At 36.9% G+C, this 72089-nt stretch overlaps 1 protein-coding gene across 1 annotated transcript; it reads left to right on the plus strand.

Annotated features, from left to right (window-relative positions):
• Nucleotides 1-23985: 23985 nt before the first annotated feature.
• Nucleotides 23986-25932, plus strand: LOC113293054 (alpha carbonic anhydrase 7-like). Its single transcript, XM_026541825.1, has 7 exons — nt 23986-24231; nt 24395-24612; nt 24712-24824; nt 24958-25066; nt 25170-25337; nt 25472-25525; nt 25630-25932. Exons 1-7 carry the CDS (start codon nt 24129-24131, stop codon nt 25726-25728), a joined length of 864 nt encoding a protein of 287 aa, XP_026397610.1. The 5' UTR covers nt 23986-24128; the 3' UTR covers nt 25729-25932.
• Nucleotides 25933-72089: the final 46157 nt, after the last annotated feature.

Below are 72089 nucleotides of genomic sequence, written 5' to 3' on the forward strand. Positions count from 1 at the left end.
GAGTAAGATAGAATCCGATAAGTAAAGATTTTTGGACGTCTAGAAGATACTCAAAATTGGAAAAAATAGTCCAACCAATAGATATAACTATCCAAAAATAACTATCCAGCTTGTGGCCAGGCTACCAACCAAAAACTCTGTATGAATTCCTTCCTTTATTCCAATAAATAATTTATTAATGGATGAAAAAAAAGTTATGGAAATAAAATATTACATAAATTAGGTAAACAAAGAATTTTATAGCCTGAACTTGACAAATGTAATCCAAAGTACACAATATGGGAAAAAGAACAGCTAGCCAAAGATAAAAAAATCTCAAATATATTTAGATATTGATTAGTATTCTTTTCAAAAGAAAATATTTTTATTTATGGGAAGTGTCTTTATATAAATTATTAGAGCCTAAGCCAAGCAACATCCTCAAAGACACTTCTCACTTCCCATAAATAAAACTAATTTATATAAAGAATATGGTAATTTGCAGGTATCCTTGAAACCTTGGCGCTGCAAATGTCATTCTAATGGGATTCCTAATATATTTTCGCGCATGGTACTCTTTCTGTTTTGTGTCGGTTCTCCCTTTACTTTTTTTTTATATATTTTCTTTTACGGTTTTGTCATCTGATTTTTAGTTTTGAAGCAATTTTTTTTGTCATCTGATGTTTGTTACTATTTTTTTAGCAGGTATCGCTAAAAAATGTAATCGATTTCTACTTCTTCTTTTTTTCTCTCCAGCTGGTGTTGCTTCTTTTTTGCCCGCTGCTGCTATCGGGAATGTAATCTATTAGAAATATTTTGATTTCTGTTGATTTTTAAGCTTTTTGGTTTTTCTCATTCCAATGTACGCTTATTATTATGAAATCTACTGCAAATCAATTCAAGAATTTGGCGTTGTTTTGTAGAATGCAAATAGAAGAAAACTTTGCGTTGCTGGTGGCATGGACAGAAGCGAGCAAGTAGCGTGTAGCTGGTGATAGCAGTTTGTGAAGGAGAGATGGTGATAAAAATGATATTAGGTGGTAGCAGACCAACATGCTACAAATGATGTAGGATGTCTAACAACTGGTGGTGTGTAAGAACTGGTAATTTTATCAACGATCCGTAAATATTTTGACTTTTCTGGGGGTTTATTCTTGACTATTATGCGATATTTGCATCGGTAAAAAGTGCACTCGACAAGTTGAAAGCGTATTAGTTGTGCGGATGATCCATTGTTATATGTTATTGAGGTATTAAAACAAAAAGGAAAAAAGTCTTTGTGAATTTTATAATGATCGATGAATATGAGTTTTGATTAATTTCTTCGCTGGACAAGATTTGGATTATCAATCAACTACTAAACAATAGTCCATAAGAGTCTTTAGGGTAAAGTTGTGTAGCAGAATACGGTGTCTTGCAGTGTGTGTAATTGTATAATCTGAATTTACTTTATTTCAGAAATGTGGCGGTTCTCAAATAAAGCAAGGATACGAGGTATAGATTGGATCTATTCAGATAAAATATGCGAGATATTCAGAGAAAATCTGCGATGAAAATAACTATCCGATATACATTGACATTTTAAATACAGTTATGGAACCATCAAAAATCAAAATCACCACCATCAGAAAGAATGATTTACAAGATGGATATACCAAAACTATTGTCCATCAACACATTCGTGAAAATGCCGGGTCTATAGACCGTATTATTCTTCAAGCAGTGACCTATAGGAATGAGAATCATGAATAGAAGGTTAAAGCGATTTAGGTACCTAATTAGAGATTTTCTTTTGTTTTTTCTTAGGAATGAGTTTTGATTTTATTTTTATTTGGAATAGGTTTTCTTAAACGGGATTTTTAGAAATCACAAACAATTTCAACTTTGTTATGGTTTCCCTTTTTGTAAATGTTATAGTTCATATAGTTTTTCTCTTATGCTACCATTTTCAGAACAGAGAATAAATTATTTTACTTGAAACATTATTGTGAAGTAGTTTTTCGTGTAATAGAAGATATTCTCTGTTATTTATGGACTGAATTGACCCTTAATTTATTAGTTTTGTCCAGAATATTTACAAACTGATCATAGGATAACCAATCTTCCCATCATCCTTTACATGGTGTGGGATAATTACCATATGAATTTAGATCTTTACTGCCGTAAATTTCAAGTAGTAAATTAATTTCAATAGCTATATTCTAGATCAGGGTAAAATAAACCAGTGTAAAACGAAACGAAATCTTTCTTACCCTAAATAAACCACGTTTGTTTAGAAACTCTAAATAAACACGAAAGATATCTTTAGAATTTAACCAAAATTTAGATAAAATATGGAAACAAAATATGGAGAGAAAAAAAAAATCAAACCCGAATTATCCTCTGTATATAAAAACCAAGTGTAAGCGATCTTTAGCCCAAAAAAAAATAATACGATAAATTTAGAAGAGCTTCGTGATATATATACAAGTACGAGTATCACTACCTATACGCGGTAATCAAAGAGAACAACAAAAAATGGCAGAAAACAACAAATTCACAAAAAGAAGAAAAAAGAAGACTTGCGGAACAGTATGAAAAGGCAAAGTAAACTTATCTCTACCTTGAAGAGCTTCACATCGACAAAAAAAGAAGAAGAGACATACAAAGACAACAAAGAAACCATAGGCAAAAGGGGTGTGAATCTTCGATTTGATACGAATGGTATGCTTTTATTCAATTAACCAAAAGAAGTTTAATCCCAACTAAATAGTTTAAATTTATCTTGCTTGCTATTTTCAATCAATTCTTTGTTATTTGCAGAGCTAAAAATAAAATAAATTTTTTTTATTATCAAGAATTTTGAATTGTGCTTTTTGTTTAACAATAAATTATAATAAAGATAACTGTGATCAGAACTTATGTAATTTTGTTTATTTTATTTTCTTGCACAATTTAATTGTGTAATATATTTTCTATATAAAAAAAACATTAAATATTTCATAAACAATAAACAAACCCGTCCATCGCACGGGTGAGAAACTAGTCGATGAAACAATAAAAACTAAAATTATTGTGAGATCGAGGATACACTATTGAAAAAAATAGTGATAAGGTGGTGCAATTCTATCTATTACGACGGAACAGACACATGCACAACTTCAACTTTTTTAAACGACCAACTATATTCCGTATAAACTTTTCACCCTCTATCCCAAAGTGGGTTCTTCATCCCTTCGGATAGGGTCTGAACCATTTTGGAAGGGGTAAATTGTTAAACAGTCTATCACATAGGCCTTGTTCTTAGACAGTTTATCAAACCACTGCTCCACACCTTTTTTTGTCGTGTGTAAGTCTAAATATTTACTATTTAGTAAATAAAATTGCAAAACCATGTCACCCAATTCTAAACTTGTACTATTAAAATGTATTTTTTTAATCATTTAGCATACCCCGAATTTTCCGTACCGAATTCATATCTCTAATATGAATGGTACACGTACGTATCACGTTCCGAACCACCGCCGAATCAAAAACCATTAGTCGGATTTTTGATCGGCTTGACTTTTACAAATCCGAATAATACCCGTATATTTGCCGCTATGTACGTTTCCCGAACTTCGAATTGCTAACTAGGATCCGTACTCCACTGGAGATTGTTTTTGAAATATAAATATGTATCTAAATTTTATGTGCGCCATACTAATAAAATATGATTTTAATTAATTTCCACCTAGGGCTAGGATACATGTCCAAACACCATTGAAAATGCTCTAACTTTTCTAAATTTATCTTCATTAATATTTTTTAAAATTCCTAGATTTTGGTATGAATTTGAAATGTAGTAGATTATTTAAGAATTTAATTTGAAAAATTGAGCTTATATTATATTTTAAGTTTGTATACCATTCCAAAGCAGGAACAAACATATTTTTTTTGGAAAAATAAGAAAACCTTCGAATACATGGCTTGATTAGGGTGTACCCAGATTAATTGGGATATACCCAGATTAATATGGACATAGTACCCTTACTAAGGGGAGGCTAAATATGGGTGAGTTTATTTTATTACCCTTGAACTAATTAACCCCATTACTTAATCTAGTAACCCTAAAATTAAAAACTTAAACAAACCGTTAATCTTCTCTTCTTCTTCTTCATCTTCCATCAAACTCATAAGAAAAAATATCTGAAAATTGAAAATTTTGATTTTCCTTAAAAATGCTTGATTCCAAACGATCAAGAGATAACACAGATTCAACAAGAAGTATCAAAAGATCCATATCAGAGGAAAAAGGTAAGGGAAAAATTGGAACTAGTAAACCCTAAAGTTCAATCCCTGAGAATGTTGAAAACAACCCTCCGCCGGTGAAAAGAAGACTGTAAGTAATTTCTAAACTCAAACCCATTATTGTTTAGTGTTTTTTGATTGTTAGATTAGGTTAGAAATCGAAAACTATGTTTATCAGGATTCTAGGTCGGCAAGGTTTTTTAAAAATAGGATGTCGGCCTTTGGATTTTAGTGATAGTCGGCATGGTAGTAACATGCCGACTTTTCATATCAGCCATGAAGACTGCTTTATATTAACTAGGGACGGCATGGTAATCAAAACAAACCCTTCCAACTTTCCTTTAGTCGGCATGTTCTTAAAATTGTACCGATCCGACTTTAGGTCACAGAAATATGATTTTGCTGGGTTAACTGTTGACATTATTATTGAATATAACACTACCGACTTTTTATTAGTCGGCGTGTAAGATGATTACTGCCATGCCGACTATGTATTATCCGGAAATGTTTAGATTCTCGACCTTGCCGACTTGGTGACTATAACCATGTTTCAATATGTAGAATTTTCATATCTCTTATTTGTGTATTGTTTAGGTTCCCAGAGCCAAAACTAGAAGATATCAATTGTGTTGTTCACAATGCAGAAGAGCTATTGGAATTTCTTGACAAGATTTATCCTGGTTACGATGAAGAACCTAAAGATGAAACTGAAAAGAATTACCCTGTAAGAAAACTATGTTTGATGGGTAAGGAAGATCCTGAAGAATTTATAAGGTTTATGGGAAGTCCTAGCAATCCTCTCAATTATGAAGAACGCACATCATCAGAGGAGGAAGAAGAGGAGATTGATCCAAGAACTTTTTTCAGGGCATGTGACTTTTCTGGAGCGTACCCCTATTACAATGAGGCCGGTGACTACATAGGTCCAGATAAGGGGAAGGGAAAAGCAAAAGCTGATGCTGGTGAAAAATCTAGTGATGTGGAGGAAGATAACAACAACAAGAAAGATCCATGAAATTCTTAAATTTTATTATGTTTCACTTGGTTTAGAAACTTAAATTGTGGTTTGAACTCGTAAATTATGTTTTGAACTTTTAAATTGTGGTTTTAGACCTGACTTATGTTAATTTTCAGTTTCAGTTGGTTTAGAACTTATTCTTTTTTGTGCAGTTTTAGACAAATATTAGAGTTTTACAAAGTCGTCATGGTTTGTAAGCTCGATCTTGCCGGCCATCCCATGATATATGCTATAGTGCTGTCAGGGATATGTAGTCGGCATGGTTTTAAATCTCGACCTTGCCGACTTGAATGTTAGTAGTATAAAAATATTACTTTTTAGGTACAAAGTACAAGCCATTGAATGCTCAATGACTATAAATTTCAAAATCAATACATTAGGTGTGTTGTTATTATAAAAGCATTCTCAACTTCATCTTCAACCTTGCATAAAGAATGGAAGTTTCAAGTGCAACACAACCAAATATTTGTACTCTTTGTATACTAAGTGGTCATTTTGCAAACGATTGTCCTTTTGAAGGAATCAAATGCAATGTTGAAGGTTATAAGGGATTCTTATTTATCATGAAAGCTGCAGTAGGAGATGTATATCAGTCGTATGCTTCAAAATGCACTTGTTGTGGGTTCTTCTATTGGATAGATGAGCGCCTAGCTCCGTATGAAGATGAAGTTACTAAAATCAACCTTCTAACATGCACAGATCCATGTTGCGACGGTAAGATGAAGCTAATTACCTCTTCTAAGAAATTGTGTACCAGAAAAAGATACTATCTATGTCCCAAATGTGTTAGGTTTAAGTTTTTAACGTTTGTATGCTTTAATTAAGGTTTGTATGCTCTAATTAATTTTTTAAGGTTTGTATGCTCTAATTAAGTTTCAAAAGTTTTTTAAGTTTTTAAGAATCCTTGTATTCAATGTTAGTCGGCATCATACTAAATTCAAAGCGTGCCGGCTACATAGCAGTCGGTACGCAGAAGTCTACTAACACTGCCGGCGTACGTATAGTCGGCATGGTTTTTCTCATCAACCCAGCCGACTACAATGGGTGAGGAACATCCAGGAACAACTTTTTTTTTTTCTGTTTTGATCGGCATGGTTGTCGTCATAAACCATGCCGACCACAAATAAGCTGGCACTGTAGGAGGGAAACAACCTTTCCGACCGTCCCAGGCCTTTTTTCCTGTGCTGTCATGCAGTGCAGCCGGCAACCTGACGAATCTATAACCTGCCGACCCTGGGATAGTCGGCAGGGTCGTGTGATAAATACAATGCCGACCAATGGAGTATACACCAAAAAAATCACATCCATTTCATTCATTTGTAGTACTCCAAAGTACATTACACAAAACACGAGTGCGATTACAAAAGTACTCCAAAAAGATTCATTATTCCCTAATCACAATCACTCATCACTCAAATCTATTGGAGGGAGTTCATTCAAATCTATTGAACCTCTTTTAGTCAAATCTATGGGACATTCCCTAGACTCATCTAAAGCATTCCAATGGTGCATGTTGTCTTCATAAAGTTTCACCCATTCCTTGCTCTTGTTGTTTATGAACTTCTCCCAAAAACTAAACCTACAAAGAGGAGGTAATGGACATTCCTTGTTAAGTTGTAGACCAATAAAATGATTTTTATCTACCAAAGCCAAAACAATTCTTCTATGCTTGAGTTGCTCCACACAAACCACATGTTTCGGTGCAAATGCTATAGATAGTCCTTTACTAAAAAAATGTACCACGCATGACCACGTATCCGCCAATAGATGGCCACACTCCGACATTCTCATCAAATGCTCCCATTTGATCGGTGCGTTTCCCTCCGGGCCTTTAAAACTAGTAAGCAATTCTTTAAAAGTCGCTTCTTTGTCCTCCATCGAAACTTCTAGCATCATTGAGATATGAAACTCTTTGTCTTTTTCTAGTCGGGCGGTCATCTTCTTTTTTATGTATTGTCATTGGGTGAGATTCTCCTCAACCGCTCCACTTAGGTGTCCTAATTGTTGTGAGACAACGTGAAACCCACAATTTCCATCCTTTGGGACGTCGTCGGTACCAATAACGAACTCTTGAATAATTAGAGGGAGTTGTACGCGATACTCTTGCAATACCGGTTGTACTACCTTCCTTGGACGACCTCTTTTCTTCGCAACATCTCCTTGGCTTGCTTGACTCTCAAGAGGTAGAGTGCCATTTGGATTCAAGTTTGAGATCGTTGGTATAGTTGAATCCTTCCTTGGCCGACCCCTTTTCTTTCCAACAAATTCCACACTTGCTTGACTCTCAAGAAGTGGAGTGCTATTTGGATTCAAGTTTGAAACGGTTGGTGTATTTGTTTCTTTCCTCGGACGACCTCTTTTATTTTTAGCCGGCTCCTCCTTGTATTGCGCCTCGGTATAAGCATGTACGGATGGATCACATTTTGTACTCAAATACTTTTTAATTTGTTCTCTTTCTTCCGCCATCGTCTTTGTGGTAGGTGGTCTACCCGTTGGATCTTGTTTCGCCGGTTCTTGAAGTTATTTCATAAAAGGGTAAACAATCCGCATCAACTTGTGCTTCATAGTTTGTTTTTCCAACCTATTCAACTTGAGGTACTTTTCGAGGATTATTCTCCCAAGTTCCATGTTGCCAAACTCTTCACCGGGATCTTCTCTTGGAGAAGGTTTTAAAGATAGTTGCTTCCAATAAGGATCGATATCTTCAATAAGAATGAGAGTTTTATACCTACCAAGCATATGACGACATGGAAGTCCGATAGCCTTCATTATCCTACACTTACAAGGAGTGCTCGGGTCTTCATACCTTTTATACTTTTTATACAATGCGAGATGTTCATCATGAAACGTATTTCCCAAGGCGAGACGTTTCTATGTATACCAACAAGCAACCAATCATCCTCATTAAACTCCTTCAACTTCCGGAAGCTACTTTCTTGGAATTGCTTTCTTATCTTGTCGATATCATTATTAGTGTACTCATGGATAGCATGTTGCACCGTCACAATCCCATTTCGACTCGTGAAAAGTAGACCTTTTAATCTCCCATGAGCTTGCTCTACCATACTTGTGGACTCAAGTTTTAAATGTTTATAGTCGTAAGTAAAAGCATACACAAACCTCTCTTTGTGTGGCCTCAACCATTGTCTCTTGCAATATGCCACTACTTTGGGGTAATCAACGCCCCACTCATCCTCGAAATCCTTAAAGTTTAACTCATATCTTCCCACACTCATCGACCAAACTACCTTATCCCACGCTTTCATGAATTACCCAAACTTGATCTCACCTTCTTTCCATTCTTAGTCTTCTTTCTCTTTCTCCTTATCTTCCTCCTTTTCACGTTTAGTGCCTTTCTTTGCCTTTGGATTTTGGATATGATTCCTACAATTTTTTCTAAGATTGCATTGTATATGCCAAGTGCAAAGAAAATTTTGTGCATTTGGAAAAACTATCCTCACGACGTTCATTATTGCGTGCTCATTGTCGGTCACTATAACCCCGGGAGTCTCGTCTTCGTGGTAGAGAAGCTTCAAAGTTTACAATGCCCAAATATAGTTATCATCCTTCTCACGATCCATAAAACACCATGCCACCGTGAATGATTGCTTATTCGAGGTTTTTCCTACAATGTTCAACAAAGGCATGTTGTACCTATTCGTCTTATAAGTACAATCCATGAACAAAACTTGGTAAAAGCAACGCGCTAACTGAATCATATCGGGATGCGCAAGAAAAATACGATCCACCAAGCCCTCCGATGACTCATGGTGTCTCACCGAGTAGTTGTATATGTGTACTAACCATTGTGATCCTTCCATCACCTTTCTTCCATCCCATTCAATTCTTTTGATAGTTGCCTTGGCCGCATAAACTGTATACAATGAAGAAAGGTTATCCGGGTCGTCCCTCTTGAACTTACTAAGGAGCTTGCTTGGTTTAATTCCCCAACTTGTTCTTACTTGTTCGAACTCGTGCGGTTTCAACTTGGCAACTTGACAATGCCCAACAAGAGTTTCCGGATATTTATGGTTATGCCAACCAACATCAACTCTATTCATTCTCCACACGTTATCGGTTTTTTTGTTCCTCCAAAATATAATCTTGAATGGGCATCCACACTTCTTTGACTTCGTCTTGTACACCCTAGTCGTCTTCTTATCATACACATAACCCTTTCTCTTGTGACTTGCGTCCGGAGACCCATAACACTTGCATACCATTTCAAACCGCGTATCTTTTTGTTGGGTATTTTTCACTAGAACACACATCTTCTCTTTTGCTTTCTCAACAACCAATTGACTGAGTCATTTTTATCCTCCCATTCCAAATCATTAGCGTAATGTGCGGAAGTATCATGGCCCCTAATATTGTGAGATTGAGGCTGATCCGTCATCGGTACCAATGCAACAATCTACAAAACATCAAAAGTTAGTTGATATGTATTACCAAAGTCGGCAGGGTCGATATGTAAAACAACACCGACCAAAGAACAGCCGGCTTGGTCTAGGAATAAAACACTGCCGACTAAATAACAGTCGGCAGGGTCGACGTATGCAAAACAATGCCGACTTAAGCATGTTTCAAATCACGTCTCCTGTGCTGGAAAAAAATAGTAGTCGGTAGGGTTCAGATTATAGACCTTGCCGACAAGAATACTGCTCATAAAAAGTCGGAAAGGTTCAAATTTAAGACCTCGCCGGCTAGATTACTGCTCATGAAAATTCGGCAGTTTCATCAAGAGAAACAATGCCAACTATTGTTGTCGGCACGGTTGACAATCGTTAGAAAAAGTGAAAAAAAATACAAAATCCATCTTTTTGCATGGGAAAATCACAATCTTCACCACGTAAGCTTTGTACCTGATTATTTTCAGCTCCCTTTTCTTGTAATGGTTCAATAGATTCTTCATTTGGCTCAACACATTTATCACTTCCATAACCATCTTGAGTTTGAGGAAAATAAAAGTGAGGATCATGCATGTAATCCATTTGATCATGATTTGGTAGGTCATCATACAAGTACTCATCTGTAGTAGGAAAGTTAGAAGACTCCCCCACTTCAAAATCAAGATTACAATCATTCATGTCACTCATATCACAAATTTCTCGAAAACCTAACTCCCCCCCCACCCCCCCCCCCCCCCCCCCCCCCCCCCCCCCCCCCCCCAAAAAAAAAAAACTTCCTCTACTACTTCATTCTACTTCTGTCTCTCAATTATATCTAAAACCCAACTTATAAATCAACTACCTAATCTAACTAATTTAACTAATCTAATAATTTCAATTAAATTAGTGTTAATCATTATGGGGGCAATTTAGACATTTTGAAAATATTTGGTTAAGGGGCTTTTTTTTTTTAATTTCAAAGTGACCTTATTTCGTCTCATTTAGTATACCCTAATTAATTCGAGTATATCCCAATCTCGCCGGGTTTGAATAATACGAAACTTGTGAAAACCTAAAACTTTTGTCTAGATTGGGACGTTGGAAAATAAAAATAAACACAATAATAAAGAAATAAAAAAAGGTTTGGCTGATAATCAGTAGCCTCTGATCCACTTTATAGAAACTAGAAGTTCATGATATGACTAGTCTTATCCTTTTTAGGCAGCAGCCTATAAGTTGCTTCAAAAACAAATAAAAGGACTACAATTACAAGTTCATCGAAAGTTAATAAGAATAACTGATAATGAAGAGTCTACTTTTTTATTTTGTATATCAAGTACATGTTTTTTATTGGAAAATGTAAAGCTACCGTGTATTCTTTATGTATTTTGTACATGGCCCAGAACCATTATTTTTCATAAAAAACTCAATACCACCTCAAAAACGGGGCAGCCAGTGTAGATTATATAAAAAAAAATATTAAGGGAATTTCATAGAAAAGTTTAGGACATGGTAGGGACTTCCAAACCGAAAAGAGAAACAATGTTAAGCATCACTTGGATTGGCGCTTGTAGAATTTAATGTCGAGTGTTAATCCAAATGATGCTCAAAGCTTCTTGGATTGGTGTGTTCTGTCCGAATGTTAGGATGTAAATAGATCAGCAGTTATATGGTCGGCGTTAATTTGATTAGCGCCCGGCGTTGTATTAGCGTTTCCTAGACAAATACATTGTCACTTGGAATGACGCTGGGTCGACCTGATTTAAAATTCGCTTTTGTTTAGACTCCAAAATTTCTTCCACGAGTTACTAGAAGATGGTTTAGAAAAATGTAGAATACCCGTACTTGAAAGCTATTAGTCTTTTTTTATTTTATTTTTTTGGTACACAAAATATAAAAGAAAAACTAGCTATTGTTTACATCCCAGAGGCTAACAATGCTAGGTGGAATATTAGAACTAGTCCACATGTGTTGGACGTTGTGAGAAAGGGCATACACTGCCAAATTGTGAGCGGCAGAGTTTGCCACTTTTGGAATGCAGTTGTAAGCTCCAGAACTGTTGCACTCGTTCATCCTTTTGGTGATTTCATCCTTTAATCTCCAAATTCTCCAAGGGACTTTTCTCAAATCTCCTTTTAAGCTCTTCACCACCAATTGGCTGTCACCTTCTAAGATAATGTGGTTTAAATTTAACCAAATAGCCAAGTCAGTATCTAGTTTAAAACCATCTGCCTCAGCGTAAACCACGATGTTTGTTCTTCTCAGTCTTGTTCCAGCACCACAACAGAGACCATTACTATCTCTAGCCACAACAACACAGGCATACATCCCATCTTTCCAGGCAACATCAACATTAATCTTGATGAAGGGGTAATTAGGTGCATTCCATATTGTGTCTGCAACTGATTCTGAGTTTTCTTGATTATTATGCATCAGCTTTTTCGTTATTTCGTAATCTACAGGGTATGATACCTTATAGCTTCACAGTGACAAGTCATTTCCTCGTCACTTTGGGTAACTCTCCTCATCATCAGAGTAGTTGAAAAAGAGATTGAACCAAAATAAGGAAGTTGCCAAAGTTCCCTGGACATTGATAGTTTGATTTTCAAAGACCTTTGCATTACGAGCCTTCCAGATCTCCCAACAAATAGCCTTTCCCATTGCAATAGTCGACTCATCTTCATTAAACAAAAACTCCATTAGATTAGTGAAGGACATCTGATTATTTCCTTGGGTTCTGAGACCAATGGTGAAGCAAACCAAACAACTTGGGAGAACTCACAGTGGATCAGAAGATGATTTACAGATTCTTCAGAAATATTGCAAATATTGCAGCTTGTTGAGATACCCTCAATGAACCTCCCAATTCTTTTTGAGACAACAAGACCATTGTGTAAAGCTCTCCACACAAAGGTTTTTATTTTTGGAGCCACTTTCTTTATTGCCCAGAGCTTTTTCCAAGGAAAAGTATTTTCACTTATTGTTGAAGGTTCTCCTTGTTGATCTTGTATCATCTTCTGGAAGGATTGAGGCGTAAAGTTTTCATCAGTAGTGAATCTCCAGATGAGTTTATCTTCAGCCTCTAAGTTAGGAGAAACTAAATTGTTTTGACTGGAGATGTAAGGATCTTCTAGTTGTTGTAGAGCACTTGCATTCCAGCTTCTTGTTGTGTTGTCTAGCAGATCACTTACTTTTGAAAACTGAGTTCAGTTTCCTTCAAGTCTTGCTGGAGTAGCACCTGGGATTGTGCGAATCCAAGGGTATGAAAAGTGTTGATGGATAAACCATTGCCAACCAACCATAAACAACCTTTCGTAAGTTCCTTTCTGCTATCAAGAATTGCAGACCAAGTAGTGGAACAAATGATTGTCTTTTTTACTTCCCAGAAAGACCATTCCCATGGTTATTTATCTCTCACAATTTGAGCCCACAAGGAGTTTTGGTCTTGCAAGAATCTCCAAGATAACTTAGCAACAAGAGCTAAATTTAGATCAGATAAAGATCTTAAACCCAATACTCCTTTCTCCTTAGGTAGATTAAACTATTCCCATTTTAAAAAATGCATCTTTATCTTGTCTCTTGAATGCCCCCACCAGAAGTCCCTAAGTATCTGAGATAGTTTGTCTAGAACTGTCTTGGGAATTAAGGTTGTTTCCATGTAGAAAATGGGAATTAAAGCCAGCACAGATTGTATAAGAACTGTCCTTCATGTATGTGAGAGAGTATATTTTTTTCTTCCTGCCAAAGATGAGCCAAAATTTTCAATGAGAAAATTGAAGTTAGACACTCTATTTCCTTGTTGTAAAATCTTCACCCGCAAATATTTTTCTTCGAATGCTACTTGATACACCACACCTATTCTAAACTTGAAATAATTTGATTTTCCAATCACCAAGTGATCTGGTGGTTGACATGCTCCCTCCCACTGCAGAGGTAGAGGTTCGAACCCTGTAATTGCCAAAATCCACCCCAATTTAAGGAGTTTGGATGTAGCCCAGGAACAACTAGTCTAGGGTATCAAAAAAAAAAAAAAATTGATTCCACCATAAAACAAGACTTACTCGATTGATAAGCCCCACTTTTCTCCGATTCAAAATCATACCCCTTGGTTGTTTTTTTTTCTTCCGTATTTTTGGCTTCACTTACTCCGATACTCAAAAATGACATGTCTATTTTGCTTCCGTGTATTTAAGAATGTTTTTATGATCGTAGATTTTTGCCCGTCATTTGTTTTTATATTTCTTTGCCACTCGACAAAATATTGAAAACCGACCTTTAACGGAGGCAATGCCAACATTACCTGTTTACCTCTAAAACTCTTGATCACACCAGTCAGTTCCGTGGTCCCAACTACCAAAACTATCATTTTGTGGTACCAATTAATTTAAGCCGATGGCTTTCCAGATTTATATGGAAAAAATAAACAATAGTTCTTCCTATCGAGGCATTCTGTATGTTATTTTCTAGCTTTTGTACACAAATCTCCCCCCTTTTTAATTCCACCAACCATTACTTAAAACACTAACCATATTTCGTTCTCACACGTATTTTTGGTACGTCGCACGTACTATTCGTCCAACCCGTTTTTTTTAAGTCGGCCATCGGATTATGTCCATCTCAAACTGATACCATCAGATCTAATGTATAAATGAAACACTTTCCTTTCTCCTCGATCAAACTGATATCTTCTTCTCCCTCAATCTCCCTGTATTTCCTTTCCTTTCAACCAAACTACGAGTTCCAATTGTATATCAAAAATCAATGGCGGAGATGATTGAATCGATTGTATTTTATTATTTGATTAGGTATGTACATTCCTCTTACCAAAATCGTTTTCAACTTTAATCTGTATTCTACGGTTGTGGATTTTAGAGGTTTTACTTGATTTATGTCAATCAATGGCTTTGAAGGGTCTCTTAATGTAGTTTTTCATCAATTTCAACATTTAGTATAACATCTTCATCTTATTTATCCTTGAAATTAGTTGAAAAATCTAGACTTAATTGATGAATTATGATCATCTATTCGTACTTATGCATTTCGATCAGTAAAATAGGTAGTACTTTACATACCATATTTACCAATTGTACAATTATATAATCAATTCAATCATATCATTATGTGAAATTCTTCAATTTCATCTGTTTACATTGAATCCCAAATTTGGTGGCTTAGCGTTTCGACTTTGTAATTCGACTTTATTCTTCGATGGATAATTCTGAAATAAGAAGAACTGTTTGTTGCATATATTAGTTTACCTTAGAGATTGAGTTTAGTGTTAAGAAATTTGGTTGCATAAATTATACCGTGAGTATTTGAATCGATCTAGATTTTTTTTTATTATCTACGTATAGAGAAACTGCAGAAGTTAACTCAGTTTATAACAAGTTGTAAATTTATTGTTAAAAAACATTTTATTGAAGTTTGTCTAAATTCTAAACCAAACAGGTTGGAGACGCGCAAAAAAAGGCTGCTCGAACAGAAGTTAACTCAGTTTATAACAGGTTGTAAATTTGTTGTTAAAAAACATTTTATTGAAGTTTTTCTAAATTCTAAACCAAACAGGTTGGAGACGCGCAAAAAAAGGCTGCTCGAACGAGGAGGAGGAGAGTCTGCTCGATATAGAGCCGCACAGGAGAAACAAGATCCCCCCAAGTTTTACTTCAACATCTTCTGCCAATAATGATGCAAATCTGTTTGAACATGTTATATATCAACATGTACAGGTTGAAGTGGAAGAATTATCGGACGCATCTTAATAATGTCAATGGTGGGTATCCAAAATTGGAGCAAAGGAGGTGGGTGATGCAGAGACAATGGCATGCATGGTAAGCATTTCCAAGAGCATGGATTGTCTGTCAGTTTACCTAAAACCGTAAAGTGGTCCGTGTATGGACTGATTCGTTGATTTTGCTCTCTATTACTGTTTAGTACAGGTTCTGAAACTGTCAAGTTCCATCAAAGGAAATTGGGTGTTAGTCATCACTTTCCTTTTGAAAGTTCCAAATATTAAAAAAAATATAGTCATATGACCCATATCCTTTTTTTTGATAAGAAGAGAAAATTTATTCAAGAAAAACAATGTACAAGGTTCTATAAGAAGTAGATAACGGAAAAGGAAAAAGAAAGCAGCAAGATTAAACAAACAAGGTTTCCCAATTAGCCATTACAGAGAAAGCATAATTGATATGAAGTCTTCTACCAGCTGCATTTGTCCAAGAGAGTATTAAAGATTTAACTTCCACCTCCAAGTCTAAATCCGTTTTGAAAACATGATTTTGCTCAAAAGTACGTCTATTTCTTTCCGTCCAGAGAGTAAAAACAACTGCAGATGGTATTAGGCTCCAAATGTAATTTTTTGTATTTGAAAAATTCGTATGATGCCAACCAATTGCTAACATACTAAAACTTCTCGGAAGTACCCAGGACCATAAGCTACTTGGAATTGTTGCAGACCAAAGTTTATGCGCAATTTTACAGTGGAGAAAAATATGATCATGCGACTCCGTATCATCACCACATAGGATACACGAGTTATTAATGTCTACCCATTTAGCTTGTAGCATATCAATTGTGTTCAGCTTCTCATGCACAATACACCAAACTAGAACGTTAATCTTAGGTGGGACTGACTCCTTCCAGATAAACTGATAAGGAAAATCTGCGATACCAGAGTCTTCCATCAATTTAGCATAAAGGGTTTTGACGCTAAATAAACCTGAGTTATCAAGGGTCCATCTCCTATTATCTTGTAAGGCATCTAAGACTGGCGGTTCATCACCAATCCTAAGCATCAGGTCTGCAAAGAGATTTACCTCTGATTCTGTTAAATTGCGTTTAAAATTAAAACACCAGTTCCTTTCCGAGGAGATCACCTCTGCGAGCTTAATGTTCTTGTTGTCAGAAATCTTAAAAAGAGACGGGAACATAGCAGCCAACGATATGTCACCACACCAAACATCATTCCAGAATGAAATATCCTTTCCTAAGTGAATATTAAGCACTGAGTTAAGGCTTACCAGATTAGCAGTCTCCGCGATTGTTTTCCAACAAGAAACTCCATGAGAAGAATTAACCTTTTGAGGTACCCAGCAGGAGAACGTATCACCATACTTGTCACGGATAATCTTATACCATAACCTGTTTTTCTCTTTACCAAACCTCCAACACCATTTAGCAAGCATTGCCAAATTCATCAATCTCAAATTACAGACACCCAGACCCCCTTTCTCTTTAACAACACATACTAAGTTCCAATTTATTAGATGTGAAACTTTTGAATGAGCACCATGATCCCATAAAAAATTTCTCATTTTCTGCTCTAAAATTTTAATAACAGAAACAGGAGCTTTGAAAAGAGAAAAATAGTAAATAGGCAGAGAACTAAGGATGCATTTAAGAAGGGCTAGCTTACCCCCTTTAGAAAGTGAAATATGCCTCCAAGTTGATAGTCTCTCCTCAAATTTTTCAATTATGGGGTCCCATATATGTTCGGAAGTTGCCTTAGCTCCAAGAGACATTCCAAGATATAAGAAAGGAAGGTTATCAGTAGCGCAGCCAAATTCCGAAGCCCAAACATATAACTCAGGCACATCACCAATTGCAATGAGTCTAGTTTTTGAAGTATTAACCTTGAGACCTCCAATATATTCAAAACACTTGAGAGCCGAAAAAATATTATGAAGTTCATGTTTGCTATTATCTACGAAGAAGATAGTGTTATCAGCAAAATGCAAATGATTTACGATAATACTTGAAGAAGTCACTGAGAAGACACTGAAGAGGCTCAGTTGTGAGGCTCTGTCCATGTATCTTGAGAAACCTTCCATGGCAATATTGAAGAGGAGAGGAGAAACTGGACAACCTTGTCTTACACCCCTCGAACTAGTGAAGTAGCCAAAAGAAGAACCATTGATTAGCACTGAAAAAGTTGATGTAGAATAACAAAACTTCAGCCATTTACACAGTTTTCTACCAAAACCCATTTGATGAAGGATGAACTTCAGATATTTCCAATTTATCCTGTCAAAATATTTTTCTAGATCAATTTTACAAATTATCCCTGCTTTGCCAGAACGTAGTCTAGAATACACAAGCTCATTGGCGATCAAAGTACCATCTATGATTTGTCTTCCTTCTATATAAGCACATTGAACCGGGGAGATAAGTTTATCCATTACCAGCTTGAGTCTTGAAGCTAACACTTTTGTGATAATTTTGTAAACACTACTTAAGAGACAAATAGGCCTGCAATCCTGAATTTTCTCGATGTAGTCTTTCTTTGGAACCAAAGTGATAAATGTGGAGTTGTGCTTGCTGTAAATTTTGTATGTAGAACAAAACTCATTTACAGTATTCATTATATCATCTTTCAGAAAACTCCAACCTTTACTAAAAAAGATGATTGGGAAACCATCTGGACCTGGAGCTTTGTTATTTCCCAATTCTTGGATAACATTCATTACTTCTTCAGTGAAGTCAGCTTCTAAAATATCACTTTCCTGGGAATTTATTTTATCAAAAGTAATATTTTCAAGATCGGGTCTAATTACCTCTTCTTCAGTGAATAAAGTGTTGTAGTACTCCACAATATGCTCCTGGAGAATCTGCTTGTCATCCACCAACATACCATTGATGTAAAGCTATTTGATTCTATTGTGTCTCCTTCTTGCTGAAGCCTTCCTCATAAAAAAAATGAGTGTTTCTATCACCTTCTTGCAGCCACTGAGTTTTTGATTTAATCTTCCAAGAGACCTCATCCATGTGTGTTGTTTTTTCGAATTCAGTCTTCAAGGATAGCAAATTGTTGATTTCCTCCTCAGATAGAATGTTTTCTTCAGCAATACTATCAAGAGATTGTATTTCCGACAAGATATCACTAAGTCTGGTGTTTGTGTACTTGGAAAATTCCTTGTTCCATCTTCTTAGCTCCACTTTTAAAGCTCTAAGTTTCATCCAGAGTGCATAACTTGGAGAACCTGCAAAATCAAAAGACAACCACCAATTTTCTAGCAATTGTAAGAAACTTATCTCCAAAAACCACATTACTTCAAATCTGAAAGGAATAGGGCCCCAACTAGGATCGGAAATATCAAGAAGAATAGGAATATGATCAGAAGTAGGTATGGCTTTGGCCAGTTGAGAGATGAAAGGGAAATGGGTTTCAAATGAAGGGGAGATGAGAAATCTATCAAGTCTGCACATCAGAGGGTTTTCTTGTCCATTTGACCAAGTGTATCTTGCATCCTTAAGAGGGAGGTCAATTAGATCATGTTGATCAATGAAAAATTGAACTGAGTCATGCTTCTTGTAATCCTGGTGCAATTCTTTTTTTCATCACACTTTTTGATAGTGTTGAAATCCCCCCCAATGCACCAAGGTAAATCCCATAGTCTACAAGCATTGTCTAATTCCTCCCAGAATTCAGTCCTCTCCGCTGGATTATTTGGACCGTAAACGTTTGTCAATATCCACTTGAAGTTATCCGCTTTGTTTGTGCAGGAGAAAGACAGGGTATAATCTCCCACAAGTGAATCTTTTATCTCGACAAAATATTTATCCCATACGATTAACATACCTCCTGAACTGCCAACATATTGTTGAAAGGTCCATCCCACATTAGAATAACCACATATTTGCTTTATATCGAATTGAGTACATTGCATCATCTTGGTTTCTTGTAACATGATGATCGGAGATTTGAAAAGATGTATCATCTTGTGGATGATAGTTCTTCTAATGGGAGAGTTAAGGCCTCTCACGTTCCATCTTAGGATTGAGAGATTCATAAAGAACTGAATTGACCCCTTGTTTTAACGACTCTCTTAGTAACAGGTGAGCTAATGTCAACCACCGTGACTCCTAGTCTTTTCCACTCTGTTTTTAACTTCTTTGGTACCAATTGTTGTGATTCTGTAGTATCTTGGTCTGTAGAAGAGCAATCATATGATGTCTCACCTGATATCGGCTCAAAACCTGGAGGGAATGAGGGTGTGTTTGTTGATGAATTTTCAGATGAATCCTCTTCATCTATGGAGGCCATAAAAGAGTCTTCTAAGAACAACATTGGAGTACTTCTTAGCTTAAGCTCATGCGTAGAAACATCCTTTACTCCTGTAATCTGGATTGTTGTTTGGACAACAAAGTCTTCTTCAAGTAAAGACTTTGTCGGTAAGGTAAGAATAGGTTTCATAATTGGACCAGAGGTTGAAATCATATTGAATAAGAATTTGTTAGAATGATTTGGCATAGAATTAAAACCTATTCCCAGATGTACTCCAAGATGAAACAGACGCTGTACTTCTCTAGTTATCCAGTTAGGGACAACAAATCTGTAAGGGTGCATGAACTCTATCGAATTATTCAAGAATTTGATGACTGTTGTTGGTCTTCTCACATGGGTTTTTGGGTAAGAGTTGTATATTTCGGGATTGTGGGCTGTTTGGATTGTGGGTGTAGGACTGGGAATGAAAGTAGAGCTAGGGTTTGGTACTAGAGGTTATGAAGTTATGATAGCAGCAGACGAATCCATTTTTTCCATGGATGTGGGTATATCATAGACTGAATCTGCTTCAGTTTCTATGGATACTTTGAAAGAAGGTATTGCTGACGATTGTGATGATACATCGATGTCCATGTCAACAGCCACATCAGAAGACGACGCCACATGAGAAGGTACATCAGAAAATTTCCTCCAAATTTTCTTGTATTTAGTGCGTTTTTCCTTGCGCGTTACTCTACTCCCATGATGACCGGGTTTTCTTGAGATTTGATGATATCCTGTAGAATCCGTCATTAAAGACTTACCAGATATGAGAATATTATTTACCATCGATGAAGATACGGTAATAGGCGCCTGTTTAGTTGAAATAATATTCGTATCCGTTATTTCCCTATAACTTGGTAAATATTTCCTTTTTTTCCGTCGAATAATCTCCATAATATCCGCCACTGAAGAAGTTTTCTCTTTTGAATCTGATTGATTCAAACTTGCAGAAGGTAAGATGACTATATTCTGTTCCCGTGAAGAATGCATTCCCATAACTGCAACGTGAGCAATGAACATCCGTTTTCCAGAAAATATTTTGATGACCCTTGGGATGGAATTGATACCCCTCTGATTTCTGACTTTCAATCGAATAGCTTTTATATTTTGAAGATTTAGTGTTGCTGGGTCAACCAGCAAAACATCACCACATGCATTCCCTAGAGAATGGATGACTTCTAAGGACCATAATTGATAAGGTACCCCATAAATTTCAATATGGAAATCATACTGGTGATAGGTGGTAGTGCTCCAGATTTGATCATGCCATCTAAAGACTGAACATACCATATTGTTTGAGGTAAATTTGAATTCAGGGTTAGCATTAGACAGTGCAGCATCAACATGAAAGATAGCTTGGGATGAATTTATTGGATAAATTACAAATTGTGACTCAATATTTAACAGATCACTTAGATCAACGCCAATGCTATGCCATGAATGTATTGAAATTGGAGCAGAGATAACGAAAGCATCTTCACCTACTTATCCTATTACCGTTATCTTTAATGTTTAGATACTTGCCATATTTTGAATTTTTGGATTCAAAAGATACATGAGCAGCAAATCCATTACAGTGGTAATGAGACTTGTTATTGACATTGCAAAGTTTAGGTTTCAGGAGTGGTTTTGCATTCGGTATGGACTGAGCTTGGCTAACTGATTGAGCATAGGTTTTAGAGTGAACTGTAGTGGAAGATGGATTGTTTGGAATGATATTTTTAAGGTTTGTAGAGGGGTTTGTAGGTGATATGATGGTTTCCAATGCTGAAGAGATTTCGAACCAACCTTCAAAGTTTTTACCAGCTGGAAAGAAAATAGAGATTGGATCATATTTAGGACTAGGTTTTGCCAACAAGATGTCTATGTAAAAACCATGAGCATTTGTTAGCTTGGTAGCACAAAACCAATTTCTGTTATCATGAAACTTCCATACATTTCTTCCACTATCACCATTTTTTGCAGCTTCAAACATCATGTGCTGGAGATCAGGTTATAGGGAGATGGTGAAAGTTGCATTTATGGAGCCATGGGTATGAAATTCTGTCAAGGTGATGGGGGCTGAGGGTATTGATTTGCTACGCGAGAACCTAAATTTTTTTTTCTCGATCTGGACATAATGATTATTCATGATTGGAACAAAGAATGGAAAGGAAAGGATGATGGGTGAGAGGATGATGGAAAGAAAAGGTTGGGACTAATTAGGTTTCTAAGAGATCTAAATCCTAACAGGGTTCAGGTAATGTGGAGAAAGGAGAAAGGTTGAAGAGAGAGAAGCTCTCATTTTTTTCTTCTTCATATGACCCATATCCTTGATGCGGATTGAAATATTAAGATATCACATGAACATATGTGGCAAATGACTTTGATCACATATGTGTGGGTTTTATGAATATGAAAGAAGCAATATAGATAGATACATTCATTTGACTTATCGAATCCGAAATTTACATCTTTTTTGAAGTTGTTGTTTATGAGTTTTCATGATTGCCTTTTGGGTCAAGAACATGCCTCTGTGTTTGGGCATCGGTCACAGTGTGGTTGTAAGTATTACAGAATTTAAACTGTTAATGGGCATTTGTTATTTGCGTGTTGTTCCTTAATACATCTTTTGGTGCTCATTTAGGGGTTCACAGATTAAGTTATTTGAAGATTTCATGAATCAGTCCAGATGGTAAGTTTCGACGACGTGTAAAGCACCTGCATTCCACTTGTTTATGTTATGTATAGATTATCCGTGCAAGGAGTGTTTGTGACTGCCGCGTAGCAAGACTCGGTCAATTTGGTATGCAGCTAATGTAAGTGTGGGCGAATCATTTAAAATCGTACGTCAATCTGCAGGACGTCGATGTTGCACCTACCTAAGTTGAAAAACAAATACCAACTCCATAATTCACCTATGATTTACCATGACCATGGACAACCTACCTAAACAATCACCAACTCCATAATTGACTTGTGATTTACCACGACCCTGGAGTCGCGACTTTATGGCACTGAAACAAATGTGTCTGTGATGATAACATAAAGTTATCATCTAGATGTTTTTTTCTTTTCCCGTCATCAAGAACCTTCTAAATATATATACTATCACTTACCATTGTATTATTCGTTAAAGTAGCACCAAGAAAACATGAGCAGAGAACAACGATAAAGATATATGCGCCAATCAAAGGTTTGTTTTAGGCGTTCGCGAGCGATCAAAAGAATTGTTCCAAGTGTGGTAGGTTTCCGGAGAATAAAGGAAAAAAGTAAAAGCCGCCGAAGGAGAAGAAACTCTTTTTAAGCAAGTCTCAAGTAATTAGACTCTTGCATTAAAAACACAAAAGCTAGGGAACCACTGAAAGTCTTCAACAAATAGTTAAATACTGCCATACTACTGGCTATCATATAAGCCCCCATTGACAATTTGACCAACAATTACATGATTATACTGAGATTACGACGGTGTTACATGTCCTTGTGGCTTGTGCCAATCAGCCGACTGATGACTAGACGTTCCCCAATTCTCTTCCTTCGTATAATTCGTGGCGCCATCGCGTAATGTACATCTTTTCCACTTTCCTCTGTAATCTCTATCCCATTCAAAATGAGTTCGTTGAATCTCGATGTAGGGGTTTCTTAACTTCTTTACTATGTAGAGTAGAGTAAAAACACACGATAAATAGTTAGAAATACAACTTGAACAAGAACGTAACCGCACAAACTTTGCTGGAAAGGAGTCGCTTCTTTTCGTAACCCTCGTTCTAGCCTGTCATTCAAGCGGCGATAGATTATTCAAATTAAGCCAAGCAGGGATCAAGGTCGATCCAGTGAGGGGACCCCAATAGTTGCTCAGTGGTGCAGAGTGCATACTGGATGATTTTTATGATGACCGATAAAAAAAAAAGAAAAAAAAGATGATTCTTATGATAATCGAATCCTTATCTTAATCAGTCGACGTCTGCCACACCAAAACCACTCTTACGAAACTGACCGGAAATTTCAGACTGAGTGACTTATGAACGTGCATCACATTTTAGTTTTATTTTTCTGATGGAAGGTGCATCACGTTTAATTTAATTAATTTACTGGTCTCATTTGAATTGCTCCTTGGTCCAGCTATAATCAGCTATTGTCAATCCATTTCAAAAGATATACCGTATATATGCAGTTGACAACTTTTCTGTCTGTATTCTAAATAGTTTGTCTTGTGAAAAAACTATTGTCTGTATCTCAAGGACCTTACGCTAAATTACCAGAGAATAGGTCAAACTCATTTTGTTATAAATAGAGGGTTCATTTTCTCTTAATCCTCCAACATTATTCACATTATCTACATTAAGGTCTAATCTAGACTAATAGAGAGATATTCTTACTTAAGCTTAAAACTTCAGTTAGAAACCAAGTTTATCATAATTAATTAATAGTATTAGTTTTTGTTTTAAATATGAAGAGTTTTGTAAGCAAACCAACATTCTTGGTTTATGCATATCTCCTCATTGTGGTTCTTGTTTTAAACTCATTGCCAGCATCTTCTTGGTTAGAAGTTGGTAAGTAATTGTTATTGAACTTTCTCTGATTTTGAACCAATTTATTTCTTCTAATTATGATCGACGATCAAGTGCTTGCATAGTTACAAGTATAAGATCATGATATGTTCTTACGTAAAGTGAACATATCTGATTTATAATCAACTGTTATGCATGCATGCAGAGAACCAGGAAGATTTTAGTTATGTAACAGGGAGTGGAAACGGACCAGAGAACTGGGGAAATCTTCGTCCAGAATGGGCAAAATGTAAGAGTGGAACCCAACAATCTCCAATAAACTTGGATTTTAGCAAGATGCAATATGCTCCAGAGTTGGGTGATTTGCAAATGAACTATACGCCAGCATCTGGAATCCTAAAGAATAGAGGCCATGATATCAGTGTAAGTAGTTAAACTAACTAATTTATCAATCTTAAATATGTACTAGGAGTATATATTAGATGTACTAAAATATGTTTATCTGTCGATGTGTATATGCAGCTTCAGTGGGCTGTTGCTGGAGATGCTGGATCCATTCAGATAGATGATACTACCTATGTGCTTGATCAAATTCATTGGCACTCACCTTCCGAGCACACTGTCAATGGAAGAAGGTGATAACCACTAGTTAAACCTGAACCGTGTCACTAGAACTGATATCGTTCTGGATGAACATATATCATAGAAAAGCTACGAATATTTTTGAAATAACTAACAAGGTCTCTGCGAACATTAATTTGATATCAGGTTTGCGTTGGAGCTACATATGGTTCATAAAAATGTGGAACTTAAAAAGGTTGCTGTGGTTGCGGTTCTATACTCTCTTTCTATTTTCAAAGACCCATTTCTTTCCAAGGTAATGCATATACAAACTAAAAATCACTCCTTTGTATATCATTCAAGATATAATCTTATGATCTTATATATTGTGATTCATTAATCCTTTGATGGCTCATCAGTTGGAGGCCAACATAAGGGATATATCCGGTACTGGGGCTAGTGAAGTGAACATAGGTCCGGTTGATCCAAATGACATTGATATGAGTGATAGAAAATATTACAGATACTTGGGTTCTCTCACAACTCCTCCTTGTGACGAAGGGGTTATTTGGACCATCAAGAGAAAGGTATATACAGTATAATGATCTTTATAGTGTAGTTTACCAAGGATATTTGATCTTTCTTAGTATTGCCAACTAATTTTCTATTTTCACTTAGCTAGCTAGGATTCTAATTTATCCTTATATCTCGTGAATTTTAGGTGATGCCTGTCAGGATAGACCAAGTAATGTTATTGAGAAGTGCCGTTCATGATGTAAGTTTCACATTCGTCCCGTGCAAATATTGTCTTTGTCTCTTCGAATAGCATCAATTTAGAAGCGTCGCGATTGATTTAATGAATATCATATTATGTTGCAGGGAAATGGGAATAACGCAAGACCTTTGCAGCCTCTAAATAACCGAGAGATCCTCTACTACGCTGCATTACCAACATCAGCATTAGTAGACAGTATGTAATTGCAGCCAAGAACGTACTGGCCGGCTTTATTGATTTGGAAGTATTACCGCATATATCATTTATATTACAGTTGAATCCGTATTACGCGAATCTTTACCGAGTGCACACTAGTTTTCTACTTTCTGTGCTTTTTCGTTGTTAAATTTGTGCGAAAAGAGAAAGTTGGCATGGAATGAAATTATTTTGCCTTTTTCTTTGTCTAATTAATGAAGTTTGCTTTTATTAAAAAAATAAAAGAAATGCAATAAAATATAGTTAGTATAAAAAACGTTAAATATTATGTATCTTCACATACAAACCTAGGAATTAAGTTAAGATGCTATTACATCACTAAACATAAACTTGATTACATTTTGCTTTCGTATAAATTGCTCTCGAATTCTCTCAATCCACGGCTATAAACTTATAACGTCTTGGTACTGCAATGCAAACATTACAAAAGGAACGGAGAAACTGACAGAAAAATTTGAAGCACTAGTTGTTGGACTATAAAATTGGACCGCTAGTGTTTTCGCAAAAAGCAAGAACTCAAGACTGACTTGTACAACTTATCACTAATTCAAAATCAGCATTTTTAACCCTTTGACAACTCTTTTGGTGTCATATCTTTAGACATCAGTTTGACTTGGCAAAGATTCATGGGACAGTATTTTAACATTGTCTTAGCTTATCAACTGTAAAATCGACAAAACCAAAACCAAAACCAACAAAACTATGGTTTTGAGAGTTCACATTTCCTGAGCCATCATCATCATTTTTGTCAGGTTGTGAAAGGTTTGTGAAGCAAAGACCAAACCCACAAATTCATAAAAAGAAGAAGAAAAAAAACAGTAACAACAAAAACAAAATATCTTGCAAAAATCCATCCAAATTCAAAAATGAACAAGTAGTGAGATACTTTACTTCTGATTTGAGGATGACCATATAAAATTAGACTTTTGTTAGAAGGAGTTGTTACTTAAGGAGTCGAGGAGTCGTAATCTGCTCCCTATGTTCATGATATTTTGACCTAACCCAACCGGATTTTTTTTTGACAGATTAATAAAGGGAAAATTAGGGTAAGGTTTCATCCATGGTTTACCCATAATATAGTCCCAAGTTAAAACCAGGCCCTGTTCAACTGATGTGGTAGTACGCTGTTAGAGTTTAGTTTATTAGGCTTTCCAACTCGTTTCTTGTAATAATATTCATTATATAAACATGCCATGAGTTATAACCCCAAAGGTGTCATTATCTATATATAAAAACTCCAACAAAACAGATTATCCACAAAAACCCCTTTTGATTAAATCTTTTTAAAATACTTTTATGAATTATATTGCGCCAACAAAAACTCATGACCTGAAAGCTAGATTAAAATAAAAAAAAATGTTCTCTTTTTTTCACTCGTTCTCTCTGATTTCTCCACCACCAATCAGCATCTCCATTCCACCACTAGCCAGCGTCACCACCACCAGCAACAACATAACCACCAACTAGCAGCACCACCAGCCAACGCTACCACCACCAGTAGAAACACAACCACCATCTAGCAGCACCACCAATGAGGTACCACCAACAACTACCACCAATCACCACTATTTGCAACCAGAACGAACACCGACTACCACTAGCACCATCACCAACGAGCACCTCCAACCAGCACCGCCACCAACCACCACCACCAATGCCCATGGCCACCACTAATACCCAGCATCACTAACCATCACAACACAACTTCAACGAAGAAACCAAACGCACCAAATTGAATAAACTAGGAAACATTCAGTTGAAACCAAATTTGGTTTCATCATAAACGTATTGTTTCACCACTAATCTTTGGTTTCATGATAAAAAAAGTAGGCAGAAATCAGATGAAACCAAATTTGGTTTCAACAAAACTTATTGTTTTCACCAATACAAAAATTGGTTTCAATATTGTTTAGTTTTGTAAAATTTGATGAAACAATAGCCGGTTTCATCATTTTTCTGAGATTTCACCAACACAAAAATTGATTTCAACATTGTTTAGTTTTTATAAAATTCATTTTTCTGAGATTTCACCAACACAAAACCCTAGTTTTGACAATGATGATATATCATTATATTTTGATGATGATTTTAGACGCTGATGAGTCGGAGGTGTTGGTGATGTTTGTAGAAGATAGAAGGAGGAGGAAAAGGTATTATTGGTGGCGGATCTGGACATATAGTGGCGGGGAAGAAAAGATAAGGAGGGGGAGGCGATAAGGGAGAAGAAGGTGTTATTGATGTTAAATCAGAACATAGAAAGATAAGGAGGTGTTGGTGGAGGAGACAGAGGTGTTGTTAGTGGTGGATATGAGTGACGGAGGTACTATTTATGAAAATATAAGTAAAATAAAAAGAGAAAGAGGTGTTGGTGGAGGAGACGGAGGTGTTGTTACTGTAGATCTATCTTTTCTCACCAGTTTGGTGGCGGCAGAACTATTGTTGTTGCTGGTGGTGATGGTGGTGGGGAAAAGGAGGCGGAAGAAAGAAGAAAAGAGAAAGCAGGGAAAAAGAAGAAGAAACCGGAGTAAGAATGGCATGTTTGGGTTTTTTAAAGTAATAAACACTAAATTTAAAACATTTTAAATATACATGGGGTTTTGTCTCATTTTTATTTCAAATGTTTTTTATTTATAAGTAATAATATGGTCGGAATTTTTGTATCCCAAATTTGGTCATCTTGGCGTTTTACTACTAGTTATGTTATATAAAGGGTCTGGATTGCGTAACAAAACTTTTTGACAAAAGTTTTTAACAAACCCCACACAGTGTTAGATATTTTATATCTGATGGTTCACATAGTCGCTGATGTGGCAATCTGACCAACTCTACTTTGTGTTCAAAAACGAAAATATATTGTGGCCGAAAAAGCTGAAATTTGTATCCTCTTTTCAACCAGTGTTCTTATAAATCCAAAATCTAAATTCGTTATTAATCATCGTTATTCAATAATTAGTATTACAGGACAAAATAACCAGTCGAATTTCCTAAGCACATCCTTGTACACATCCATTGTGGAGTACTGTAACCGAAGTGATTCATAAACCTAATATATTCAACACTATTCCTTGTCGTTGCTCCGTAAATTTTCTTATGTTAAGTATGGCCAATTGTATTAATCATTTCCTATGTGGTTAATTCAATTGAGATTTTTGGATACAAATTCATGGTTCATGTGATTTGATTATGTCCAAAGAAATCCTTCTTTTCTTGTAAAAGTAAGGTCGCTCTTGCTGTTCTTTCGGGAATGACATTTTATGGGGGAGAGTTCTTATTTGAACTTGTGCTTAATTGCCAAATCTTTGTGGGGAGTGCGGCTGTGGAATATTATAAGAGTTTTCTTGTATCTTTATAAACTCCTTGATGAATGCATTTAGTTTCGACTATATGATTGCATCTAAATAAAGTTGATATGTTCTCTTTTGGTCATGAAGTATCTCTAAGAACTCTCTAGTCATTGTTAGTCTCCTTGAAGAACTACACATTCCCTGACTTACAAATGTTAATAGGTTTACGGTACAATTTATCTCTCCGTCTCTTATATTTGTCAACTGTAATGTAAAAATTTACTTTACTGAGCCTAAGACAAAGAGCTCGAGAAAATAAAATTAAGTTCCCAGGATGATCATGATCATGGTGATCAAAAACTAAATATATATTAAGAAAATCACGCTGGATAAGTATTGGAAAATATCCCTTGAATTTCTCCATGAATCATTTCCTAAAATTTATTTCCTTGAATTGGGGAAGATACCGCCAAACAGAGAATATTGATGGTTAGATGACATGTCAGCTGAATTTCTTAAAATCAAAAACTAAATATATATTAAGAAAATCACGCTGGACAAGTATTGGAAAATATCCCTTGAATTTCTCCATGAATCATTTCCTAAAATTTCTTTCCTTGAATTGGGATAGATACCGCCAAACAGAGAATATTGATGGTTAGATGACATGTCAGCTGAATTTCTTAAATATTGGATGAATCATATCTAATGGGTTAGAAATTTTGTCAAAATGGTTCGTCAAAACATTTTGTTATCCGATCCCGACCCGTCACCCTGAAACAGAAACAGGTCGAAAATCAGTTTCAGATTTCAAAATCGAAAACCCTAAATCTCTGAGAAGAAAAAAGAAAGAGTCTGATAACGGAAAAACATACATGTTTTTCTTGATTTTGTTGGTTTTCATTAATTTGATTGAGGCGGTAATTTTTTTTCTTATGAGAATCACGTTTACGGTTTCAAAATCCTAGAAACTCTAATTTGTAATTAAAATTTTGATTCTACCAGTTGGAGTTTAGATTTGTAATACATCAATCTTATTCCTCATTTATTTCAATGTTTTCTTAACTAATCACTTGTAATCTTATTTTAGATTCAAAGAATTGAGTGATACGGCACCATGCAAACAAAGATCGATTTTTGCCGGTAATATTTTTTTTGAAAATGTCGTAGACTTGATGTTTTTCTGATTCAACTGCATAATTAAAATCAACTAATTTGTTTTTCTTACTATTTCAACTGCTGATTCAGATTCAATTTTTTCAGAAGATGAAAAGTAAAAAGAAAGTCATTAAAGAAGATCCAGCATTAACAGGTATTAAAATTGGAGTATATTTTTGTGATGATTTCATGTTATTCATACACTTGTGTAAATATGGATGTGTAATATGACAATAGTCTAGGTATCATGGATGTGCATTTACTATTGAAGTATATTTTTGTGATGATCTCATGTTATTATTTTGTTCTGAGATAAAAAGAAAATTGAAATCAAATAAAGGATTAGTTCTTAAATGATTGTAACTAATGATTGTGGGTAAATCACTACTGGTTGGTTAGAAAAAAGCTTATTAGCATGTATTGGAATGATTTTATTCTTTCCTAGTAGTATATATATCTAGAAGTGTGTGTATTTTTTGCTTGTGTATTTTTCTTGTGGAGCTACAAGTTACACATGCAAATGAGCCAGTGTAACTATCAGCTACACATGCAGATCTGACCACTGACTTGTTTTGAGGTTTATATTTTGCTTGTGAATCTACAAGTTACACATGCAAATGAGCATGTGTAACTATCAGTTATACATGCAGATTTCACCACTGACTTGTGTTGAAGTTTGTGTTTATCTTGTATCCGTTACACAAGCAAATGGTCTTATGTAAATATCATATAGATGTGTAATATGAATTTACATATGCCAAAAATAGGGTGTGTACTTTGAAGTTACACCTTCATATGCATGTGTAAGTTTAAGTTACACCTTTATATGGATTGTAAATTAAGTTACACACCACATTATAACATGATTCAGCTTATGTACTTGGAAGATACATATTCTTTGTAACATGATTTTGAGTTTGCAATTAAATAGTGTATTTGATAAGTACTAACATACTGATTCATGTTGTTTTGTTGTGTGATGTGAACAAGAAAATTAAGACATTCATTTAATGCAGTTTTGGATTTGGTGAAGGAAATAAAACCAATTGGGATATCTAAAAGAGCAGATAAGTATCTTAGGAAAACACTTTATGGTTATCTAGTGATGTTGTATTATAAGGTATATGATTTTGATGTTCCTAAGAAATCAAAACAAATCACTAAAAACAAGCATGGGGTTGTGAAGCTATTAAATTTCTTTGATCAAGATGGTAAGACACCTTATTCATTCAAATTTGGAGATAAGTTCATACACTCTACATCGAATAATTGTGATGGCATACTTGGAAGGAAAAGGATTGGAGGTGGAAAAGGTCAGAATATGAACGGTTTAATCTAAGTAAACTAGGTGATAATGTTTTATACAACATGTATTTCTGTGACATTAGAGACGCGGAACATGGAACGACAGTGAGCAAGAACAAAATTGTAGAGACGATAAAACAAGTGATGAACAAAGAGGAACGAACACAACTTGATGATGAACATGTAGTATGTCTGATATGTTTGTGTCTTTGTTGTGTCCTCTTTTTCGGCTACAAAAATGCTAGCAGAGTGAATGTGCGGTATCTCGTTCTTGTCAAAACTTATGAAACAATGCTCAATATATCGTGGCTTGATTTAGTACACGAGTATTTGTTTGAACAAATTCTAGAAAATACTGATTTTGTATCGAATATAAAATCCTTTGTCCCATATCTACTGGTAAGTATTGTTAGAGAAATGCTCGGTCGAACTCGCAAGCGTTGCTATCTCAAGCTTGCTTGTCAAGTTTAGTAGCCAAAATTATAAGTCTTGATTTCTAGTCTACTTATAGCTATGTCTCGGATTAGGATAAAATGTGTAGTCGAGCTTTAGACTTCACGAAGTTCATCGATTGAAGATGAAGAACTACTAAGGGGAGATTGTGGAACTTCATCCACAAAAGGTATGTGGAGACTTGAACTCATCTATCACTCAGAAGTCTGTTTCTATTTTATCTCCTATTGAGATAAAATTCGTATAGATGTATAGACTTTACATTGTACACATTTGATATTTCGAGCTGAGTTTAACTCGCTTACATATTTCTCGAAATATGTGTTGGTAAGCTTTCACTTAACCAAGTTAATATTTTATTCTTGACGAAAGTCAAAAGATGATCATGTGAAAATCGCCTGGTAGCATCCTACATGATTTGTGTGAGACGGTCATTTGAGGTAGACTCGGAATGTTTCTTATTGATCTATTAATCACTTGAAAATTACTTTGAAGCTAATAGCTTGTGTGAGACAGTTATTCTCATCTTCTAAGAATGTTCAAATGATTAACATGGAGTTTAGAATGATTAGCCATTGATTGGATATATCACAGTATGCGTAGTTGTATGTTAACTGTTGCAAGTTATTCCAAGTCCGGGAACCATAGTATGCATACCCGTATGCGTACAGGTTTGATAGTTGAAGTCCGGGAACATAGTATGCATACCCATATACGTACCGGCTTAAAAATTCAAGTCCGGAAATGCAACTGAGATTGGTTGTGCACGGCAGTATGCGTACCCGTTCACATACTGACAAACCCAGACCAAGTCCGTCTACTTAGGTATGCGTACCCATATCTAAATTCTTGAGTGGGTTAAGTTCTAAAATCGGTTTGTTCATGAACAAATACATTTATATAATAAGGAATGCAATATTTTGAAAACCGTGGCTATAATTTTCATGAATTGATTCAAGTGAATCAAAATAAAATTTTCTTCAATTGTGTCATGTATACTTCTATTAGAATATAAACAATTGAAAAACTCTATAACTAGTTTCACTTCAGTCATTTGAACTAGTTGTGATTATGATAAACAAGGTTGATATGAAAGTGTTCATGTGGATAACTTCGGTTAACTATTGTTGAGCCAACCAAGTATAGAAGTTTAGGTATGGTTACCCATATCTAAATGAAGGAACATTTCATTTGTGTATAACAAGATAAGTTCGATCTTACGGCTTAAAGATATTATCTTGAATCTAATCAGGTTTTCATCTAATGGTGAATATTGAATGCTTTGTTACCAAGGTAGCATTGATTGCAAACCCTTAAGATTATATAAGGGAGAACTCTAGCAACTAGAAAACCTAATCCCCACACCTCATGTGTGATACTAGTTGCGACTAGAATCGATTCTACTTTAACCTAGGTTTTTCCTAAAACCATTATAGGTTATTGACTTAAAAACTTTATTGGGATTCTGAAGACAAACCCAACTATTTTCTCTGTAGTTGCGTGTTCAGATCTTACTTTGTTTTATCGTATTGAGTACTATCTTCTCTAAGATTTGCTCGAGATTCAATCTATAATAGGTGAGAGAAAAAGTAGTCACAAACATCTTCGTCTCATCGTTTGTGATTCCACAATATCTTGTTCCGCTTCCATACGATTAAGATCATTGTGAGGTGATTGATATTACTAGGTGATTTATTTATCAAAATACGGAACAAAAACTCGTAGGTATTTATGTGAGAGACAGATTCATCTATTCAATAGACTTTTATTTATGAGACAGATTTGTTTATCAAGTCTTCGACTTTGGGGCGTAGCAACTCTTAGTTATGGGTGAGATTCAACTAAGGGAATCAAGTGCATAGAGTCTTGTTGGGATTCATAGGCGTAAGGAACGCGACTGTACCTTAATCAGTATGAGATTGGGTAGATTTCAACTACATTCCAGTCCGAAGTTAACTTGTAGTAGGCTAGAGTCTGTAGCGGCTTAATACAATGTGGTGTTCAAATCTGAACTAGGTCCTAGGGTTTTTCTTCATTTGTGGTTTTCTCGTTAACAAATTTTTTGGTGTCTGTGTTATTCCGCACTATATTTTTATATAATTGAAATATCACATGTTGTGCATAGTTTAATCAATTGGTGAATCTCAATCAATTGGTAAATCCAATATTTGGTTGTTGATTGAAATTGATTGACGCTTGGATATTAGTCTTTGGTACCATCCAAGTTATTTCTCATATTACTCCGGCCCACAAATTTCTATCTATTCGATTGAAGATTGATTTGAGAATTTGAGATATAACTCTGGGATGTATTTTCCTTGATTGATTTTGACTGTCTAGTTGATTCTCTTGGAAATATATTAGAGTTAGTCCATAAAGATTGCCTAAAAGAAATATTGGGTGTGGTTGTTAGACCCCCACTTTTTCAATTGGTATCAGAGCAGGCAAACACGTTTTAGACATCATAAGTCTGTGTTTGTAGCAATCTGATTCTATGGATATAAAGTCTCTATAAACGTTTCACCATAATAAGATCTGCTCAATTCCGAGTGTCTTCTAGAAACTATCGATGAGGTTGAGTGCTTTGTGAAAAGGAGAGGATACCCAAATATACCTCAAGCTAAAACTTTTCATACCTATAATACCTTTCTCTGAAAGTGATTGTCTATGGACTGAGTCGAGACAATACAACTAACAGGTTCACACTTTGTGTGATCCTCTATGGATACGAGATCGAGACAATACAACAACGAAGTATGTTACTTGATAAAAAGGTTCAGACTTAACCAAACACAATAGGATTCACTTAGCAAGTAAATAGGAATTAACGTTTGTGTAATTTACTTTAATTATAATAAAACAATTATAATGCGTAAATATAAAGTAAATTACATAGCAAGATTTTTTAACGAGGAAACCTCAAATGCATAAAAACCCCGGGACCTTGTCCAGAATTGGATACTCTCAGGTTTAAGCCGCTACACAAAATTACACCAACTTCGTATAGTTGATACCTAGCAACTAAACCTATAGTTCACCTAGTTCCATCTGTATTCCCACGCCTCCAACTCATAAATAAGTCACGTACTTGGATCAATTCCTTTGGTTCGTATTCCAAACAGTAAAGGAACAACAAATCTGTTTGGTATCAACTCTCTTCAACCAAGTGATATGAGTTGGACAAAGGCTCTTCTGTTTATCTTAACATAAACTCCTTCGTCAGGTCCTTAGATCTATCTTATGTTCAATTACTGAAGTAATCGTTTAAGATTAAGCCAACAACACTCTTAATCCAAAGAATTGTGTTTATGTCGATCTAATCAATTAATCAATCCAATCTACCACAAGAATAAACCGATTATTAATTGGATCCTCTTTTACCGAAACAAGTATTGTGCACACCAAAGATTATGAACTCACAAATCAGAAATCTTTAATATCTTCTTCGTCTTCAAATCTTCTTAGATCTTCAATATAAACCTGCACAAATGACTTGAATCTCTTGTGATCAATCACGCACAGAGCGGGGTCTGTTAACAATGGATTATCACAAGATCGTCTTTAGAACTAACAACAGTCTAAACATCCCTGTCGAAACTCTGACCGATTTTGAGTGAATCTTATATCAGAAGAGAAGATTCTCAAGCATAAACAAACTAGGTGCAATCAGATTTCAACCACCGTTAGTCAATCAAATCAATGCAAACAAAAGATAAACCGCAATTATCCAGTTTCCCACCAACGGTACACGCTAGAGCTTCTCAATCCCAAAGAAGACTTTAAACTGAGCGGTCGTAAGAGATTTCTCCTAATTAGGTTACTCTCCTCTCCGAATAGGCGGCTACACCAGTAACAACAACAAAAGAGGAAGTCTGTTGTTACGAAGGATTAGTTTTCTAGAAAGGCAAACTTCAAGTATTTATAGACAAGGAAGTTTGGACACCAAGGAATTCCCAAAACTGAAAATATTCTCAAGATATTCATTAAAGCACAAATTCGGTTTTCATAATTCCTGGAAATGCTCTGTCCAAAAATAATGATCGAAATCTCTCGGAAAATCTAATTTGTAAATGCACATTACTAATTCTTGTATTTCCCTACAAAATGAAATTAATAACCTTAATTGAAAGATTCTTAACTTACTTATGTTTCGATCCTGTGATTTTCTTCCTTTATCTATTAAGGAATAACTTTAAACAATTAAAGAAATAAACATTCACAACACGTGTTCAAAGTATGTTGACATCCTTACTTTGTAAGTTCTCTTTCACACTTCCAACCTTGAAACCGATTTTCCACACTTCCAAACAAGTTTAGAATTGGTTCATCTTACTTTCAAGAACTATGCGATTGATCAAACAAACATTCCATCACAATCAATTGGTTCTACCAAAACAAGTTTCGGTTCTATCTCCATGTGAGTACTGTGCATAGTCTCACTAGATATCTTCCAAAATTCAGTTGACTAGGTACTAGGATCGGTTCCCCACATATATATATAGTATCTAACTTATATGTGTTGTACATGTCCATAGGATCGGTTCCCCTTTGCCTAAAAATGTGTTGCACATGTTCATAGGATCGGTTCCTATTTCTGTTATAAACCTTGCTACACCCCCATACAAGGATCAGTTCCCCTTTGTGATGTACTGCACCTCTTACTAGGATCGGTTCCCCTTTCCAAAATTTGGTCAGACAAAACACAAACCCGATCATACCATCTCAGGTGATTACTTAATATCGGTTTCACTAATAAAAGTCATACCAATACATAAGTCAGGCCTTTGTGAATAGTTCTACCAAGAACACAAATATGTTGTTAGCGGTTATATTCAATCACACATATTGGTTGTTCATAAGATATGCAATGAATAACAAAAACAATAACACCTAGCAATTTCCTTTTCGGTTCACAAACAAGTTTATGAACTTACTTCCTTAGAACACATGTAAAACATTGTTCCCTAGGATGAAATCCTCACCTCATACCCATACATAGTCACAATAGCATTCAAATGATTATGGTGATGTTTTATATGCAAAAGTTTAATGGTTAAGCAATAAAATTGTATTCCTTAATACCATGTCTATCTAGAGTTCAAATATGCTTTGCAGTTTTGTTCTCAAAATGCACGACTTGAAAGATACGTTAGGGAATGAAACAGTTCAAGTCAAATATCACTAACCTCAAGTGGAAGGATGATTGTTGTCGGTGTATCTCCTTGCTTCTTCACATCTTCAAGACTTCACAATATTTGTAATGTCTCATATCCTAATACTTTCAAGCTAACCTATACGAAGTTGACTCTAGTACATAATCAAACGGCTCTTAATGATTCACTAAAATATGACAACCAAACTTGACATACCAACGCTTGGTGGGTTCAACCGAGCTATGCTCTAACACTTTGATCTAGAAAAATCATCAAAAATCTTTGTCGAGAAAAAAAGCGATTGATAAGGAAAATTGACGGTCTTCATTCTGAAATTTATATCAAAAACTCTAATTTTTAAGAACGTTCCGAAAAGTTAGTTATTCTAAAGAAGAAGTACTTAGATGAACAAATCCGGATCAATTCTGATTTTGTTGTCGATATTGCAAATTATAAGGATTTGAAGTCTGTCAAAGTTACTTTTATGGATATGAATAACTCCTTTAATTCTTCCATGAAGAATTGTCGAAAGACAGGAGATAAGCAAGGTTTAGGCTTTGTGAAACCTGATGCTACTCAGAACCTCTCAGATGAGTTTTTGATGTTTGTTTATGTATGTTTTCTGGTTTCATTTTCAATATACGTGCATATATCTTTCAAGAAAAGCTTAAAGGTTGCTAGTGATCTTCAGAAGAAAGATGAACAACTGTTTTCTTCTCTCAAAAGGTGTACAAATCTAACAAGAAAACCCAATCGGGTTAGTAGTGAGCTTTTGCTCTAAAATCAACATCACCCTTTCAATGGTTTCTTGATAGTGGATGTAACTGACATATGACTGGAGATGTTAAGGTTTGTGAACTCAAACCACTTTGAAGGAGGACCAGTAACATTCGGAGATGGGAGTTGTTGCTCCATAATCAAGAAGGGGACGATCAAACTTCCCGGGGTTCCTGAAATTGATGATGTAGTATACGTTAAAGGTATGTCTGCTAATCTTCTTTCTGTAAGTCAAATTTGTGACAAAGGCCATTTAAGTTGTCTTCAATACGAATGGATGTGACATTGTAGACAAAACTGGAAAAGTAATTTTTCAGGGAACTCGTGGTAAAAATAATTGTTATCTTTTAGATACTCAGTTTAGCAATTGTTGCAATTTGAATTAGGTGGAATCTACTCATCTTTGGCATGACCGTTTTGGTCACATAATTTATCGCCTTTTAACTAATATCATCAACAAAGAACTTGCTAGAGATGTTCCCAAAATCAATGTCAGGATTGAGGGTGTGTGTGGTGCCTGTCAAAAGGGTAAACAAATGAAAGTTCCACATAAATCATCTCGAGATATTCTCACTAAAGCTCAACTTGATTTAATTCATATGGATCTCTTCGGTTCTATTCAACAACCTACTGTTGCTGGGAAGAAGTATGCTTTAGTTATGGTAGATGATTACACCAGATTCACTTGGGTGGCTTTTTTAGCTCATAAGAATGAAACCCTTGATGAATTCAAAATTATTGTTAATAGAATATAGAACGAACAAAGTCGCAAGCTAAAGAAAATTAGAAGTGACCGCGGAACTGAATTCAAAGACACTAAGGTATTTTAATTTTGTGACAAAATGGGGATTTTTCAACAATACTTACCACCCATTACTCCACAAGAAAATTGAGTTGCAGAAACGAAGAATAGGAACATTCAGGAAATGGCAAGGGTAATGCTCCATAACAAAAACTTACTGTTGAAGTTTTGGGGAAAAGCTGTTTTCACAGCATGCTATTTGATCAACCGTGTCTACCTATGGGTCAAGAACCCTAAATACTCCTTATGAGTTGTGGTACGGTAAGAAACCCAACCTACACTATTTCAGAGTGTTTGGAAGTAACTGCTACATTCTGAAAGATCGAGAACATAATGGGAAATTTGATTCTAAAAGAGATGAAGGTATCTTTCTTGGCTATGCGTCTGATAATCGTGGTTTTCGAGTTTTAATCTCAGAACCCAAGTTATGATGAAATATACAAATATTATCATCGATGATCTGAGCAATTTTTGTCATGATAGCTCTCCTGCTGAATTGCCTCAAACTGAGACAACTGAGAAAGTTAAGAAAATTCCAGAATCGGTAAAAGTTGTTCCAACAGTTGTTGATCCTGACATTTCTAATGACGAGGAGAAAATCCCCAACCAGGCTATTCCTGTTGAACAAGAACGTGCTCCTCCTCGGCACCTCTGGGTTCAAAGGAATATGATACTAACAGTATTATTGGCGGAAAGGATTCTAGAGCTAAGACGAGAGGACAACTTCAAAATATTTGCAATGGTTGTTATCTATCGCAAGTAGAAACTGAAAAACATTGACGGGGCTCTTAGTGATACCTTTTGGGTGAATGCATGCATGAACAGTTAAATTAATTTCAAAGACAAGATATATGGGAGCTTATACCTTGTCCCCCCAATATCAATATTGTTGGTACCAAATGGATATTCAAGAACAAGTCTGATGAATATGGCACCATTGTCAGAAATAAAGCCAGACTTGTCGCTCAGGGATATTCACAGATTGAAGATATCGATTTTGACGAAACCTTTGCTCGTGTGGCACGCCTTGAGTCCATTCGTTTGTTATTAACTCATGTTTGTTTTTTAAGGTTAAGCTGTTTCAAATGGACATAAATTCCGCGTTCCTAAACGGAAATTTAAAGGAAGAGATCTATGTCCCTCAACTTAAGGGATTTTAAAATCCCGATTTCCCATATCATGTCCTTGAGCTCAAAAATGCATTATATGGGTTAAAACAAGCACCTCGTGCCTGGTTCGAAAAGCTATCTACTTATCTTCTTAGGAAAGATTTTTTGAAAGGTAGCTGATAAAAAGTTTTTTACCAAATGGAGTGGGAAAGATGTTGTCGTTGCTCAAGTTTATGTAGATGATATCATCTATGGATCAACTTCTTAGAAACTTGCAAAAGATTTTCAATTCTCTCTTGGTAAGGAGTTTGAAATGAGCAATGTTGGTGAATTAAAATTCTTTTTAGGATTACAGATTCAACAACATAAGGATGGAATTTACTTATCTCAATAAAAATATGTTAAGGATCTTGTGACAAAGTTCGGTCTTGATAAGTCAACTCCAAAACTAACTCCTATTCCCACCATTTGTAAACTACATCGAGATGAGAAACGAATAACTGTGGATCAAAAACTTTATCGATCTATTATTTGGAAGCCTTTTATATCTAACAACTACTGGACCTGATATTGCTTTTATTGTTGGTTGTTGTGCTAGATTTCAGGCTAATCCAAATGAGTCTCATCTTGCAGCTTCACAAAGGATCATGAGATACATTCAGCACACTATTGGGTATGGTCTTTCTTATCCTTTTGATACTAACACTAATCTTAGTACCTATTTGGATGTTGATTGGGTAGGATGTGTGGAAGACAAAAAGAGTACATCTGGAGGTTTCTACTATGAAGGATTGAATCTTGTGGCTTGGCATAGCAAGAAACAAAATTCACAATCTCTCTCAACATGTGAAGCAGAATACATTGCTGCAGGATCATGTTGTACTCAACTTCTATGGATGAAACAAATTCTTTCTGAGTATGGAATTAACAATGGAATAATAAAAATCTTTTGTGATAATTCTAGCGTCATTCGTATCACTGATAATCCTGTTGAGCACTCAAGAAATAAGCACATCGACATCAGGTATCATTTTAGTAGAGATATCTATGAAAATAGTATTATTAGTATGGAATTTGTGCCTTCTCAACAACAATTGGATGATATTCTCACCAAACCTCTAGACACCGTTATGTTTCAACACTTACAGCAGTCTATTGGTATTGTTTTGGTTCATTAGATTTTTCGTTGTTGTATTGCCCCTGGATCTATCAATATCTTTTGGGCAATAAATGCTTGAAGTTTCAGTGAAGTGTTTTTTCAATTCCTCATTTGTCTCTAGCTGTAGTAGTTTGTTTCCGTTTAGTATGAAAATGTCCAAAGAAATCCTTCTTTTCTTGTAAAAGTAAGGTCGCTCTTGTTGTTCTTTCGGGAATGACATTATATGGGGGAGAGTTTTTAACTGAACTTATGCTTAATTGCCAAATCTTTATGGGGAGTACATCTGTGGAATATTGTAGGAGTTTTCTTGTATCTTTATAAACTCCTTGATGAACAGACTAAGTTTCGACTATGTGAAATCATCGAAACAAAGTTGATATGTTCTCTTTTTAGTCATGAAGTATCTCTATGAGAATTTCGTTATGATCTTGCTAGTTTTCGTACCTTTGCCAGCAGGCGATCTTGTTTTTCATAGGATTTCTCGTTACTCATGTCAGCATTCTCACTTCTGATATCTCCAGGTCTTGTCACCAAAAACCTTCACCGATTGACAGAACGTCCCGCTATTTATATTGACAAAAAGGGGGAGAATTATTGTGTAGTTCACACTACAAATACATATGGTTTACGGATCATTATGTAAGGGGGACTGTTTTTCATTGGGAGATGAAGTATTGACTAAGGGGGGGATACATATCACCATAATATTATTGTCAAAGTTATGATACAATTGAACTTTGATGCTGTGTAATAATACTATGACATTGTATAACAATAATTGAGAACAATGGTTTTCTTATTGTTATGGTTGCGGATCTTCAACAACTATGATGATGAGTTGAACACGTTCAGAATCACCGGAGTACTTGGAAGTGACGAAGATTTCGAGTAATGTTGAAGAACCAAGGAAATCAAGCATTTGGATGAGAAGCTACAAAGTTTATTTATTTTGTAATCCATATGTATTGATAGTTTTGTCACTAAACTTGACAAAGGGGGAGATTGTTAAAGCACTGCTTGGTCGAACTTCCAAGCATTGCTATCTCAAGCTTGTTTGTCGAGTTTAGTTGCCAAAACTATAAGTCTTGATTTCTAATATACTTATAGTTATGTCTCGGATTAGGATATAATGTGTAGTTGAGCTTTAGACTTCACGTCGGCGTTCATCGATTGAAGAAGAAGAACTACTAAGGGGAGCTTGTGGAACTTTATCAACAAGAGGTATGTGGAGACTTGAACTCATCTATCACTTAGAGGTCTATTTTTATTCTATCTCCTATTGAGAAAAAATTCGTATAGCTATGTAGACTTTATTTTATTCATATTTGATATTTCTAGCTGAGTTAGACTCGCTTACTTATTTCTCGAAATACGTGTTGGTAAGATTTCACTTTAACCAAGTTCATCTTTATTATTGACGAAAGTCAAAAAATGATCATGTGAAAATTTCCTGGTAATATCTTACATGATTTGTGTGAGACAATCATTTGATGTAGACTCGGAATGTTCCGTATTGATCTATTAATCACTTGAAAGATTGCTTTGAAGCTAATAGTTTGTGTGACAACTATTCTCGTCTTCCAAGAATGTTTCAATGATTAACATGGAGTTTAGAATGATTAACTATCAATTGGATATAGCACAGTATGCGTACTTATATGCTAACTGTTGCAAGTTATTCCAAATCCGGGAATCATAGTATGCATGCCCGTATGCGTACTGGTTTGATAGTTGAAGTCCGGGAACTTAGTATGCATACCCATATGCGTATTGGCTTAAAATTTCAAGTCCGGGAACTAAACCTAGTTTGGTTGTGTACGACAATATGCGTACCCGTTCGCATACTGGCAAACCCAGACCAAGTCCGGCTACTTAGGTATGCGTACTCGTTTGCATACTTGAGTGGGTTAAGTTATAAAATTGGTTTTTTCATGAACAAATACATTTATATAATAAGGAATGCAATCTTTTGCACCACGTTGCTATAATGTTCATGAATTGATTCAAGTGAAACAAAATCGATTTTGCTTCAATTATATCTTGTATACTTCTATTAGAATATAAACAATTGAACAACTCTATAACTAGTTTCATTTGAGTCATTTGAACTAGTTGTGGTTAAGATGAACAAGGTTTATATGAAAGTGTTCATATGGCTTACTTCAGTTAACTATTGTTGAGCCAACCAAGTGTACACTTTTAGGTACGGTTACCCATATTTAAATGAAGTCACATTTCATTTGTGTATAACAAGCTAAGTTATATCTAACAGTTGAAAGATATTAGCTTGACTCTAATCAGGTTTTCATCTAATGGTGGATATTGAAAGCTTTGTTACCATGGTAGCATTGATTTCAAACCCTGATTTGAAGACTATATAAGGGAGAACTCTAGTAAATGGGAAACCTAATCCCCACACCTCCTGTGTGATACTAGTTGCGACTAGAGTCAATTCTCCTTTAACCTAGGTTTTTCCTAAAACCATTATATGTTAATGACTTAAAGACTTCATTGGGATTCTGAAGCCAAACCCAACTATTTTCTCTATAGTTGCGTGTTCTGATCTTACTTTGTTTTATCGTATTGAGTACTATCTTCTCTAAGATTTGCTCGAGATTCAATCTATAATAGGTGAGAGAAAAAGTAGTCACAAACATCTTCGTCTCATCGTTTGTGATTCCACAATATCTTGTTCCGCTTCCATACGATTAAGATCATTGTGAGGTGATTGATATTACTAGGTTGTTCTTAGGGAATATAAGTCCGGTGTATCAATTGGTTCATCTTCACCTTGATTTATCAAAAGACGGAACACAAACTCGTAGGTATTTCTGTGGGAGACAGATTTATCTATTGAATACTTTTCTGTGTGAGACATATTTGTTTATAAAGTGTGCGACTTTGTGTCGTAGCAACTCTTAGTTGTGGGTGATATCATCTAAGGGAGTCAAGTGCGTAGAGTCCTGCTGGGATTCATAGGCGTAAGGAACGCGATTGTACCTTAATAGTGTGAGATTGGTTAGGGCTCAACTACATTCCAATCCGAAGTTAACTTGTAATAGGCGAGAGTCTGTAGCGGCTTAATATAGTATGATGTTCAAATCTGGACTAGGTCCCGGGGTTTTTCTGCATTTTCGGTTTCCTCGTTAACAAAATTTCTGGTGTCTGTGTTATTTCTTTTCCTCATTATATTTTTATATAATTGAAATATCACAGGTTATGCGTAGTTCAATCAATTGGTGAATCCAACCTTTGGTTGTGGACTAAAATTGATTGACGCTTGGATATTGTTCTTTGGTACCATCCAAGTTATTTCTCATATTAATCTGGCTCACAGATTTCTATTTGTTCGATTGCAGATTGATTTGAGAATTAAGATATAACTCTTGGATGTATTTTCCTTGATTGAGTCTGACTGTCTAGTTGATTCTCTTGGAAATATATTGGAGTTAGTCCATACAGATTTCCTAAACGAAATATTGGGTGTGGTTGTTATACCTCCACGTTTTCAAGTATGATAGTTTTACTTGATTGTTGTTCAAGTAGTTTTACTGGTACGTTGTAGATTTTGTTGATCGACTAATTAAATTGATTGATTGTTGTATGGTGCATATGTTTTTTGCTGAGCACACACAAGAAGGATTAATCCCAAAAGTTCTGAACAACGAACATAAGTTGCCAAGGGTTGGAAGGTGGGATGTGAAAACGATGTCATATTTCATAGCTGAAGCAAACCTGTCAGAGTTTTCAGTAAGTGTTTTTTATTACTTGGGTTATATTTTTGTATTAAGATACAAATGCAATTAGTAGTTACCATTTAATTTTTTCATGTGTAGCTACAAGTTACACATGCAAATGAGCTTGTGTAACTGATAGTTACACATGCAGATCTCACCAATATATTATGTTGAAGTTTCTATTTTGCTTGTGTAACTCATAGCTACACATGAAAATGAGCTTGTGTCTGGAGAACCCTAAGCCTGTAATTGTTCTTCTTACAACATAAACTCTGTAATTGTTCTTCTTCTTTGGATGAAACAGATTGAATGAAAAATATAAATGGAAGAAATTTATTCACTTGATTGGAGAACCCCTAAGGATAATCTCGGAGCTCTGAAGCAGAAGAAGTAATACGAAATCAGATTTGATTGTTTGTTTCTGCTTCAGTATAAAACAACTATAAATACTGGAGGTTAATTCTGGAATTAAATATTTTATTAAAAAATTGATGATGTCAGCTTTTCGAAAAATTTAAAATCTGACCCCAAAATTAAAAGTTTTGGGCCTAGAAATATCACAATGTGAAGTATGGAATTGATAGTGAAGTATCCGTTTTTTGAGGTTTCTTAATATTGAACTCATATAATAGGGGGTTTACAATAGTTTTCACATTAATAAATGTGAGCCCTACTATGGTCCGTTTGGTCAACAAGCCGATCCCGGCCAAGTGAGGGTTGACTCACAGAAAATATTTATCGGTGATAATTTTGAGGAATTTGAGTTCACGAACCTACACATTTGAGTTTGCGAACCAAATGAGCTTTTATTATTCTTCTTGCGTTTTTGCATTTGAGTTCGTGAATCTAGGTATTTGAGTTTGCGAACCCAATAAGGGTATATTATTTCTGTTTCCTTTAAAAAATTGAGCCGACGAACATATTACTTGAGTTCACGAACCTACTAGCTTATGAATTCTATTTTTTTTATCTTATGCATGAGTTTGCAAGCTTAATTTATTGAGTTCACGAACCTAAAAGCTTAAAGAGCCAACCCAATACGCTATTGGCTTTGGGCTCATTCTAACTACTTTGATTTTCAATGAGAACTTTTCACACGCTTACAATTTTTTATTTCTTAGCTAATTTCTTTGCTTGGAAACTCCGTTTCTTTTCTCTCTATTGTATGAAGTTATCTTTCGTAGTAATACTTTTCATAGAATTTAGTTGAGCTAACAATTTTCTACAACTTCAAACTATGGAAAGTACCTCAACGCAAGTCTAACTCTAACCAAAGAAACATGTTTTTGTATCTTAAAAACCGATTTAGATTTGAGAATTAACTTGGGTTCCAAAAAATCCATTATGTGCATCTTAAAATAACCCATTCTTGATTAATTACTATAAATTGGAGACATAGACAACACTGGAAAACCAATCCCTGCACGCATGTGTATCTTGTTGCAAAGTTTTCCCTCAAAACACCTATGGGTATTTGAGATATGAGGTACGACTTCAAAAGACTTTACTTGGGATTCGTAAAGCACGGGTTCACCAATCTTCAAAGAAAGATAGTTTTGTAACATGTATTTGTATTTTATCTATTTATAATTCTTGTATATCCCATAGTCCTCCACTTGATATAAAACCATATTGATTTAATTATAATTAGATAGAAAACTTCAAAACGATTGAGTATAATTCTTATCGACTGAAATCTTGTCTATAAGTTTTCCGTAAGTGTTCATATTTGATTAAGTTTTAATTTTATATTCTTTTGTAGATAGTTCATTAGGTATTTTGTAACTTTTGAAGAGAATAAACCATAATCTTTTAAATTTATATTCGTCTAAATCAGAAAATAGATTGATGTCTCCTTGATCTTGAATAAGAAAGGACATCACCAGTTGTCCTGTTTTAGGCAGGGTGATACTGATTTTCACGAAATACTGTGGAATAACTCATGGGCCTGTAAAGGACATCAATTTAGGGAATCAAGTGTGTAGGTTCTGTAAAGGACATTAACTATAGTAGGCTAGTGATTGTAGCGGCTTTGTGTGTCCAAATTGGACGAGGTCTCAAGGTTTTCCGCTTTGCGGTTTTCATGGCTAACAAAATATATGTTGTCTTGCATTAATTTTATTTTTCTCATTATTTTTCTTATCTTTATAATTACAGTGACTGACTATTTCTCTATATTATACTATCCAAGGATATTGTTTGCTTTCATGTTTGATTGAAGTTCCCACAAGAAATACTCTACAGGTTTCGTAACGAAAATTGGGGTTACTGAAAAGACTATGAGAATTGGGCGATGTTATTGAGTTAACTCAATTTTCTAATTTTCACAAATCTTTTAGCTTTTGTCAATCTTTTTCATGAACTAATATCTATTTTATGTTCTTTCTTTTCATCCTATGATTATATTGAAGTAATCCGTCTTTCTTTTTCTAGCTGGTAAATTTTGTTTTGATTTTAAAATTTTGTTTTATATAAATCTATGAGTTGCTAACTTTTTCTCCATGATGTGTTTACAGTTTGTATTATCCAAATTGGTGTTTACCATGATTGCTGGTGTGATTCAGGCGTTTGTAAAAATTGTTAAGATGCTTTTTGAAGCTATTGTGATTTCACAATTTGTCCTTCTGGAAAAATTTCTCTTCCGAGTCTCGACAACGATTCAGTGGGTTGGAGAATACCGCGTTCAAAGGAAATTCAAATTTCAAAAAAGTCGTTACAAAGTTATTCTGATATTTCTTCTCGTAATTATCGATGGCATTCATAGCCTTTCAGTTTAACTTTCCTAAACTACATTTTCTACTCAATGAGAATAACCATTCAATCTTTCTCTCTCAATTACAAGATTTTCGGATGAATATCTTCCAAAAATCAAATCGACCCCATATTTTTTTAGGGTATCACCTTTAAAGGACTAACTCAAAATATTGTTACCAATTTTGAATACACAAAGAATGCTTAGAGAGAAATTTTTCATTCAACAATGGATGAAGGAGGTGAGAAGTCAATTTCTGATTTAGCTAATAAGTTTATGCAAGCTGCATTGGATTTAGGTGATGTGAACAAGTTGTCTATCACCAATCTGATGAAGCTGAAGACAAAAACTGATGAGGTTGAAGAAATCAGTCTCATTGGTAAAATCATAATTGAAGGAAAAATGGGTATTAAAACTGTTGAGAAGAGCATTAGATTCACATGGAGTTTCATTCTTGAAGGAGAGGTTAAGGTTTTTGAATTAGATGATAATATCATAGAGTTTCGAATTAAGGATCATGATACTAAGAAGAAGGTTTTTGATTCTCGTCCCTGGAGTATTAATGGATTCCTTATTAATATGAGGTTCTATAATTCTGAAGTTATTTACCAAGAACTTGATTAAGCAATGCTTCTAGATTCAAATTAAGAAGATACTTCCAGAACACATGAATGTCAAAGAAATAACTAAGATTGGAAAGATAATGGGTGAAGTTTTAGCGATTGTACTAGAAGATGGTGTTCCTGTTAAGGGTGACCCTATGAAAGCTTGTGTTCAAGTTGATATTAACTATCCTTTGAGAAGGGGTGTGATATCCATTACTAATGCTGGTTCAACTCGTTGGATTAAGTTCTTCTATTAGAAGCAGCCACATAAGATATGTCCAAGTTGTTATATCCTTAATCACACTAAAGGGGCATGTAAGGCAGCTACAGATTACTAAGCTAAGGATCATGCTAAGTCTCATTATTTTGGAGAGATAAAGATGGGTGCAAGGAAGCATATTGTGATTTCTAAAGGTGGTGATCAAGTTCCTGCAGTTGTTCAGAAGAAGAACAGTAAGGCGAAGGTTTTTGTTCCACCAAAAGATGGTTATGTGATAGGTTCTACTTCCATGACTAGAGGAGATGCAGGGAATGATATTGTGGAGGAAAGACTTGGGAAGAGGCAGAGAAGTGAAATTCCGGTTACTCATGTTTTGGAACATGAAGTTGTTGCTGACAAATTTTTGGAATCATAGACAACCGACATAACCACATCTAGGGATTTGCAAACTGGAAGCACTGTGGGAGCTAAGGTAAATCATTATCTTTTCGCTTCTTTGATTGAGTTTTATTTATTACTTTTTAAAATGAAGATCATTTCTTGGAATGTGCAGGGTATTGCTAATAATTTTACTAAATACAATTTCAAAATTTGGTTAAAACTCAATACCCTGATTTCATATTTCTTTGTGAAACTAAGATTGAGGAAAGTAGAATGATCTCAGTAGCTCAGTCAGTTCATTTTCTTAACTATAGTTGGATTGATATAATTGGTTGTGCAGGTGGTCTTATTTTAATGTGTAAGGATGGTATTGATGTTGAGGTTATTGGCTGTGAAAACAATATTATTCATGTTGTTATCCAGTTAGATCCTAGTAAACCCAAAACTCTGATTTCTTTCTTGTATGGCTCTACTTACACAGAACCTAAGAAATCCCGGTGGAACTTCTTAATTGAATTTAGTAAGGATGTTCAACAACCTTGGCTAGTATTAGGAGATTTGAATTTTTATTTGGATGGTAATAATAATACTTCTGATAGATGGGTTCAAAATAAAGTTATTGAAGCTGGTTTAATGGATATTGGTTTTGAAGGAAAAGATTATACTTGGACTAGTAACTCTTATGGAATAGGTACTAGGAAAGCTAGGTTAGATATGGCACTTAGTAATAATGATTGGTCTCTAAATTTTTCCAATGCTAAGTTGTTACATCTTAATTTTATTGCCTCTGATTACTATCTCATTATGCTTATAACTGATCCTATCCCTAAGTCCTTATGAAGACCTTTTTAGTTCTTCAGAACTTGGTTCGGGCATAGTAATTTTAATGAAAAACTTGAACTTTCTTGGTCTATTGATATTTCAGGAAGTCGATCTCACAGGTTGAAGCAAAAACAACATAGTGCTAGGATTACTTTATCTCAATGGAATAGAATGGAGTTTGGTGATATTCAAAAGAACATAAGTAATTTGCAAAATATGTTGGAAACTGTTCAAAATGGACCTAACTCTAATATGCAGCATGCTAGAGCCAAAGAAATTATAAGTGATCTGGAAAATTGGTACAAAATTCAGAATGAATTTTATAACGAAAAGTCAAGGGATAAAACTGGTTTAGAGATGGATAATAACATTAGGTATTTCTATACTATGATCAATAAAAGGAAACTGTTAGAGATAGCTCGGTTGAACCCACCAAGCGTTGGTATATCAAGTTTGGTTGTCATATTTTAGTGAACCAAAACTCATTTAAAGAGTCGCTTGATTATTTACTAGAGTCAAATTTGTATAGGTTAGATAGAAAGTTATTAGGATATGATACATATAAGTATTACTCGAAGACTTGAAGAATGTGAAGAAGTAAAGAGCTACAACGACGATATCATCCTTCCTCTTGAGGTTAGTAATATTTTGACTTGAACTGTTTCTTTCCTAACGTTTCTTTCAAGTCGTGTTATATTGAAAACATAACTGCGAAGCTGTAAATGATTATACTCTAGTTAGACGTAGTATTAAGGAATTATAATACGAAGTATAACTCCTATCTTTTGAACTTCGTATATAAGACATTGACATAATCGTATGAATGCTATTGTGATTATGTATGGGTATGGGTGAAGATTCCGTCCTAGGAAACAATGTTTTACACTCGTTTAAAGGAAGTACATTCATAAACTTTTTTTGTGAATAGAAAGGGAAATCGATAGGTTTATTGGTATTGTTATTCATTACAAATCTTTGGATTACCAATATGTGTGTTTAGTATAACCGCTCATAACTTGTTTGTGTTCTTGGTAAAACTAATCACAAGGCCTGACTTATGTATCGGTATGACTCTTATTAGTGAAACCAATCTCAATTAATCACCTGAGATGGTATGATCGATATTTGTAATTGTTATGATCAATTCTAGTCATTGGGTAACCGATCCTAGTAATTGGTGTGACCGACCACAAGAGAATGTGTAATCGATCCTTGTAATAGATTAACAAGTCTTAGTAAATTTGATATTTAATCAATCACATATTTCTTGGAAATCAGATGAACCAATTCTAAACTTGTTTTCGGTTCCAAGATTTTAAATATGAAAGAGGATTGACAAAGTTAAGATGTTGACATACTTTGAACACGTGCAGTAATTCTTATCTATTATTGTTCAAAGATATTCCTTAATATCTAAAGGAGAATCACGAATCGAAATAAATTGAGAATCTTTTAATTAAGATTTTTAGTTTTATATGCTTTTAATTTCCAGCAATTAAATGCATATCTTTAGAAAATAAAAATTGGTAACGTGCATTTACTAATTGGAGATTTTCTACTGAGATTTCGGTCAATATTTGGACAGAGCATTTCCAGAAATTATGAAAACCTATCTGGGCGTTTATTGCATATCTTTGAGAATATTCGGTGTTGGAAATTCCTTGATGTCCAAACTTCCCTGGTCTATAAATATTGAAGTTTGAATTTCAAGCAAACTAATCCTCAGAGCCAGCAAAACTACTAGTTGCGTTGTTATTGGTGGAACCGTCTATTCGGAGAGGAAAGTACCCTAATTAGGCAAAATCTCTTAGGAATGCTCGTTTTAAAGACTTATTTGGGATTGGGAAGCTCTACGAGTACCGTTGATGGGAAACTAGATAATTGTAGTTTATTAGTTTCTAACGGTTGTTGAACTTTGATTGCACCTAGTTTGTTTATGCTTGAGAATCTTCTCTTCTGATATAAGATTCACTCAAACTAGATCGAAGTATCGACGGGGATCTTTAGAACTGTTCGTAGATCTAAAGACGTCTTGTGATAATCCGTAGTTAACAGACTTCATTCTGTGTGTGATTGATCACAAGAGATTCAAGTTGTTTGTGTGCAGGTGTTTATTGAATATCTAAGAAGATTTTTGAAGACAAATAAGATTTCTTATTTGAGTTCATAATCTTTGGTGTGCACAAAACTTGATCGGCTAGGGATCCAACTATAATCGGTTTATCTTTTGATAGATTGGATTGATTAGTTGTGTAGATCGGCATCAATATTTAGTATCTTGATCAGATCCTATTATTGATTGCATAGTCTAAACAATTACTTTGGTAGTTGTTGAATAGATTGATCTTAGAACCCGACAAAGGAGTTTATTGGGATAAACGGAAGAGACTTTTTTCAAACTCATATTAAGTTGTTTTAAAAGAGTTGTGTTTGTACCCTAATATTCCACACCAAAAATAGGATTACTTGGGCCTAATAAGCTCATCTAGTTAGCCAAGTATGACTAACTAGGCCTCACAAACACTATACATAGAAGCCCATGTGCAAATATCCAAGTCAAGGAAAGAATGAGCCACCTCACCACTTCCTCGTCACTTCTACACATCAGCAAAGTGGGCCAATTGGTGGGCGCCACATCAGTAGGTTCAATGCTACATCATCATTGGTGATTAGAACCGGTACGCCATGTCAGGTGCCACATCAGCAACCATGCTGACGTGTCTGAAGCCACATCACCAGTCATGTTGGCATTCAAGTTCCACGTCAGCAGACATGCTGACGTGTCAGGTGCCACATCAACAATCATGATGACGTGTCGGGCGCCACGTCAGCAGAACAATAACCAGTCATTCACTAGCTACGACGTCACCAATGACGTCAGCTAAACTGACGACACCAACAAATTCCTTCAAAGAGAAGAATATTCCGTCAACTCCGTAACGGCATCAGCATATTCGAAAAATATACCGTTAACGTCGACCGGTTCCGTTACAGGCTAACGCCATCTGTTAATCTTAACACCGTCAGCAGATCAGAGAATCTGAGTCGTCCATCTTAACGTCGTTATTACGCCATCTTTTCTGCCGTCAACCTCATCAACATTGCGTCACTTGATTACGTCTTGTTGACGTCACAGTCATCTTCCCAGGCAGCGGCATCTTCTCCGGTGGCAGTACACCGACGGCCATGACCGGTAGCGCTACCGGCGGCCGTTTACCTCCGTCCGGCCACAGTCCGAATTATCCTATGCTTCTCGCACCATGATATTCCCATGCATCACGGATGTTTTTGCCCCATTCAGTTAAACAGAAGGATAATTGCACCCAGATGGCTGAGCCAGACCGAGTTGAGAGTGAGCAAAGCCGATACGATCCGAGTCAAAGCCAGCTGATCCATTAGGCCAGGATGTATCCGCTCAAATCAAGTGCTCTTCTGGATTCTTCCACCCCACTTCATGGGCTTAAACCCATTTCACCTACTTCTTGGGTTTTACCTCTTGTACCCATTTTGCTAGGTTAATTCCATAACCCAAGAGTAAGATTCTGGAAACATCTAGAAGGGTAGCTGGAGGGGATGTTCTGGACTATTTCAAAAGGCATGCAAGGCAAGTAAATTCAATTTATTCCAGGGAGCCATGCAGGGAATTTATCACAGGGAGGCATGTAGGGAAATTATTACAGGGAGGCATGCAGGGGAATTATTACAGGGAGGCATGCAGGGGAATAATTACAATTTATACTCACCACAGAATTAGGTTGTGGACCTAATTCGCACCATATAAATACAGGGTTCAAAAACCCCAAAAAGGATGCAATATTCCCCACTAATACTCCCGTGAAACACTCTAGCTAACCTAAGCATCGGAGGGTTTTTTGCAGGTACCCCCCCCCCCCCCCCCCCCCCCCCAACATTGTTCAATTGGAGAAAAAAGATGCAGATCGATCTTCAACAAATCACATCAAATTCATGTTTGAGGTAGAAGAATATTTTACCATACAAACATTGGAGCCGACCAAGGATTTCGAGAAAGATAATCATGTTTTACCAAATCGAGTTATGGCAGTAGTCAAACAGACTGCACGAAGGGTCGATTCTGTTAACAGTTCTCAACAGCGCATGAGGCGCAAAGCTGAAAGGCACGAGATCGAGGTTCAGTCATCTCCAGCAGTACCCACTGGAAACAGGCAGGGTCAAGATCGTGCTCATGATAGAGCCCTGGATCGTGATCGAGATCGAGATCATGCTTATAACAGAGCCCTAGATCGTGGACGAGATCAAGATCGTTTCCGTGACAGAGCTCCAGATCTGAATCGGAGAAGAGGAAAACAACCAGTGATAGAAGACGAAGTAATGGATGTTGATAGGGAAAACCCACAAGTTTGAGGAAACAGAGATTGTGTATTCGGCAGTCCATCAAGGAAGAATAACGATCAACTGTACCCGCGAGACGGACGAACTACAACTCCTAGTACAGAGGAAGAATTGTTGCGCAATCGGCTGAACGAGGTGGATAAAGAGAACGCTCTCTTGAGATTAGAGCGCGATAACCAGTCTCGACCTAGGTCTGGTAATCTGAAAAACCATAAGGGTAGGTTTGTATGGCAACGCCTTGGAAGTCGAGTTAGCCCACACGCTGCAGAACGAAACAGAGAAGTGATCGATCTTGATTGGACAGAGAAAAATCTGTTGGTCACTGGAGATATACCTAAACGAAGGCGTGTACGACCCCGGCGAGCAGGGACCCGGCCAGCTGCGACTCAGCATAGTGCGGCCAGACTACCACCCATTCAAAATGTCTCACGAATGATGAATATGAGGTTCGAGATCGACATGATGGGAGAGAAAAAAATTTTCGCCCGATTACTATGCTCATTTGGAGCAAGGAAGAGCTGGAAGATAGCCCACTGGACCCCAAAGGAAAATAATGAGATCTAAAGATCATATCCCAGAGGACCAAGATTATGAGCAGGAAGACAGTTCCTCAGATGGCAATGTGGACGCAATAACAGAAGCTCTCCTTTGCAAGATGATCGAGAAAGTAATGTCGACAAAGCTTTCCAGAGAGGAAAAGATGGACAGGTTGCATCGTTTCGCTGGGGCTCCCTTCAAACTGAATATCATAGAATTCCGGCCGCCAATCAATTTTCAAGTTCCCAAGCTGCCAGAATTCGTTGAGAAGACAGATGATCCATATCAGCATGTTTTACACTATGAAACTGCCATGTCCTTATGGAAGTACAACGATGAGTTGATGTGTAATATGTTTCCATAGTCACTAACTGGAGGAGCAATAACGTGGTTCAATCAGCTTCCGGCAAAGTCGATCAGGACTTACCATAAGCTGATCGACGAATTTTTCTCTAACTACAAATACAACAAACATGATCGAAAGGGATGCTATTCATTGCTCCTTTGGGAATTCTGAAGGAGGAAAGAATCAGACATTTCACTCGATGCTTCAAGCAAGAGTTGGCCGATGTGGATGGAGCCAACGATCAAGTTCCAACATGATCAAAGAGGTGTGTACGGTTCATTGGTCAAGAGATCACCAAAGACTTTGGAAGAACTATATGATCGAGCAGAAGAATACGCTCGAGTGGAGGATGATTCTAAAGCCCGAGAAGAAGTTAACAGATCATCCAATCATCCGAAGAAAGGAAAGTCAAAGAACCGTTCGAGCGGACAACATAACGATCGAGGTGAAGTTTGAGAGAAAAACCAAGGGGAACGAATGAAAACTGGATATCAGAAATATCATGATATGAAGATGACACCGTTGAACATATGGCTTATAGAGTTGTCTAAGAAAATAAGCAAGGATTTGAGTCCCCCTCGGCCTTTGCCAGCGGAGACGCGTGATAAACGTGATAAGAGAAAATACTGCAACTTTCACAAAGACCATGGTCACAAGACTGAGAATTGCCGCTCTTTACAGATCGAGGTCCAGCGAATGATAGATGCTGGAAAGCTACAATAGTACGTGAAAAAGGATTTCAGGAAAGGTCCTGGACAGTTTGGCACAACACATGTGATTAACGCACATGTGATTAACGTCAGTCACGCCAGGATCCGTTCAATGACCAGGAGGGCATCAGAAGATGAGACCAGGAGAAAGCTCAGGAAGTTAAAATAATAGTACTTGACTAATCATATCGATTTTATCAGTGGAAATGGAGAAGAAATTCGGGAGCTTGGCTGCACAAAGATCGAGTTCTCTGAAGCATACATTATAGGTATATGCTCCCCACAATGATGCTATCGTTATAACTGCTTGGATTGGCATGTTTCGTGTACACCGGATTCTAGTGGATACATGAAGCTCAGTAAGCGTGCTCTTTTCAGGAGCCTATTCCTCTATGAATCTCCCACACGACTTGATCGAAGAGGATGAAAATCTAATTATCGGTTTCAGTGGAGAAGTTACAATGGCGATTGGAAAAGTGAAGATACCTATAACAGTGGCTGACAGGTCCATTTTAGGAAATTTCTTGTTGCTTGATTGTCGATCTCCCTACAATGCGATTGTAGGACGAGACTGGCTGCATGAGAACGGTGCAGTCACATCCTCTTATCATCAATGTCTGAAGTTTATTACCCCTGAAGGAGTCGTGAAAGTTAAAAGTGACCATATGGACGCCCACGAGAGTGCCATGGATGAGTACAAGAAGTCAGAAGTTAGCGGGAACCAAATCATGCGAGTCTAGCAGAAATAGCAATTACAGAATCCTCTCCCTCCAGAATTATATATGGAAGAGGACGCAGCTGAACCCCCAACAGTTGAGAAACTGATCGAGGTCCAGATTGGAGATGAGAAGCACAAAACAATGTTCGTAGGTGTTTATGGTGGTTTTTAGCTTAGGGTTAAAATCGTAAGACCTTGTATCTGATGTGACGTCACTCTGTAAGGAAGCGGAGCCATGAGTGTCAACCTATTCACTGGCATATTTATTGAGCCGTTCAATATATTTACATGAAATTTACCCAGACTGGCGCATGTAACAACAATCCCAGATGCTCTGTAAATTTCGACGCCTTTCCTATATTACTTATTAATATAAGACTCACTGAGTACCTTTCCTGTGCTATGTTCCCGACAGAACTCTTAATATCGGTATGACATGACGCATTTGTGTTCACTCGAAGCAGAGTAGCACGAATCTCCAAGTACCAAAGTTAAGGCCCTTGCACAAAATACTCAGTCAGAAAGCGCACTGCACTCTGTAAATAAGGAATTTTGTGCCAGCACATAGAATTCAATCAATTTTGTGATAACTCACAAAACTCATAAACCTGACTAATTTACAAAGTTAGGATTTTTGCGCCCAGCGTAGTATATTAAAACCCGTCGGTCGAGACTATGCTTAAAAAACTAAGCGGTTAATCCGCTGTGGATTAGTAGGAGCAGAGTCCTACCCAAAATCAGAATACGAAGAATAACAGAGCCGCGTGGTAGGAAAAGCAATAAAAGGGAGCGTGGCCACGCCATAGGCTAGCCAGCACCGCTTGGCCACGCCCCATGCTACTCAACCGGCCCTTATTCCTTTATCGACCATTCAGGTCGCATTAAACCTGCCACGCGCACCAAAAGGGTAGCCACACCCATGCTTGTCTGGCCCCCTACTTTCAGTGACCAATCAGGTTGCTTTAAACCTGCCACATCCTAAAAATAGGTGGAAATTGTGTCAAGAGGTCTCCATACTAAGTTGGATTTCCAAAACCGTGCCAACATGCCAACGGCATGCCAATCATGCCAAAAAAATCATGTTAGGCGCACATGCCAAACGACATGCCAAACGCACATGCCAAATGCGCCACTTACCGCGACAGCATGCCAAAACTTGCCAACCCACTCTCCGTGCGTGACCAGCTTCACAATGGACTTCAATTTGGCTAGCCTAAACCCTAGGCGCGGCCATGCTCTAGTGGCGGTGGAAAAAACCCTAATTTTTAATCGTGGCACAAAACTATGCCACCTCGGGCCCGCAACATGCCACAAGTCGTACGGACTTAGAAAACCCTAAAAAAAAGGCGCCACACCGTAGCCACCAGTGGAAATATTTGATCATGTGGCCTTTTCTACATGGGGGCCTTCTTATGGCTCCTCCGGCATGACTCTGGCATTGTTTGTATAAAATACCATGCCATGGCCTCCTACCGCATGCTACATGCCATATATGCTAATTAGGGTTTCGACATGCCAAACCCTAATATAGGCAAAGTTGTTGCTCCAACCGAGAAAAACAATGTTCCACAGAACATGGGGATCAATGTGGCCATTGAAATTGATGTTGCCACACCACGTTTGAGTCTAACACCAACGTGACGGCTACCCTTCCTCATGAGATGCAATCTCAGCCATCCAAGTTCGCTACCAAGCTGGCAGGCTTGTGGCAAGTTTTGGGCGACCAACCGCCTAAATATAGTGGCCATGGCTACGCCAGGCGCCACTTGCACCACCGTGGCACTGGCATGCATGATCCATGCCATCCATGCCACACTGCCACTGGCATACACCAAAACGCCACTGTGCCATTATCAGGCGCCAACACAAGGTATCCATAATCAACGGCTACCCTTCCTCATGAGATGTGATCTCAGCCATCGAAGTTTGCCACCGAACTGACAAACTTGTGGAAAGTTTTAGGGGACCAGCCAAGACGAGCCCAATAACATCACATGTTATTTTCCTACGGCAAGCCTATTGATTTTAACTTGCCACACGTAGAAAAGTGATACATGTTTTCCACGAAAACACTCGAGACATCAAACATGTCACAAACTGGGGGATACTCATCAAGGTATTGGTCTGGCGGTTTACAGCGTGCGGCGTGCAATACGCCCGTTACAAGAAAGTGTCATAATGTGGGGCGGTTAGTAATGGTGTAAACGGATCCTTCATTATGGAAGCATATTACTGAAGTTACACGTTACTCCACTCTTCCACCACTCAATCTTTTTACACTTCCTACGAGGCCAGGGCACGTTTTATTATGACTTGTATAAATAGGTTTCACCTATTTCCACCAGACGACAAGTTTCGGTTGGAGAACAACATAGTATCCAGAAATCACCTGGTAGCTTTCCATTCTGCTAGCCAGTTCTACTTTCGGATACAAGTCATAAACAACCACACCTTCAGGATCAATGATTCTGGTCTCAACACTTTCTTCGCTTCCCTCCCTAAGATCAACCCTTCTCATTCACTTTGTGACCGAAGCAAGACTGGAACAACCATTTCTTGGTTTAAGCCATGATTGTACAGATTGATCTCTCGAATCAAAAGTACTCCCGTGCAGTACATTGTTTAGGGTTTAGACTCGTTTATCATCCACAAACACGAATTTACCAAAACCAGCTGAAACCATTTTCACCCTCAAACAGTAGGGGGAGATATTCCTGCACACGAACGTGATGGTTTGATTACATTGCTAAGGGAAAACGCCGACGTTTTCGCATGGAGTTTTGCTGAGATGCCTGGGATAGATCCGAACGTAGCCTGCCACAGGCTAAATATCGATGAGAAGTTCCATCCGGTTCGTCAGAAAATCAGGAATATGGCGCAAAGCAAAAAAGATGGAGTTACTGCAGAAGTCAAAAAGCTGTTGGAAGCAGGCTTTATTCGACTAGTGCAGTATCCTCGCTGGCTGTCTAATATCGTACCCGTCCCAAAGAAGAATGGTAAAATTCGTGTTTGTATCGATTTTACTGATTTGAATAAAGCATGTCCGAGTGATCCTTACCTGCTACCGCGGATAAGATATTTGGTGGATACAACCTCAGGGTCATTCATGGACGGTTTTTTGGGGTATAACCAAATACCTTTGTTCGAGGAAGATTAAGAGCATACTGCGTTTGTGATTGACATAGGAGTTTACTGCTATACTATAATGTCGTTCGGGATAAAGAACGCAGGGGAGACCTACCAGCATTTGGTAGACCATATGTTCAAGGATCTGATTGGAAAGACGATGAAAGTATATATCGACGATATGGTAGTGAAATGTGAGCAAAAGGAGTCGCATTTTCTTGATCTGCAGAAGACGTTTGATATCTTGAGGCAATATCGTATGAAGCTCAATCCAACAAAATATTCATTCGGGCTGTCCTCGGGAAATTTCCTTGGATACTCGATGACGCACAACGGAATCGAGGCGAATCAGGAGCAAATCAGAGCCATCAGAGAGATGCCATCTCCAAGAACGAAGAAGGAGGTCCAGAAGATAGCGGGACGATTAACAGCTTTAAATCTTTTCATTTCACGCTCGTCTGATCGATTTAAACCATTCTTTGATATTTTGAAAAAAGCGGCGAATTTCGGTTGGACGAATGAGTGCGAAAAAGATTTCAATGAGATCAAACAGTATTTGTCAACTCCCCCAGTTCTGATGAGTCCAAAAACTGGACAGCATATCAGAGTTTATCTGGCTGCAACAGAGAAGCTGTAAGTGCAGTGTTGTTTGTTACGGATCCACATGAAAAACCTGTTTACTTCATCAGTAAATATATGATGGGGGCGGAAACATGGTACAAGAAAATTGAGAAGATAGCACTTACACTGCTTCATGCATCTCGTCGCCTCAGACCTTATTTCCAAGGGAGGCAGATCGTTGTCTACTCAGAATACCCGCTGAAGAGAATCCTGGAACGTGCTGATGATTCCAGCCGACTAGCCATATGGTCAAATTTTTTGGGGGCGTATGAAATCAAGTACGAAACCAGAACTGTAGAGAAGGGACACACCCTGCCCGCACTACTAGCAGATTTTCCTGTGGACGACATAGAAACGGTTGTCGGATAAGAAGAGGAGTTTTTCAAACCCATAGAGTTAGCCACTGATCAGATTGGGGGCGAGTCCACAATGGAGGTCGATACACCTGAACCATTATGGATTGTATTTACTGATGGGTCATCGAATGTTGGTGGAGTTGGAGTTGGATGTGTCATCCTTACTCCCGAAGGTTCGAGAATCGAGAAAACAACTAGATTGGGTTTTCAAGCATCAAACAATGAAGCTGAATATGAAGCAGCAATTATCGGTTTAAAGGCTGTCAAACAGTTAGATGCGAAGAACGTGAAGCTGGTAACTGATTCTATGCTAGTAGTTAACCAGTTTCTGGGGACCTACAAAGCCAAGGAAGATAGGATGGCCTTATATTTGGATCGTATGAGAGAGCTGGCAAATGAGTTCGACCAGTTCTCTACTGGGCAGCGACCGTGGTTGGAAAAAAAGCACGCAGATACTCCGCAGTCGAAAATGATACCACCCGTATCGTTTTAGTGGATTTCCAAGAGTTACCTAGCATCTCCGACAGTCACTTTGTTCTGTCTCTCGAACACGCTAGTGGGGGCGAGAGGGAAACTACATCAGCACAGGGAGATACCGAGAACGTTGACAGCAATATGGATGTTGACAGTCCAATGATACATGATTCAAGCAGTCTTGCTGAAAACACTTAGACTGGCGTCAACCTTATGTTTGGTATTTGACAACCAGTGAACTCCCATAAGATGAGCATCTCGCTTCAAAAGTGAAGAAGAATGCTTGGATATATTCAATGATCGAGGAACAGCTGTACCGCAAACTTGTAGCTTTGGAGCCATTTTTGCGGTGCATATCAGCCAAAGAAGGGAAACAGATATTGGCGGAGGCTCATGAAGTAATATGTGGCAACCATTCTGGAGGGCGCAGTCTCGCGCACAGGATACTTGCCCAGGGATACTTCTGGCCATACATGCAGAAATATGCTAAAGAATACGCGCAGAAATGCGGTTCCATGCTAAGAGCACGCTCCAATTCCTAAATGGCCCGCCAGCGAATTGCATCCAGTTTTTAGTCCCTGACCATTCTCTATGTGGGGATTAGACATCATCGGACCACTTCCCAAAGCTCCTGGAGGCGTTAAATTTGTACTATCCGCTATTGATTATTTCACTAAATGGGTCGAAGCAGTAGCATTGGTACATGTTACCGGACATGATGTGAAAAGGTTCATATGGGAGAATATCGTCTGCAGATTTGGAATCCCAAGTGAGTTAGTATCAGACAATGGGAAGCAGTTCGATTATGAGGTGATCAAAGAATTCTGCAAGAACCTGAATATTTGCCACAATTTCTCATCTCCTTATTATGCTCAGAGCAACGGGCAGGTGGAAGCAACCAATCGCGTTATTATGGACAATCTCAAGAAAAGGCTAGAGAAAACGAAGGGAAAATGGACAGAGGAATTCCCTGGAGTCTTATGATCCTATCGGACGACCCCAAAAAGATCCAATGGATTTTCACCATTTACACTGGCTTATGGGACAGAGGCAGTCATACCCACCAAGGTACATCTCAAGACTACCAAAACTCGTGCTGTCAAATCTGGAAAAAATGACAGCATACTAGCCTTGGATAAAGATTTGCTGGAAGAACGAAGAGAAGCATCCTTACAGCAGTTGGTCCGATACCATCAAGCAATCAATCTCAGCTACGATCATAAATTCAGAGAACGATCATTCAAACCAGGAGAATATGTCCTGAAGAAAACCCGAGCAGCCAAAATGGAACCAAACTAAGCTCGGAGCAAACTGGGAAGGTCCATACATAGTGGACATGCCAGCATCTCGAGGCTCTTATTACCTAAGGAACCTCGATGGTACTCAAGATTCAAAACCATGGAAGCCATGGAATTCATTCCACTTGAAGAAGTTTTATCAGTAGGAGTAGTTTCAAATCCTGCTGTGCTGCACTCTTTTTCCTTTATGATGGTTTTATCCCACTGGGTTTTCCACACAAAGGTTTTAACGAGGCAGCTATTGTCGAACAATAGGTATTTTGTTGTTATTTCTATTCAGAAATTTAATTCAAAATTATTTTGGTATTCCACACTTTATCAACATTGTTCGTGTTTAATTAAAAGCTGTTGTGGACGTTCAAATCCGCAATCAGTTCTAAATGGAAAAATAGTACAGTTCAAGTCCACTGTCAGCAACATCTCTGAAACCTTGCAAATAGGGAAAATGCACAGTTCGAGCATGTTTATCATGTTCCAAATGTACCCCCATCATATGGGACATCAGCAAATGTGGCGAATTTTCACATGTCCAGGCATGTGAAAATGTACACATCTCAACTCTGCGCGCATCTTGAATAGTAGGATTGCCCCCATGCACGAATTCAAGATAGCAGAAAAACTCAACTTCACATTCCATGCGCGAGAAAAATGCAGCAAGGAAGTGCACCCTTGCACGAGCATTAAGCATCATGACACCACTACATACTGGGGGCGAGTTATATATCACCTCAGCCATTTGGGGGCGAGATATATAACACTCTAGTGCAATCATTACGTTCCCGGGGGCGAGCTATGCAACACTTCAGGATGATGCAAATTCAGTTGCTAGTAGAATGGGGAAACCCGAACTTCTTAACCCATAACGAGTTATGGATTAAGAGGGGGCAATGTTTGTACCCTAATATTCCACACCAAAAATAGGCTTACTTAGGCCTAGAAAGCTCCTCTCTTTAGCTAGATATGGTTCGTTGGGCCTAATATCATCTAGTTAGCCAAGTATGACTAACTAGGCCTCAAAAACACAATACATAGAAGCCCATGTGCAAATATCCAAGTCAAGGCAAGAAGGATCCACCTCACCACTTCCTCGTCACTTATACACATCAGCAAAGTGGGCCAATGGGTGGCGCCACGTCAGCAGGTTCACTGACACGTCATCATTGGCGATTAGAACTGGTACGCCATGTCAGCAATCACGTTGATGTGTCAGGCGCCACGCCAGCATCCATGCTGACGTGTATGGATCCACGTCACCAGTCATGTTGGCATGCCAAGAGCCACGTCAGCAGCCCTGCTGACGTGTCAGGTGTCCCGTCAGCAACCATGATGACGTGTCAGGCGCCACGTCAGCAGAACAACCAATCAGTCATTCACCAGTTACGACGTCAGCTAAACTGACGACGTCAACAGATTCCTTCAAGAAGAAGAATATTCTGTCAACTCCGTAACGGCGAATATACCGTTAACGTCGACTGGTTCCGTTACAGGCTAACGCCATTTGTTAATCTTAACACTGTCAGCAGATCAGAGAATCTGAGTCGTCCATCTTAACATCGTTATGACGCCATCTTCTCTACCATCAACCTCATCAGCATCGCGTCACTTGATTACATCTTGCTGACGTCACAGTCATCTTCCTAGGCAGCGACATCTGCTCCGGCGGCCATGTCCGGCAGCGCTACCAGCGGACGACCACCTCCGTCCGACCACAATCCGAATTATCCTATGCTTCTCACACCATGATATTCCCATGCATCACGGATGTTTTCGCCCCATTCAGTTAAACAGAAGGATAATTGCACCAGCTGGCCGAGCCAGACCGAGTTGAGAACGAGCCAAGCCGATCCGAGCCGAGCCGAGTCAAATCCAGCTGATTCATTGGGCCAGGATGTATCCGCTCAAATCAAGTGCTCTTCTGGATTCTTCCACCCCACTTCATGGGCTTAAACCCATTTCACCTACTTCTTGGGTTTTACCTCTTGTACCCATTTTGCTAGGTTAATTCCATAACCCAAGAGTAAGATTCTGGAAACATCTATAAGGGTAGCTGGAGGGGATGTTCTGGACTATTCCAAAAGGCATGCAAGGCAAGTAAATTCAATTTATTCCAGGGAGCCATGCAGGGAATATATCACAGGGAGGCATGTAGGGAAATTATCATAGGGAGCCCTGCAGGGGAATTATTACAGGGAGGCATGCAGGGGAATAATTATAATTTATACTCACCACAGAATTAGGTTGTAGGCCTAATTCGCACCATATAAATACAGGGTTCAAAACCCCCAAAAAGGATGCAATCTTCCCCACTAATACTCCTGTGAAAAACTCTAGCTAACTTAAGCATCAGAGGGTTTTTTGCAGGTACCTCCCCCCCCCCCCTACCCAACATTGTTCAATTGGAGAAAAAAACAGCAGATTGATCTTCAAAAAATAACATCAAATTCGTGTTTAAGGTAGAAGAATATTTTACCATACAAAAAAGTTGTTACTTAACAGATTTTTTGTTCCTTTACTGTTTGGAATACGAACCAAAGGAATTGTTCCAAGTGCGTTACTTATTGCAAGTTGGAGGCGCAAGAATACTGAGGGAACTAGGTGAATTATAGGTTTAGTTTCTTGGTCTCAACTATACGAAGTTGGTTTAGATTTTGTATAACATCTTAATTCTGAGAGTACTCAATTCTGGACAAGGTCCCGGGGTTTTTCCGCATTTGCGGTTCCCTCGTTAACAAAATCTAGTTGTGTCTTTTACTTTTCTATTTCCGCAATTATAATGGTTTTTATTATAATTAGAAGTAAAATACACAAATGTTAATTCCTAATTACTTGATAGAAATTATATAGTGTTTGGTTAAGTCCGAACCTAATATCAAGTAATCATACTTCGTTGTTGTATTGTCTCGATCTTGAATCCGTAGTCAATCACACAAGTTATCTTTTTGTCGTATTTTCTTGATCTCGTATCCATAGACGATCACACGAAGTGTGAACCGATTCGTTTAATTGTCTCGACTCAGTCCATAGACAATCATTTTCGGAGAAAGGAATTATAGGTGGAAAAGTTTTAGATTGAGGTATATTTGGGTACCCTCGTCTTTACAGAAACATACTAATAATATTAGTGTTCTTTGTGATGGTAATGGTAACTGGTATAGGGATAGGGAAAGTATCAGTAATCTTCTTACTAGCCATTTCAGTTTTGTTGCTAATGATATTGAAATTGAAAAAGTTGTCAAAATTATGCCTGCTTGGAGTTATACACTTTCTAGAGAATCAACTAGATAGTCAGACACAATCAAGAGAAAAGTATATCAAAGAGTTTATATCTCTATCTCTCTATTCAATATGCAATCAACAAATAGAAATTTGTGAGCCCGATTAAAATATTAGAGAAGTAACTTGAACGGTACCAAAGACCAATGTTCAAGGATCAATCAATTTAAATGAACAACCAAAGGTTGGATTTGCCAATTGATCGATTCAATGCACAACCTGTGATATTTCAATTATATAACAAAATATAATGCGGAAAAGAAATAACACAAACACCAGAATTTTGTTAACGAAGAAAACGGAAAATGCAGAAAAACCCCGGGACCTAGTCCAGTTTGAACACCACATTGTATTAAGCCACTAGAGACACTAGCCTACTACCAATGAACTTCGAACTGGACTGTAGTTGAACCCTAATCAATCTCACATTGATTTAAGGTACAGTTGCGCTCCTTACGTCTCTGATCCCAGCAGGATACTATGCACTTTATTCTCTTAGTTGATCTCACCCACAACTAAAAGTTGCTACGACCCAAAGTCGAAGACTTGATAAACAAATCTGTCTCACACAGAAAAGTCTATTGGAATAGATAAATCTGTATCCCACAGAAATACCTATGAGTTTTTGTTCCGTTTTTTGATAAATCAAGGTGGAAAGGAACCAATTGATAAACCGAACTTGTATTCCCGAAGAACATCCTAGTATTATCAATCACCTCACAATAATCTAAATCGTATGATGGCGAAACTAGATATTGTGGAATCACAAACGATGAGACGAAGGTGTTTGTGATTACTTTTTATCTTGCCTATCGGAGATTAAATTTCGAGGAAATCTTAGAGAAGATAATACTCAAATGATAGAATTAGGAAAGATCAGAACACGCAACTACAATGAAAATAGTTGGGTTTTGCTTCACTATCCCAATGAAGTCTTTGAAGTCGTTAACCTACAAGGTCTCGATAGAAACCTAAGGTTAAATGAGAATCGACTCTAGTTGATGAAACTAGTAACACACAAGAGGTGTGGGGATTAGGTTTCCCAGTTGCTATAGTTCCCCCTTATATAGTTTTCAAATCAGGGTTTGCAACCCAAGTACCTTGGTAACAAAGCATTCCATAATCACCGTTAGATGAAAAATATGATTCAACCAAGCTAATATCTTTCAACTGTTAGATCGAACTTAGCTTGTTACAAAAAAATAAAATGTACCCTCATTTAGGTTTATGTAACCGTACCCAAACGTGTACACCATGTTGACGCAAATGGGTATGAGTAGCCGGACCGAGTTTGGTTACGCCAGTACGCGTGCGGGTGCGCATACCAATTCACACTTCCAAACTCCAGCAGAAATTCACGGATGTGAGACTTCCGCCAGTATGCTTACGGGTATGCATACTTGCCCAGACATCCAACAACCGCCAGTACGCGTACGGGTACGCATACTTCAGGTTCCCGATTTTGGACTTACACACAAATGTGAGAACACACTATGTTTATATCAAAACATGGTTACTTGATTCTAAACTCTTTATTTCAATCATTGAAACTTTCTTAGAGGATGACAATAGCCGTTTTCACACACTATTAGCATCAAAGCAATTTTCAAGATGTTGAAATAATCATTACAAAACATTCCAAGTCTACTGAAAAAGCGGGGCTCTAACAACACCACCCAATATTTCGCTTAGCAATCTGTATGGACAAACTCGAATATACTTTAAAGAGAATCAACAAGACTCGATCAATTAAAAGTATATCAACGAGTTTATATCTCTCTTCTTGATTTGATTTACTCAAGCAAGAACTGCGAGTTCTAATCAAATACAAGGAAAAACTTGGATGGTACCAAAGACCAATATCCAAGGATCAATCAATATCAATCAACAACCGAAGGTCGGATTTCCAATTGATTGATTCAAACGCACAACCTGTATTATTTCAATTATATAAACAAATATAATGTGGAAATAGAAATAACACAGACACCAGAAATTTTGTTAACGAGGAAACTACAAATGCAGAAAAACCCCGGCACCTAGTCCAGATTGAACACACATTGTATTAAGTCGCTACAGACACTAGCCTACTCCAAGCTAACTTCGGACTGGACTTTAGTTGAACCCCAATCAGTCTCCCACTGATTCAAGGTACAGTTGTACTCCCTACGCCTCTGATCCCAGCAGGATACTGCTCACTTGATTCCCTTAGCTGATCTCACCCACAACTAAGAGTTTCTACGACCTAAAGTCGAAGACTTGAAAATAAACAAATCTGTCTCACACAGAAAAGTCTATCAAAGGATAAATCTGTCTCCCACGGATAAACCCTAAAATGTTTTGTTCCGTATTTTGATAATAATCAAGGTGATCAGGAACCAATTGATAATCCGGTCTAATATTCTCGAAGAACATCCTAGAGTTATCAATCACCTCACAACAATCTTAATCATATAGTAGCGAAACAAGATGTTGCGGAATCACGAAAAATGAGATGAAGATGTTTGTGATTACTTTTTATATCTTGCATATCAGAGATATCAATCTCAAGCCAATCAATCTGATTGTACTCGTACGATAGAAGATGCAAGATCAGATCACACACTACGATAAAAGTAGTATCGGTCTGTCTTCACAATCCTAATGAAGTCTTTAAGTCGTTAACCTGGTTTTAGAAGAAGAAAACCAAAGGTTAAAGGAGAACCGACTCTAGTATGCAAACTAGTATCACACATGAGGTGTGGGGATTAGTTTTGCACAAATATTAGAGTTCCCCTTATATAGTCTTTCAAATCAAGGTTTGCAATTAAGTTACCTTGGTAAAAAAGCAATCAATATCCACTGTTAGATGAAAACCTGATTTAGATTCAATCAAATATTTCTCAACCGTTAGATCGAAAACTTAGCTTGTTACACACACTTGACAATGCACGCTTCTAGGTTTGTTAACCGTACCCAAACGTATGCAATTGTTGGTTCAACAATAGTTAACCAAAAGGTTAGCCATATGAGCATTCCATATCAACCACGTTCTTCTTCACCATAACTAGTTCAAATGATTTCAAATGAACTAGTTAGAGAGTTGTTCAATTGCAAGGAAATCTCATGTACTACACAAGACACAATTGAAGCAAAGATGATTTGATTCATTTGAATCAGTTCATGAACTTTTATAGCCACGCTTTGCAAACTGCATTCCTTAGTCTTTTTAAGTTTAAGTTCAGAAATCATCTTCAGATATATAACCTTCTCAAGTTCGCAGACTAGGTTCGCGGACTTAAGTTACCAGGAAGAGTTTACAAACTCCAGAAGAAATTCTCGGGTATGAGAACTTCGCCGGTTCGCGGACTTAGTTTCATGCAAATAGTTTGTCAACTCCAGCAGAAATTCTCGGGTTTGAGAACTTCGGCAGTTCGCGGACTTGGCTCACGCCATTCTTCCGGTTCTCTTGATCAAAAAAGTTTGCAAACTTTGGTTCAAGAAATAGGACTTATACATAAATTTGTTTCCACAACAATGCTTATGTCCATTATTGGTTATGTAATCTAAACTCTCATTTAAATCTTTGAAACATTCTTAGAGGACGTTATATAGTTGTCGCCATTTCTCATCAAAGCAATCTTCAAGATGATTGAAACATATCATGACTTTCGTCACATGGTAAAGATAAACTTGGTTAAAGCGAAAAGCTTACCAACTCATATTTCGAGATATAGATAGGCGAGGTATACTCGGCTCGAAATACCAAATGTGTATAATCAAAATCTATATATATATAGCATAGACTTCTTGTCTCAAAGAGTAGGAGATAGAGTAGATAGACTTTTGAGTGATAGATAAGTTCAAGTCTTCACATACCTTTTTGTCGAGAAGTTCCAACGGTTCCTTGAGTAGTTCTTCAACTTATATGATGAATCGCCATGAAGTCCTTGAGCTCAACTATACTTTCTATCCTAGTCCGAGACTTAGCTATAATAGACTAGAAATCAAGACTTATAGTTTTGATCACTAACATTGACAAACATGCTTGAGATAGCAACGCATGCGAGTTCGACCGAGAAATGCTCTAACAATCTCCCCCTTTGTCAATTTTAGTGACAAAACTATCAATGCATATGGAATACAAAAAAGATAAAGAAACTTTAGTAGCTCCTATTCCACATGTCTAATCTTCAACATTCCTCGAAATCTTCGTCACTTCCAAGTACTCCAATGATCCCAAAGGTTGTAAGTTTAGCATCACCGCTGTTGAAGATCCGTAGTTATAACAATGAGAAAACATAGTTCTCGATCATTGTTATACAGTGCCATAGTAATATTATACAGCGTCAAAGTTCAATTGTATCACAACTTCAACAAGAATACTATGGTGATATGTATCACTCCCCCTTAGTCAATACTCCATCTCACATGGAAACTACTCCCCCTTACACAATGAACCTAAAACCATATGTATTTGTAGTATGAACTATATATTAATTCTCCCCCTTTTTGTCAATAAAATTGGCAGAGGTACAAGTACGGGATCATAATGAAATTTGCGAGAGAGACATTTCATGACAAAAGGAAAAAATACATACCAACTAATTTAGATGCAATCATAAAGCCGAAGCTAAATTCATTCATCAAGGATTTTAAAGATACAAGATAACCCCTCTAAAATTCCACAGACGCACACCCCTCAAGATATGACCATTAAGCATAAGTTCAAAACAACTCTCCCCATTTGATGTCATTCCCAAAGGAACAACAAGAGCGACCTTAATTTCGAAAGAAAAGAAGTCTTTTTATTGGACACAAAAAAACATGAGAATGATTTCCTATATCCAAAAACTCAATCAAATTAATCACAAGTAAACCCATGATTAATTTAATCGGAATACTCAATCAAATTAAACACAAAAAGTGATCAATTCAATTGATTATGCTCAATATAAGAGAACTTATGGAGACACGAAAATACTCAACTAGATTAATTACAAGAGAACCCATAATTAATCTAATTGGAATACACAACCAAACTAATCACAATCAATTTAATTGTCATTTGTTTTGATCGATATAAGAAAACTTACGGAGCAATAACTAAATAACCAAACAAGATGATTAATTTAGTTCAATATGCTCGACATAACATATCTCAGGGAACAACAACTAAGCTAAAACATCAACTTGGTTGTATAGTGCTCAATATAAGATACATTACGGATCCTCACAGTAATACATAAAATATGGATCAGGGATGATCAATACTGCGGAATACACAAGGATTCATTCTATTTTCCACCACTATTTGCATAACGATATTAATAGACATAATCCTTGAAAACAAAATATTTTAACCTATCTTCCATCAAATATTTGACAATATAGGCTTAACTATTGTATTTGTCAAAAGTCCATTCATTCTTTTACCAGTATGTGAATACCGATCACGAACAACTTTACTTTTGACAAAGTATGGGACGACCATAGTTCACGGATGTAAACACCAATATCCCATAAAAAATTGCTATATAACAAATCATAAAGATTAATACTGCAAAAACATCATCTTCCAAATAGTTTTTAGAATTTAAACAAATAAACCTAAAAAACAAGAAGATGAAAAAAATAGCTATGTGTAGTCACAATCACTGCTATTCAAATCACTAGTTATTCTTCCAACTAAACCAAAAAAGAAGACATACTAGGCAACATGAAGTTTTCCCAAGTCCTCTTCAGAGAAATCCTTTTCGTTGTTGAAAAAATCATTGATGATGGGATCATTCAATTCCTCCAACTCTTTGGAAATACCTGTCAACTTAATAAGTTCTTTTTCCAGTTTATGTACGGTGTTCGTTGTAAGGGACAACATTCGTTCATAGTGACTTAAATCTTCCAAAGACGAAGCGATTTGGTATTTTAAATCGTTTCTTTTACTGATGAATTCTTTTACCAAGTTCCTAAAGTTAACATCACGTTGATAAAAAGACAAGAACCAGTTTGAGGAAGGACCTTTACCATTAATTGCAGCCTTCACTTTCTTCATTCTTGTGGAGGAAATTCTTGTACACCGACGTATGTTGGCTGCTTCAACTGCATTTCTGCTTGTGATGCTTCTTGTTAACGTAGCCATGAGATAGTATCCTTTCGGAAATAACACAACGTTTACGAACGACTAAAACCCTAGACAACAATACTTTTGTAGTTTTAAAGATTATTTATATAATTTTAACCAAAACTTTTTAACCAACAAAGGAAAAACTACTTGAGCCAGACAAACGCAAAACCCCATTTTCTCAAGTTAAAGATGAGGATGTGAACATCTATGGAGTTATATAGAGGCATTGTGAGACAAAAGCTCCCCTTGTTTATCACATCGTGAATTTTCAAGGTTTGTTGTGTGAGCAGAAATCCTCCTCCTTTTGATTGTGGAAATACTCGTCTCATAGGGCTATGACGATTATCCATTCGAAACAGCTTCTCCTTAAAAAAAACAAGTATGAGCTGACAAAAGCTGATAAGACTCGGGGCATCTCATCGAAACAAGGGTTTTGTCAACCTCAAATTCTTCAATCCGTGAATATCCTTGAGTGACAAGTCTGGCATTGTTTCTGACAGTTGTGCCTAATTTATCAGACTTATTCTTGAATACCCATTTAGAACCAATAATATTTGAAAGACATGGTACAAGATCCCACACGTCTTGTCTTTGAAATTGATTTAACTCTTCATGCATTGCATTCATCCAAAGGGAATCGTTCAGAGTTTTATAAAAATTTCCTGGTTCTACTTGTGAAAGATAACAACCAAATTTGC

This window comes from Papaver somniferum, chromosome 7, assembly GCF_003573695.1.
Source record: "Papaver somniferum cultivar HN1 chromosome 7, ASM357369v1, whole genome shotgun sequence".
Classification (NCBI taxonomy): domain Eukaryota; kingdom Viridiplantae; phylum Streptophyta; class Magnoliopsida; order Ranunculales; family Papaveraceae; genus Papaver; species Papaver somniferum.

Bases quoted from the DNA above. Each gene is read 5' to 3' on its own strand.
- LOC113293054 (XM_026541825.1), top strand. From the start codon at position 24,129: ATGAAGAGTTTTGTAAGCAAACCAACATTCTTGGTTTATGCATATCTC. The intron at 24,232-24,394 runs GTAAGTAATTGT...GCATGCATGCAG, and splicing joins ATCTTCTTGGTTAGAAGTTG to AGAACCAGGAAGATTTTAGT. The intron at 25,338-25,471 runs GTATATACAGTA...CGTGAATTTTAG, and splicing joins TTTGGACCATCAAGAGAAAG to GTGATGCCTGTCAGGATAGA.